This window comes from Jaculus jaculus, chromosome 1 (assembly GCF_020740685.1).
Source record: "Jaculus jaculus isolate mJacJac1 chromosome 1, mJacJac1.mat.Y.cur, whole genome shotgun sequence".
Taxonomy (NCBI): Eukaryota; Metazoa; Chordata; class Mammalia; order Rodentia; family Dipodidae; genus Jaculus; species Jaculus jaculus.
The window spans coordinates 47,139,287-47,206,169 of record NC_059102.1 but is presented as its reverse complement, the minus strand read 5'-3'; the positions used below and the strand labels follow the sequence as shown (position 1 = coordinate 47,206,169).

Below are 66,883 nucleotides of genomic sequence, written 5' to 3'. Positions count from 1 at the left end.
TGTTGTGAGTTCAAGGCCACCCAGAGACTACACAGTGAATTCCAGGTCAGCCTGAGCTAGAGTGAAATCCTATCTCGAAAAAAAAAAAAAATCTGTGCAAGATTACTATGCCTCTGTAACCCCAATCCATGTGGATAAGGTAGAAAAGGCCAGAGAATCAATCACTGGGGCTTGCTGAGAAACAACAGCATTGGGTTGAGGGAGTGATCCCATCTCATGGAAAACACATGGGTGAGCATGAAGAGAAGGTTGCCTGATATCTGCACCTGGTGACCACACCCATGCCTATGGGACACAAACATTTGCACATTAACATGTATACACCATTTACCACATACCGAACACATACACAACAAATTCCTTTGTTAGTTGGAAATTTACTAGGTTACTAAAATTTACTCCATTAATTTCAAAATCAAAAAACTCCACTACACTCATTCACGCCCTCCCTCTTCACTGGTTCTTTCAGGTTTCATTGCCTTCTCTACCAATCCCATGCTGGCCAGCAAAATCAAAACATTTTATGCATTAGCTCCAGTTGCCACTGTGAAGTATGCAAAAAGCCTTTTAAAAAAACTTGCACTTATTCCTCAATTCCTCTTCAAGGTATGTGATACTCTTTAGCTAAATGAATCTTGGGTGCCCAGTTGCCTGTGTTTTTCAAAATGATGGAAATTGAACAAACATATCAGCTGCATAATCATGTTTATATGCCAATATTTTTAAAATTTTTATTTATTTATTTGAGAGCGACAGAGAGAGAGAGAGAGAATGGGTGCGCCAGGGCCTTCAGCCACTGCAAACGAACTCCAGATGCGTGCGCCCCCTTGTGCATCTGGCTAATGTGGGTCCTGGGGAACTGAGCCTTGAACCGGGGTCTGTAGGCTTCACAGGCAAGTGCTTAACCACTAAGCCATCTCTCCAGCCCATATATGCCAATATTAAACTACGCAAGTTTATATATAAGTTTATATTATTTCTCCCACAGTTCTAGCAATATTTAAATGCCCACTAGTATCTGATACCCACATTTGCTTTTTTGTTTTGATGACCTTTGTTGGGTTCCCAGTGGCTACAGATATTTTACTCCTTCAAGGATGTTTCACAGGACAAGCTCTCTTTATGACTTTGTCAATGTGGATATTCCTTATTGGAGCAAGGAATGAGGCATGAAAACAAAGGTAAAAATAGACAAAAGAGAAGCTTAATGAACCCAAGCCATGGAAACTATTAAGAGGAGAAAAAGAAGGAAAAGGGAAGAGAAAAAGAGAAAGAGAGCAAAGAGATCAATGAATGAGCAAAGCAAATACTTGAGACCCCCTAATTAAGTACTCCTAGGTTTCTCAAGAAATGGAAATGGCATAGGGCAATAATGCCGATTCCATTATCTCATAATAATTCATGGTTGATTATCTCATAATAATACATGACTCAGTGAACAGGCCTACATAGAAGTGAACTATTCACATTGCCTTCTCACCATGCTTACTACCCATTCTCCTGCACGGAAGGCAGCACATACACACACAAAATTTTCTGTAAGAGAATGCTTTAACCTTAGGCTATAAGATGTGACAATATCATTTCTTTCTTTGGTGTTTGTGGCCATTTTTTTTTTTTTAGTCTGTACTTCTAATGCCAAAGTGACTGCATGTAGTCAAAGTATATCTATTAGCCTTTTATTCAAAAATCTAAAGCATAGAGGGGGCATTTATTGTTGACTGCTGCATTGATCTAGAATTCACTTCTTTCTAGGTAAGTTCTGATAGCAAAGCAGAGAGTACTTACATTAAAAGCATTTGGGCCTTAAATGTCAGGCTTGGTTCAGAATTCTGTCTGTGATGTGGTCCTAATTAGCCCCAAATGCTATTGCAAACCTCATGTAAAATAGAAAAGACAAGATTATCATCCTCCTCAAATTGAGACAAATGTCCATAGGTTTTTCTAAAAATATGCTTCATAGTCACCATTTACTCCCAGGATCTTCTTACAACTTAATGCCAAAACCATATGCATTGTAAATAGTTATGCCAGTCTATCATGTTGATTCTTGACTGCATCCCAGAATCCTTTATAGCCCAACCAGTCTATAAATCATTGGCTTTTATACTTCTGAGTAGTTCTACACAATCAGTGCAATAATAGATACCAAGTACTATCTTCACTTTCCATCTCACAACTTTTTTGTGGTAAGTAAATGTGGAAAAGAATAGGAAATTTCTTTTATTAAAATATTTAATTTGCGAGCAGAGAGAGAGAGAGAGAGAGAGAGAAAATGGTCATGTCAGGATCTCCAGCCACTATGAATGAATTCTAGATGCATAAGCCACTTTGGGTATTGGGGAGTCAAACATTAGGCTTTGCAGGCAAGTACTTTCACTGCTGAGCCATCTCTCCATCCCAAGAATAAGAAATTTCTAAAATAACAAATAGAAAGATTAAGTCACTGTCAGCTTAACCACACCTGCATAAGCAGATTCAATGATTCCTGAGCCTTTGAGAGGCTGAGTGCTGCCATGCCCTGATTTTTAAGCTTTTATTTTTCAGGTTATATTTGGTGACAAACTCTTCTTCCCACACAACTTCTTTGAGCAATTTCTTGGCACTGAGGTGTGCTCTCGTGAGACACTGGACCTCCTCTGCAGCAATGCCTTATTTATTATGTGTGGGTTTGACATTAAGAACTTGAACATGGTTTGTATGCATTTTGATTTCTACTCTGATTGTTTTCAGAAACATGTTGGATTGTTTTATCATAATCATTTAGAAATTGTTCTTTACAAGAAGTAAAAGTTGCTTCAGAGTTGTCCATGGTATCCTGGTAATCCCAATAGAAATCACAAGTCACTGTCCTATCCCAATTTGTCCTTCCTTATTCCCTTTACAAAACCCTAGTCGTAATAAATAATAAATGAATAGTTGGAGGAAGAGAATGTCAAGAAGAAAGACTTGTGATATGCTTGTGACCACTTAAGTACTTGTGTGGCATTGAAATTCTATGATGGAAGGGAATAGACCTTATATTTGGTCTGCGGGGAACATTGGCATCCAGTAATTGATGTGAATAATACTGTTATTCATATCTGTTAGTGTAAAGCAACTTTCAGAACTACTACTCATGTCATATCTTGTTCATATTCTTGATCTGCATGTTCATTCATTTTGGATTGTTTTGGAGTTTTAAAAAATTGTATGAGAGAGTATAACAAGTACTTAACCAGATGGATTTAGACAAGTCTCAATTCAAATCCCACCTCAGGGACTGATGTAAACTCCTCTCCTTTGGTATTCTCATCCACAAAATGTGTTATTATTGTGATGCACAAATCAATAGCAATAGATAAGACATATAGAACATAGCATAAAATATATGTAACAAAATAATACCACATAAATTTGCTGTTACTATTATATGTAGATGTACCTTGGTTTTATTATTGGTTTGTTTGTGTTGTGGTACTAAGGCTGAAACTTAGGATATCCTGCACTTCAGTAAAGTGCTTGACTGAGAAGCTACAGCCCCACTCATATTTTTCTTTTTTGTTCTAAAACAAGTCTCACTAAGATTCCTAGGATAGCAGGGTGTAGTGGCACATGCCTTTAATCCCAGCACTTGGGGGGCAGAGGTAGGAGGATCACCATGAGTTTGAGACCACCCTGAGACTGCATATTGAATTTCAGGTCAGCCTGAGCTACAGTGAGACCCTACCTGAAAAAACAAAACAAACAAACAAACAAAAGATTCCTGGGATAAGCTTTAACTCTATCTTCAGCAGAGGCATGTTTTGAACTTGCAATCCTTTTCTCGGTCTCTCAAGTAGCTTTGGTTACAGGACTTCACCACCAAGCTTAGCTCTAGTTTGTATATTTGAACTCCAAAGAAAATGAAGTTCATTAATAATAATGTCATAATCCTTCAGATTTCTGTTCTCACTGGGAAATCAGTAGTGAAAAAGGATGCATATGGCTTTGGCTTTCATGGAAATAAGCAGATTCAATTTTATTTCTCAATGCTTGTGACCATGCATGGATAACTAAATATGCACATATCAACACACCTAATACACACACAAACACACTTATAGACACATCACTATGGTGGTATATAAGTCCCACCACCCAAACTTCTTTCAGGAAAGAATCCCTGTCAATAAACTTAGAGTTGGTTGCCATTCTGTATGTGGAATAAAACAGAGCAGATTATCTTTATCTCACAAGGAAATGCAGAATTTATGAGAGAACTTCATCAATAAGAGTCTTATAAGAAAAAAAACACTATAATTGACATCCAGGGAACAAAGACTAGAACTCTTGTCTTCTGCATGCTGTTTACATGCATCAATCTCATGTGGTGATAGGAATTTATCTGATTTATTGATCTGTGAGCTCAGAAGAGAGGACTTTAGTTCATTGACAGGAATTTGAGCAAGGTGAATGAGACCTCCTATACAATAGCATAATTAAATATATATGTAATAACTGCATATGCACATATGTATATGAAGCTATTTCATATATGTTAAAATTATAGAAAGCAAGAGCTCAGTGTATGATATTGAATCTCTTGCACTTAAGTTTGGGTAGAAAAGAATACAAAGCTGAGAATTTAGCTTCAGAGTCCTAGATAAAAGTGCGTGGCACCACATTGTACATATGTAGGTGATACTGATGGTCTTCTGCACTTGAGTCTCAACTTCGATTAACAAAACTGGGGACATAATATGTCACCTTCCTTAATTGCCTGCAAGTTACATGGGTTAAAACCTGCAAAGTACTTTGCAAATTCTAAAGCAATGTATAACTGCATTTTTCATATGCTCCCATTAGACCCTGAAATGCTTGACCTGAATCAGAAAACTTAGATCTTTGCTGTTTTTCAGACACTCTAGTCATACATATGTATGTATTTATGTATGTATGTATGTATGTATGTGTTTGATTTTTAGAGCCGTTTTGATGTGTATTTAGCACACAATCCAGCCGGAACTTCTGTTCAAGATGCCCTTCACTGGGCCCAGGTATGATTATTCAATTCAATGCTGCTAAAATTTATATTAGTACTTGAATCTTTGTACTTTACTTAAAACACTCTGTTAAAATGTTCCTGGCAATGTAATTTTTTACATGTGACTATCATATGAACTTAATATCAATCCAGGTAAATGGAAATATTATGAAATTATATACTTTAGGTAACAAAGAAATGAATGATTTTTTGACTTGACATGTGTGAAAAATTACTTGAAGCAAAGCTTCATTTGAAGTTGTATAAAAGGCCTGTCTTAAATGATTAATATTTTAATTTGGAATGAAAAAGGATTTTAATGATAAATTTAAAAATAAACTACCTGAAAAACTTTCAGTGTTATTTTGCATATACTAAAGAGAACTTTTGTTTATTTGCTTTAATTTTTCTTCGTTAGGCTGCTAAATCTGGGAAATTTCAAGCTTTTAACTGGGGAAGCCCATTTCAGAACATGTTACACTATAATCAGGTAAGCTTTGGAAAGTTGAGTCTATTCACATTTTAAAAGTCATAAGAGAAGGAAAAGATCATGACATTAAAATAAAAGATAGACTGATTGAGATGGGGAGGGGATATGATGGAGAATGGAATTTCAAAGGGGAAAGTGGGGGGGGGGAGGGAGAGTATTACCCTGGGATACTTTTTACAATCATGGAAAATGTTAATAAAAATTGAGAAAAAAATAAAATAATTAAAAAAGTCAAAGACACAAATATGTGAAATATCAACTAGGATATCCATGTACCTATTTCATTTTGTGTTATTTAAAAATATTTTTATTTATTTATTTGAGAAATAGAGAAAGAATGAGCATGGGTGTTTCAAGGCCACCTGCCACTGCAAAAATTTTCCAGATACATGAGCCACTCTGTGCATCTGGCTTTATATTGATACTGGGAAATTAAGCCTGGGCAATCAGAATTTGCAAGCAATTATCTTTAACTGCTGAGCCATCTCTCCAGTGCCTTTTCTTTTTTTTAAATTGTTTGATTGTGAGGAGATAGAGTGAGAAAGGCTGAGTATACTAGAGCTTTTGCTATTGCACATGAATTTCAGATGCATGTACCAATTTGTGTTGACAGCCAGATAAGTTACTTCATGTGAAAGTATTTCCATGTGAAAGAAAAACACTGTGTGCTTTCAGGTCAAAGCTAGAAATATGTCTTCTCAGGTCATTAACTCAAATTGTCACCAGAACTACAGTGGAAAGGACCCAAACTGTGGAATTCATCTAATTGATGGTCAACATGAGCTAGCCCAGTAATTTTTGCATCTTTTTTCACAAATTCAGGAAGATATTGGCAGTATTTATTAGGATAATAAATATTTATTAGGATAATAAATAAATGAGTTTTTATAAAATTCATTCAGAGTGTCCTCTCAGAGTATCATTGACTAATGTAGAACAAGGGAAAAGTCTTCCAGTATTTTGTAATCCATTTTTTTTTCCATTTACTCGCTTCCAATAATGCCTTCCAAATAGTTATGTGAGTGTTAACTTTCATCTCTTTTCATGACTGAAAATTCAGAAGGCTATGTTTCTGTAACAGGATTCTATGCCTAGAGAATAGCCCGCCCACACACATGCTTTGCATTACAACTCTGATGTCTTTTTTTAATTAAAAGACTCTTTTTTAAAGCATTTTATTTTTTATTTATATTTATTCATTTGAGAGTGACAGAGAGAGAAAGAGGGAGAGGGAGAGAGAGGTAGAATGAGTGCACCAGGGCCTCCAGCCACTGCAAATGAACTCCAGATCCAGGGGCCACCTTGTGCATCTGGCTAATGTGGGTCTTGGGGAATTGAGACTTGAACCTGGGTCATTAGGCTTCACAGGCAAGCGCTTAACCACTAAGCCATTTCTGCAGCCCCAACTCTGATGTCTTTGAAGAGGTTTTCAGAACACTATCACATCAAGCTATGTTGAGATGGCTGCAGAGAACAGTTTTTGCCATCATCACCTCTCCAGACCCACGAAGTACAGGACTGCTTTGAATCTGCCCTTCTCCAGAGCTTTCATGCAGCAATCAGATGAATTTACATTAAAAGGCAAATAGGACTTTGAAAATCGAACTTTGAGTCCCTTTCTTCCACCTAATCCAGGAGCCATACAGACTGGTTCTCAGCTGATATCACTAAACTTGAGGGGTACAGAGCTAGCATCTGGGACTGTTGTTTGAATCAAACAGAGGTAAAATGAACCAGATTTAAAAGCGTAGACATGTTTTACACTATTCTCTTTTCTTCAATACATTAGGGGATATAACTGAATGCATGGAAATGCTGGGAGAATAGCATGACAAAATGTTTCATGAAGAACAACTGGGCTATTTCACAAGATGCTGCAAACACAGAAACTGTGTTGTATAGATTGCTCTTCTCAAAATTATGATCAAGGAATTGAGTCTATGATTTGGTGGTAGAAGGCTTAACAAGTCCCAGTGTTTGATAATGCAGACAGGTGATAGATGATGATAGATAACATATCGAAGAACAGGGAGAGGGAGAAAGGAAGGGAAGGAAGAAGTAAGGAATTATGATACCCTTTTTCAGCATTTTAAGAATGTTTAGTAAAATCATATTCAATAAGTCCACATCTTTAACTGACCCACTGTATTGTTCACTGACCACACTGTGAAGTTAATACAAAGCCAAAACAAATAAGTCAGTCGTCTGTTTTGAGGAAATCATGCTTCCTCAGAGTGATGAAATAATCCATGGTGGTCCCAGGGCAGTCAAATTCCCTTCCTTCAGTAGAAGCGAAAATCAAGGCGTTTAATTGACGCAAATTGCACTCTGAAGTTTATAGCTCAGTTCATGGTTTAGAACCATCAGATCACCACAGAATGCAAAATTTCAGGCTTTGGATGTGTTTTCACTTCACCAAGCACCTCAGGGGATTCCCAGGCTATCCCACGCGCAGTTATCTTGGATATGCTAGTCAAGTTGCTCTGTGGTAAAGGTGATGTCCTAAAAATAATCATTGCTAGAATTTACTCATAGAATGAAGTCAGTTATTATTAAAAAATCTATATGAATCACAAGTACAGGTCCTTTTATTTATTTTACTTTTTATGAGAGAGGGAAAGAGAGAGAAATGGCGCACCAGGCCTTTAGCCATTGCAATAGAACTCCAGAGGGTGTGCTACCCTATGATCACGTGTGACTTTGTGAGACTGGCTATAGACTCTGGGAGGGTAAAACCTGGATCCTTAGGCATTGCAGGCAAGCACCTTAATGGCTAAGCCATCTCTCCAGCCCAAGTACTGGATTTTCAAATATAGTTGACAAAACCCTGTTTTTATTTTATTTTATTTATTTATTTTTTAGCGCACTCCTCCTTACTATAATGTGACAGCTATGACTGTGCCGACTGCAGTGTGGAATGGTGGCAATGACTTGTTGGCCGATCCTCAAGATGTTCACATGTTGCTTCCCAAAATCTCCAACCTCATTTACCATAAGGAGATACTGCCTTATAATCACTTGGACTTTATCTGGGCAATGAATGCCCCTCAGGAAGTCTACAATGAAATCGTTTCTATGATGAATGAAGGTGAAAAGCAGTTCTAGGCTTCAAGAAATATGTGTTAGTTTTTTTTTCAAAACACTTTCTTCTCTCAAATATGTAACTTCCTGCAATATTTCAAATGAAATGATCATTTCTTTCTTGGGCCTTAGAAATATATTGGCATCCAAAAACTTCTCATTTGCCATTGTGAACTTATTTCATTTAAAAAAAAAAACGCCGCATTTTAACATGGAAATTTCTCTAGAAACGTTTGAGAAAAAGTGTTCCAGGGGAAGTGAAATGTCTCCTCTGATCATCTCAAAGTTCTGTTGTGAATTCTGTTTAAATTTCATGAAGGATGATGCAGTTATGCATCTCACCACTAGGGGGGAAGGTAGATTTGGAGGCTGAATTTTTTCTGAGGGTGGAGTATTTAATCCACAGATAGGCTTGAGTTGAAGTACCCAGCGTCTGAGCTTGGGCATTGACAAGTATGGAGCCCCACTGTTGCCTACTGCTCTGTGATGGGGCAGGGGTAGGGTGAAGCTGAGTCCAGAAGGCAGAAATTAGTCGCCTCAGTTCTCCATGTCCAGGTCAAAATTCAGTTCTCTCTTTACTTCCCTAACTCTTTGGTGCACTTGGGCACACCTTTCAACGCCCTGGGTACACATCCTGGGAGTTTTCTGGTTTAAGTGAAACCTGACTGGCATCAGAGGTCACTGAAGTTACCAGAGGCTCTCAGTACACAGAGAAGACGGGCTTCTCGAATGCATGCAGGCCTGACCTCACGCTGACAACAGAACTTAACCAACCTGCTCTCGGCCTGCATTCAACGTCAACCTACTCAGTGTGAAGACCTTGAATTTGTGATATTTTCACCTCAATCTTTCTGAAAGCTGGTCTGCACTATGGCTCCATCTCGTTTTAGTTTTAGAAGTTTTACAAGGGCTGGAGAAATGGCTTAGCCATTAAGGCGCTTGCCTGCAGAACCTAGGGACCCAGCCTTGATTACCTAGTACCATGCAAAATAGATGCACAAGGTGGCACATGCCTCTGGAGTTGGTTTGCAGTGGGTGGAGGCCCTGGTGTGCCTCTTTTCATCTGCCTTTTTCTCTCTCTCTCAAATAAATAAATAACTTTTTTAAATTTTACATTATTTTAGTTTGTATTTCTCTTCCTATTTTTATCCAATTTATTGGTTTATCTTTATTTTTAATCAGAATTATTTTTTAAAAATATTTTATTTATTTATTTATTTATTTGACAGAGAAAGAAGGAGAAAGAGTGAAGGAAAGGGAGAGGAAGAGAGAGAATGGGCTCCCCAGGGCCTCCAGCCACTTCAAATGAATTCCAGACACATGCACCCCCTTTGCGCATCTGGCTAACGTGGGTCCTGGGGAATTGAACCTGGGTCCCTTGGCTTTGCAGGCCAACCCCGTAACGGCTAAGCCATCCCTCCAATCCTTTAATCAGAATTCTTTAATACCTTATCTTTCTTACTTTTCTTAACATTCTTTTTATACCTTTTCTTATCTTTTATCTTTTATCTCTTTATCTTCTTTCCTTGTCCCCCTTTTTCTCCCTTCCTCACTATTTCATTTATTATTACTATTATCATTATTATTATTATTATTATTATTATTATTATATTTCAGTCTACATTTTTATCTTCCTAGTTAATTTTACATCATTTTGACCCCTTCTTTTTGGTAGGTGTTGGTGATGTAGGGGTTCCTGTGAATTTGTAGTTATGTGGTTTGTTTTAATGCCATGGCTATTTGATGACCCATCTCTGAGTGGTAATGGGAGCTGAGCACTAGAGAAGGCTGGCCACCGAAAGCATCCTCACGTACAATAAAGAGATATCCATTTTAACAAGTAGGCAGTGGGCATCAGAACACAAGAATGTGAAAAAGTAAGGCCATGTGACCTGAATTGAGTTTCATAACACTTCAGCAACTTAATACAATGATATTAAAATAGTTTAAATGCAAGAATAAAAATTTAGATGTCCATTAAAAAAACATCACCCACCTCAGAGATTTAATGCATAGATGAATGAGGCACAAAGTAAATTGAACATCTGGATAAAAAAATTTTGCAAATTTGGATTAGAAATTGATCAAAGAGGAATTTTTGGAGAGAGGTAGATATAGGAATTAAAATCTCAGCAAATCAAATAAAAACACATTGGGAATACTTACAAATGGATTGGACAGAGTGGAAGAAAAATATATCAGGGGTTGAAGACAAGATTGAGGAATTATATAATTCAAATAATACCAGGAGAAAGAGCATTATCACTGCAATCCTTTAAATTTTTGAAGCCTATTTTGCTTTTCTTTGAATTTTCTTTTCTGCATGGCACATGCATACACATGCAATGTGTTACTCAGTTATTGAAGTTATTATGATGTGCGCATGTAATTAATGCCTAAATAAAATAGATTAATAAGTACTTATTTTTCAATCTGCTTACATCTTCATTGTGAAAGAGTCTCAAAGACAACACACTTAAATAACAAATATAGTTAGAACTGAATTAATGATTACACCATATATTCACAAACTTAACACAAGACTTTCAATGGGTTTGTTTGAATTAATTATCTTAATAGTTATTGGTGTTGTGAGTCCACTATGTAGTTTTTAAACGTTTCAAACTTGGGCTTGAGAGTAGGGTTAGTGGTTAAGAAGCTTACCTGTAAAGCCAAAGGACCCAGGTTTGACTCCTCAGGACCCACATAAGCCAGATGCACAAGGGGCACACATATCTAGAATTCATTTGCAGTGGCTGGAGGCCCTGGCACATCCACTCTCTCTCTTTCTCTTTCCCTGACTATCTCTGTATCTCTCTCTCTCTCTCAAATAAATAAATAAAAATAAAACACTTAAACATTTCAAACTAACAAAAAGGTATGATTCCCCTTAATTATCTACCTTCTATCCTAAATGGCTATTAGTATATAGTAAATTTCACTTTATTGATATACATCCACAACTAGAAATACATTATTTTAAAGAAAATTTCCAGACACAAATCATTTTTCTCATAATTTGTTTAACGGGTAGATTTAAAATAGACTAAGATTTAAAAGCAGTTCCAGTACCAATACAAAAACAAATGCAGAATTCTATAACATCAAATATTTAGACAATCTTATATTTCTCCAGTTATCTCATAACCATATTTTGATATTTGTTTGAATCTGGACATAACACTACCATATATACACTGCACTTGGTTTGGAAACATCTTTTTAAAAATTTTTTTTAAAGTTATTAATTTTTTTAACTCATTAGTTTTGTACTCAGAGAATACAGTCAATTTGGTACCATTATTAGGCTCATCCATGACCTACCCCCTCCTCTTGGCCCCTCCTTGTTGAGGTATATGGGTCATGCATTCTGGAGTTAGCCCTCAGTTATGGGTAAGATAAATGTCTCTGCATAACATGACCCCACATGTGGCTCTGACATTCTTTCTGCCCCCTCTTCCTCAAAATTTCCCTGAGCCATGTTGGGTTCATTTTTGGTCTGCTTCAGTGTTGTGGTGTTGGGGGCCTCTGGGTCTCTGGTTAGCTGATTTGGTAGGAGTTGATTTTCTGTGTGGATCTCCTTCACCCTTGTGCTGGTACCCATTTCACCAAGAGAACAGCACCCTTCCTTGTTTCGCCCATTTTTCTTAGTTTCCACTGGGGCCCTTTTGAGGTATGATGGAGTGGCTCTCTCCTTAGAATCTACTTCAATCTGAAAAAGAGAACCAGATTCTCCAACAGAGAGTAAAATTAGTGCTAGACATATGGGATAATCCTTATTTTTTATAGAGAATTTAATAGGTTTAGCCCTCTTGGAGCCCACTATTGGTGGTAGCTTGATAATGGAGAGCCGGCTCATGTTTGGATATGGTTCTGACTTGTTTCCCAGCTCCAGCTAAGGGTCCCGTACTGTTGTGCCAGGACCCTTGACCAGGAGCCAAGACCCCCAGTCACCAAGGAGTCACCTAGAGAACTGCCACAGAAGCAGAGACACTCGAATGTAAAAGCATCAGGTTTCTTTATTGCAAGCCTAGGCTTGGGCTCCGTCCCCACAGTCCGGCACAGTGGTAGTGAGGGAGAGAGCTCCTTTCTTTTGGGGGAAGGGGTTCATATAGGAATTCAAACAAAGAAGTAGGGAATAGATACATGATTGGTTGATTTAAACAGTTCTGATTGGCTTGGGGTTTCAGCGGGCAAAGCTGGGGGCAGGAGCTAGGGGCACTCCAGGCAGATGAGGTGATCTCCATTGTCCTTGAAGTGGAGATTCCTCAGTTTCTTATCTAAGCAGGTGGTCAGAGGCTGGAGCCCCCCCCCTCCCCAGTGGAGTGTTTCTGCCATGTCCTTGAAGTGGAGATTCCTCAGAAACTTTAGGGGGAAAGGCAGCAATTAAGCAAGCAAAGTTTACAGAAGCAAAAGGTCAGCACATTGGCCAGATAGTTCTCTAAGTCAGGCCTGGGCTTTTTTTTTTGTTTGTTTTGTTTTACTAAAGTGGTTATATTTGGTCTGTCAGTACCACTGAGGATCAGTTAGCTGAATCAAGAGCAGTTGGTTTCCCACCATGGCTGTGCGCCACTATTGCACTTGTGTGAGCATCATGACAGGCGGGAAAATGCAGCCTCAGCTCCAGCTGGTCAGCTGGCGAATCTGCCCAAGGTCACGAGTGGGGTGGGGGGGGGGGGGGGGAGCAGGGCGATCACCACTGTGCAGTGAGACAAGTGGAACTATGCGGGCCTGGGTCCCCTTTCTTACAATAGTGCAGGGATATCCTTAAGCTGGGACTTTGGGTACTGCGGCTGCTTGGAGGACTGGGGGACTCAGGCTACCCGCCAGCGAGGGCATCAGCGATTCCCTGATTTTTTTTCCCCTTTGTGCCCTCCCACTGGCAATCTATTGGAGATTGCTCTTCGCTAAAAGACTCAGTGAACCCTTAATGCTTTGCCTTTCTTTCCCCGGGCTGTGCGGTGCAGTTAGGCGGTCACCATCTTGGCCAGAAACCCCTGTTTGTTTGTCTACCTCTTTCTTTCGATTTCTCTCTCAAATAAATAAATAATTTTTAAATATCTTAAACTGCTTACATGATTCATGTTTTATTTCTGGCTTTTCCTTCTGTCTTAAATTTTTATTGTATTCTTGAATTCTGACAGTCTAATCCATCCTTGAGAGTGCTTCGTGTGGAGTCTGTTTTGCCAAGAACAGTTCTGGAACTCTAAGAATATACAATCTATCACATTTATAACTAACCACACTTTAACTTTCAAAATTGAAAACTTTCCCCCAAGTGACTTTGTATTAGTTACTGTTGCATCCCTCTGATGAAAATATCTGAGACAACAATTTAAAAGAGAAAAGATTCATTGTGTTTAAGATTTCAGAGAGTTTAGTCCATAGCCATTTGCAATTGAGCAAAACATCATGGCACTGGAAGTATGTGTCATGGGACCTTATTTACATCACTGAAAATGGGAGCAGGATATGGCCAGTAACAAAATAGAAAGGATCTGCTCCCAAGGACCTACCTCCTCCACTCAGGTCCCACCTCCTTAAGTTTCTATATCCTTCCAAAAGAACATCAACACCTGGGAACCAAACTGTTGACACACGTGCCTCTGGGGGAAACACTACTGACACCATACCAGCTGCATCCAATTGTTTCTATGCAGGTGTGAAATCACTAAGAGCATGCCTCTCCCATTCCTCCTGCACCATCTCCTCCCCTACAGCATCAATGTCATCAGCCCTCCACTCTCAGCTTCACACTGAAAGCTGGCATGACAAAACAATTGTGTTGTCACTGCATCTTTGCTGATAACATCCAACACAAGGAGGAGGTCATGCTGATGGCTCTGATTTAATAAACACAATGCAGGAGACAGTCACAATAGCTTTGAACACAAGACTTCGCTTCTAAATTAGAAACAACTTCATTTTTGAGTTTCCTTGGAAACTCTTCTTCCATCATGATTTTATATTAATATCTTTGTGAATAAAAGAAGGCATTACTATTGCCTGAATTTCTACCCTTCTACCAAGGTGTGCCTTCCAGAAGAATAAGTGTTCAAGGGGAGGTTTTTCTTCCTAGACTTGTTTGATTATGCTGTGTCAAGATTTCATCTCCTTTATACCACCCCTAGCAATTACAAGGTCTTTCCAGAATCTCTATCATATCCCATGAATAGACAGCATGATGGAGGCAGAGGAGCTATTACCATCAAGAACCCAACCAAGAAGGTTCTAGAGAGCGTAATGCTCACTGCTGGCTGTGTAGGAAAGACCTATGAGAATAACAAAAAGCCAGGATAAAAGAAATGTAACTCTTTGTACAAGGAGAATTTAAAAATAAATCTCAGTTAATATTTTAAAACATTGCGGTAGTATTTTACAAAGGTATAACAGCACAGTAATCCTATAAAAAGATGACCTAAACCAGGGTTTGTTAATTTTTTTCCACTTGCAGTTCCCATGAAATTTTTATTTAATTTCAAGTATATAGGTATATTAAATGAGAACACAAATCAAATACTGATAAATCATAAAGAAATGTATTATAAAACAATTCTTGGGTATACATAAAGATATACCATTTACTAAAGATGAGAGCAAATTTGCATACAAACGAGGTGGATGTGTCCATTTATTTTTACATAAATAATTAGATCTTTTTTTTTTTCAAGGTAGGGTCTCACTCTGGCTCAGGATGACCTGGAATTCACTATGGAGTTTCAGGGTGACCTTGAACTGATGGTGATCCTCCTACCTCTGCCTCCCAAGTGCTGGCTTATAAATAATTTACTCTTGGCTGAGGCCCTGTCATTCCAATTCTCTCCCTCTCCCTATCTCTCTCTCTTTCTCTCTCTTGCTCATTCTCTCAAAAAAAAATTAAAAAATCTTTAAAAAAAACTTAATCTTGACTGAATATCTAATACTTCAGGATAAATATATACTCTTGACTTGATAATAAGTCATACTTGATGTATTTTAAAATATTTCTTAACAGTTTATATCTCTGTAGTACACATTTTTTACTTGGTGATATTTTAAAAATATACTTGAGATATTTCTTAGGAGTGTATTATTTAATTATATATTTAAAAATATGAACATCTTAGAATCAGTAAACATATTATCTTCCTTGATCCTTTCAAATTAACACCTTATTCCTAGGAAAATCCAAATGCCTTGATGAACCGTGGCTTCCATTACCATAAGAAGCTTTAGTTTCCATCTTGCCCGCGAGCATATTTCCTTCTGACACATAATATACAATACACAGTCTTTTAGATACCAGATACATTTATACCCACATATTTATAAGAGATTCTCATACACATTAGCCTTAAATTAGAGATCACAGACTCCAGACACAAAGGTCTCTACCAGTTAGGCCCATATAAATGAAAACCACATAAGCTGATATTCCAAAGCAATTAGCTGAACCAAAAAAAAATCATTAAATGTAAACGTATTTAACTTCCTTGAGAAAACCCAGTTCAGCCCCATAGTAGTTAATGTTTTAATTGTGTCCAATCTGAGGGCCACAATCTACTCCATTATAAATGATGCATACCCTTTAATATTATCCAACACCTAGAAAACAAGCAGCTGAGTAAACACACTGTCACACAGTACAGGGAAGGAATGAGTCGTGGGAAGTTTTCCATTCTTGGCCTTGCTCTATTCAAATAGCTTGGGGATCAAAGAAACCTTGATAAACCACCTACTCCTCTAGCATGCTAAGGGAGAAATAGGAGTAGACCTGTCCCCTCTGATCCAGAGGGAGATTCTCAAGTTGCAATTACTATTGCAAAAAGGAAATACATTAGTGGAGATGGATTTCTGTTCTGTGAACTAAATCCCAATGAAATGATTAGAGAAAGGTCAGTCAGTCAGACTGATAACAGATATTTACAAGGTTATAGCTAGTGACCTGAGTAGATAAGTGGCTTCTCTCAGCACTATTGATTAAACATGAACATCTGAGATTCAATAAAAATAAAATCTTCCTTGGTCCTATCAATTTAATACCCTCTTCCTTGAAAAATCCATATGCCTTGATGAACTGTGGCACACATTAGCACAGTGAGTTTAGTGTTCATCTGAACACTAAATTGATGGGAGCACACAGTACATTCCAGGACAATCCAGAAACACATAACTGAATTGAGTAAACATATGATCTATGATAAAAACTTATATTCTTGCTAGATGTATATTTAAAGGAAATTATCACAAATTCATTAATGTAGAGTGCAAATACAGGTGTTTTTAAAGATGAGGAGTTTATACTTGGTGAGGTAACCTAGGCCCAGGAAGCCAAATGTCATATATTCTGTCTCATATGTGGATCCTAACTACAAATGACTGGACTTCTGTGTGACTAGGAAGAAAACAGTAGCAGAGGCCAGTAAACTAGAAAGGAGATATAAAGGGAATGGAAATAGAGGAAGGGGGGACTTAATAGGATGGTATTGTATATATGTAAGTAGAAGAACAGATTAATGGGGGTGAAAAGGTCTAAGTGAGGTCAGGGGAAGAGACTGAGTAAAAGAAAGGTGCAAGGCTAATCAAAATCTAAGAGGATATAAATAAGTCATATGGAAACCTACTTTTTTGGACAATGGAATACACAGGAGCCATATATTGTTACTAGAAAATTTTCAGTGCCAGGGATGGGATACTTTCCAGTGAGTTGTTGGCCAGGGAGATCCCTGATGCCCCCAAAACATTATCGGCCATTGTCGAGGCCCTTGGTTTCCCACCAGGAATAGATGGTCATACCTAATTGCTAGACTCCACACACTTGGGCTGCAAGGTCACTGAGAAACCCTGTTGGTGCTGAGCTGAAAACCTCCTCCATGTAGACCAGCTGACAGAAAGCTAGAACAATCCATGCTGCTTGCAGATAAATGGGAGAGAGAGAAATCACCAGTGAAGATATCCAACAGTGGACATTTCAAGCCTTATATTTGGCCAGCCAGGCCAAATGAGCCAACAGGTGCAATAGTGACACATCTGTTATGGGGGAAACCAACCACCCTCGAGCTTGACTGGAGGCCCACTCCATGGGAGGGAATACATACCTGATATTGAAAACCTACAATAGGGGTAGTCATAAGCCCTAGGGGTGTAATGTCTGCTGGTGACTAAATGTATGGACTATGCTCAACAAACTGTCCAGTAAGCACTTCTCTTAATGTTCATACCCATATATTAATGCTACTCTCACTTTGGGTTAGAGAATCTTCCCTTTTCAAATGGCAATAACCTTGGGACGACTCAGAAGGCACCATGGTGCTGAGAAGAAGTGACAGAGGAGTGCTCAGCACTGAAATATCTCTATCACACCTTCCATGGCTCAGGGTCCATTGTGAAAGAGGTGGCAGAAAGAATGTAAGAGCCAAAGGAAGGGTGGGACTCCTTATAACATGCTCCTCCAGACACAAAATAGCCTGGATTTCCACAACCTCACAGTGCCTGGCACTACCTACAAGACAATCAAAATAGGAGAAAAAGATCATGACATCAAAATAAAAGAGAGACTGATTGAGAGTGGGAGGGTATATGATGGAGAGTGGAGTTTCCAATGGGAAAGTTGGGGAGGAGGGAGGGAATTACCATGGGATATTGTTTACAATTATGGAAGTTGTCAATAAAAAAAATAAAAATGAAGATAAGGAGTTTGGAAAAGGAAACGACCAAGGGAGAAAATAGTGGAAGGGAAGATACTATGAAATTTTATGTGATGCTGACTCAGATACCACACTAGCCTCAGACAGCATGGGCGAAAGAAATTCGATCTCAGTTCATTGAGGACACATCAGACTGAGAGAAGAAAGGGCCGCTGAGAAGAGGACTTTATCCCAGATTGCCTCTGCCTCTCAGCCTCAGCACGGTGCTTTTATTAAAAGGCATATAAGAAAATGATGAACAAATTTTCATGCGAAAGTACATTAAGATATAATAACTTCTTTGTGTCTTATGTTAGCATACATTGGGTATTTAGTAAGAACTACAAGAAGAACAAACAAACAAAAACCCCAAGAGCATTATGACCTAAAAATAAAATAAAATAAAAAAGAGCATTGTGACTTAAACTTAGAAAGCAGAAGACAGCATGAGAGACAGTGTGACATGTATGGGGAAAATGCAGGGAAACTTTTGGACTTATCCATCACATGGGGTTAGTAGTTCACCTGAGAATACTTGTGTCACTTGTGAAGGCTTACCCCCTTCCTTGTGCAGTGCAGGACAAAAGGGCTCAGTTCAGATGGCTGCTGGACTCCTGCTACAGATACAACCCCCAACATGACACAATTATGTCACAAACCACATGAGCACACTGAAATTTGCTGTGTTTTCACAAATGGGTCTGGTTTTATGGGTGTGTAAGAGATGAAGCTGCTCAGGGCACACTGCGTTTAGAACAACATCACACTTTAGGAAACTTTATTGTCACTTTTTGGAACTTTTTAATAATTCAAGAAGGGCCCCATGCTTTTATTTTGCAGTCCAAGCTTCACAAATGATAAATATAGTGCTATTTAGAAGCATGCTGTGGAGTAAGAAAAGTAGGCCATAGGAATAGAGTTATTGTCAAGTAACAAGAAAAAAAACATTGTATAATTTATGACATGTTCATACTTTATGGTAAAATGGAAGTTGAGGAGAAGCTGAGATCAGATATAAAAGTGAAAATTAAATAAGATTAGAGTAAATTAATCTTTAAGAAGCAATTATGGGGGCTGGAGAGAGCTCAATGGTTAAGTCACCTTCTGTTCAAAGCCTAAGGACCCAGGTTTGATTTCCCAGCACTCATGTAAAGCCAGATGCACAAAGTGGCACATGCATCTGGAGTTTGTTTGCAGTGGCTGGAGACTCTGGAACACCCATATTCTCCCTCTGTCTGTCTGTCTCTCTATATCTCTATCTCTATCTCTTTCTCCTTGCAAATAAATAAATAAAATATTGTAAATTATATTAAAATATCTGTTATGTAATGAATAATTCATTCAGCAGGAAATTGCTGCAAAATTCATGTTTTCTATTTTCAAGGTGTGACCTGCAGACAGGTTCTGGTGAAGTAGTGCAAGATCTAACATGTGATTCTTGATATTACTATTTTTTCATTTCTATTGCTTAAGAATGTCTGTATTTTCTAGCATAAATTAACTGCTATCTATTTACACATATAGTTACATCCTCCCATTGGTGGTGGCTACATCTTAGTACCTCCAATGGATGACTGAATATAAATATATGTTGTTTTTTATCTATATATGTATGGTAAAGTTTAATTTATAAAGTAAGCACATTCAGAGATTAATTATAATTCATGAGATAGAAAAATTATCATAATATACTGCAATCACAGTCATAGAATGTAGTCTCTTAGCCTCTCCTCTTTTTTCCAAATATCTTGGCATACTTTGGCCTTGTCACTTAAGTGAAGTACTTTATAGCTTCTCTTTAGCTGATTAAAATTGTTAACACTACTATTACACATTGGGACCTTTGTGATGATTATAACAACCCACACTGTTAGGCCTGGGTGGTCGGCATGCAAGCTGAGATGGCTGAAGGGAAAGAAGTGGGGCACAAGGAACAGGGGTGCGTAGGACAAAGAGGTGTTCACATTTCAGATGGGTGGAGGTAGGCGACAGGCAGTTTCATTGTGTTATTCAGATTAACAAAGGCCTGAATTGTTTACTTCTGGAACTTTGCAACTGGTATTTTCAGGTTTCTGTTACATGTGAATCACTGAGCATGTAATAGGGACGCTTCTGGTAGGGGAACTACTCCCATGCCAACATAGGAACTGCCTTTTCAAGTCATTGTGTTTTTAGAGATGCAAAATGCCATACTACTGGGACATATTACTGCATAAAGAGAATTGTATGACAAAGATATAGAAACATAAAACTTTTCTGAATAAATCTGACAGATGCCATTATAACAACCAAAGTCAAACCAATTTCAAATACGATTTTCCCCCCCTTAGGGGTTTTGAAAGTTTTTTTTTTATTTTTAAATATATTTGTATTTATTTTCTATTAATTTTTAGGGTAGCATACAAAGTAATAATAGGCTCCATGATAGCGTTTCCATGCACATGTTATTATCATACCTGTTTTCATTGTGTCATTTTTTTTCTTACTGTTGTATAGAATTCCATTGTGTAGATACACCACATCTTAGTTATCCATTCTAGTGATGGACATCTCGGTTGATTCCAGCTCTTAGCTATTATGAATTGAGCTGCTACAAACATGGTTAAGCAAATCTCTCTGGCTGGATCAAAGACCTCAATATAAGACAAGAAACTCGACTACTACTGGAAGAAAATATAGGAAGAACTTTCCATGATATAGGAATGGAAAAAGACTTCCTGAACAAAACCCCAGTAGCTCATGATCTTAAATAGTCACTCAACCAATGGGATCACATGAAGCTGAAGAGTTTCTTTATAGACAAGCATACAATAAGCAAAGCCAATAGATTACCCACAGAATGGGAGAAAATATTTGCTGGTTATCCAACTGACAGAGGCCTAATTCTAAAATCTATAAAGAACTCAAAAACCTAAACAATAAAAAGTCAAACACCCCACTCACAAAATGGGGCAAAGAGCTGAACAGGCAGTTCACAGAGGAAGAAATACAAATTGCAAACACACACTTAAGAAAATGTTCATCATCCCTACTCATCAGGGAAATGCAAATTAAAACAACTATGAGATTCCACCTCACCCCAGTAAGGATAGCAAACATCAAAAAATCAAATGAAAATAAATGCTGGCAAGGATGTGAGGAAGTAGGAGGAACACTCATCCACTGTTGGTGGGAATGTAAGATGGTACAACCACTTTGGAAAGCAATATCAAGTACAATTTTTAATCAAAATGGCTCTCATATAATTACCAAATATTACAAGCTGAAAGAAATCATGGCTATGTGACTGAATTGTAGGTGCGTATTATTTGCAGCCCTCTCATATACTCTTAGTGTATGCAAACATGCCTGAAAAAATTAGGAAAATCCACGAATTTATTCATAATTTGCTTCATCTGCAGACTTTAAAACATGTAAAATATTAGTTTTAAAATAATTATCAGTAATGTTTTAATAATATAAGGTCTCTACTGGAAGTAAAAAAAAAATATCTATGCCATCTTAAAATCCTTACAGAGTCTATAGCAATAACCCTCTACCCAATACAAACACAGGATCTATACACAGACCAGTAAAGAGACTAGTTGAAGAGTAGGTTAAATAAAAAGAACCCTTAATTTTGCCTTAACTACCTGAAAACACTTAACCATACTCTTTCTCTCTAAGGGGAAAAAAATGATTTTTATATCTTCTGCCTTTCCTGCCAGTTCTAATATCCAAAGTAGGAAAGCCAAAGTAGTTTGGGAATGTGGTGGCCTTAGAGGTGTTGCAATTGGATAATAGAGCAATTAGTCATTTTTAGAGATGCTTGTATGGTTAGATGCATTTCAGCCACTTTTGTGTGAAAACTATTTCCCAAGTTGAATTTATGTTCTGCAGAGAAGCATGCCATCCATCTCTTCCTTGAGGCAAAGAACTTGAGGACTGGCTTAGCAGGAGCAGGCATTTCAATTCCATTATCGCTCTCTTTTGCATCATTGGCTAAGAACTCACCTAGCAAGATTGTCCCTGCAGCATCCATCATATTTACTACCATGATTAATCTGTCTGAACTTGAGAAATTCCAGATTGCAACACCTTCTGAGTTGTTTAGAACAGGACACATTTCCCTGATAGCCAAATCTGGAAGGAGCTCAGCTCAGCCCGAAGTGTTCCAGGACTTGAAGACTGACCTCCAGAGGACTTGTGGTCTGGTAACAACTATTGACCTATTTGCAGGGCCTGGGTCAGACATGGGAAGTCTTTGTAGGCACATAGATTTATTGTTAGTAAGTAATGTGTTTTCCGTACATCGAGTTTCACAAGAGATAAAGAGACTAGCATGAAAATGCCCTAATGAAAACTATTACTCTGTTTGCAAACCCAAAAATTAATTTGAAGGGGAAAAAAGCTAGATGAACTTACTTACAGAGAGAGAGAGAGAGAAAGTGAGCTAGAGAAACCACGTGAAAGGGTAAATTATGTGGCATAGATTTTTTTGTCAGGCAATTTTGAATAAGTATTTCCTTTCAGAAATCTGAACACATCAATTTTATAATCAGAATTAGAGAAGACATTACAAATCTATACTTGGAAAAAGCTGCCAATGGGTATTCAGATGGGTCTTTCTTTTAGGTTGTGCCTATAGTCATTTGTGAAAATAACATTTGAGTAATATTTTTAAAACTGTTAACCTTTTTCTTTTTTAAAAAAAATCTCTTTATTGTGTTATTCCAATGAATAGCCTTGGGCAGGGATCTTATTTCTTATGACCAAAATCATATGCTGGAGAATGTGAGGCCCAGTGATTGGTGAAAGCCCTCTCTCTTGATGCTTGTGAAATTGTGAATATCTTCCTTGTCAGTTAATGACTCACCATACTTCGTTTCTATTTCTTAGTAGTGATCATACTGTATGAGGACTTGTACTAATGAGAATGTAGACAATATTTCAGAGTAACATGCACCTCTGACTCTCATAATTGCCATTTTCATTCGAAACTATGGAGGTAAGGATGAGTACATCTGAAAGACCAATATCCCACAGAAATGAAAGAAATCTTAGGTGTTCAGTTTTAAATGTTAGAACAAGTGGTTGTTTTGTTTGAGCTTAACAAAATATTTCATTTTTGTTTATAAAAGAATGAAATCAGACTTCCTGTGTCTGTTTATAGTGCTTTAAACACACTGAGTACTTCAGAATGGAAATTTAACAGTGCACTGACAAGTATGGGGATAGAAATGTGACATCAAAAAGTTGTCATACTCACCAAATATAATTCATTTAATACCCCTCCACAATACTCTCTTTATTTTGCAAAGAAATCAAGGAAAATTTATGTCCTTCACAGCTGCTTTGTAACATTTTATTATCTAGTTACCTGAAATTTTGGACCAACTATCTTTTGGAATCTATTTCCCCAGGCAGAACAAGTGCTTTGGCTTTTATATTATGGAAGAGATGTGAATAACTTTTCTCTCCTGTCACCTGCTATTCATAGTTAGTGTTTTCTTCATAAAATATGTTGCTTATTGAAAGCATATAGTTGAGCTCTTATAAAGTTTTAAACTTTTCTGCCTTTTAATCTTTGACTACTATTGTTATCTCTCCAGTCTAGTATCTCAGCCTGAATTCCTGTTTCATGACCTGGGCTTTTGGCTAGTCTTTGATTCTCCTATCTATTCACACTTGGGGAAACAATGTTGTGATCTCATCTACAGAATGATAACAAGCTGAAAACATTTCAGCTATATGTTTCTGTTAATATTTCACTGAGAAATATATAGCACTACGTAGTTCAAGTACCTTTTAGGTCTACAGGGAACATTACTTAACCACTAAACTTACTAAACTTACTAAACTTAGCACAAACATGTGTAATAAAAGAAAGAAGAAAAAAATACAGCACCTAACTGTCTAGACTTATGTCATTTAGTTTACATATGAATCTTCCTCCTCTTTTTCCTTCCTTCCCTTCAATCTTTTCTTCTTTCCTCCCTTCCTCTCTCTTTTCCTTCCCCTCATTCTTCTTTTCTTTCTCTAAATTACTCTCCTTTGGGATAGGGAGATGGCTCTTCCAGTTTGTTGCATAGCCTGGTAGTAAGCATATAGGTGCCATCAATTCCTTATAAGTTTGGATAATTTGTCATTGTGTCAAAATAATTATATGATTATTTTCTACTTTCACATACACTTTCTTCCTAATGATAAAGTTTTCTTACATTTATCCTTCTGAGCTTTCTGAACAAGGCATGGTGGTGTCTCCCAGCATTCATGAAACAGAGGAAAGAGAATGACCAAAAGCTTGACATAAGGCTGGGATGCACGAGTTCCAGGCCCTGTTATCTCAAAGACAAAAAAGAAAAGGAAAGTAAAGGAAAGAAGGAAGAAAGAGGGGTAGAAAAAGAAGGAAGGAAGAAGGAAAAGAAGGGAAGTGTGGTGGTTTGATTCAGGTGTCCCCCATAAACTTAGGTGTTTTGAATACTAGGTTTCCAGCTGATAGAGATTTGGAAGTTAATGCCTCCTGGAGGGAGTGTATTGATGGGGGTGGGCTTATGGGTGTTATAGCCAGAGTTGCCTTGCCAGTGTTTGACACACTCCCCTGTTGCTATTGTCCACCTTATGTTGGCCAGGGTGTGATGTCCACTCTCTGCTCATGCCATCATTTTCCCCTACCATCATAGAGCTTCCTCTTTAAGCCTGTAAGTCAAAATAACCCATTTTTCCCACATGCTGCTCTTGGTCGGGTGATTTCTACCAGCAATGGGAACCTGACTGCAACAGAAAGGAAGTATCACTCATGGTGGGAAAAATATAATTATTCTTAGTTTCCATTAATGTGAATATAATTTTAATAGCAATTTTATCAACTTCCTTGGACTGTAAAAATGCCTTACATGCATCTTATTTAAATGTCCTTGTGCATGTTCACATTGTCATACTGTTTTTGTCTTAATGCCCTGCATTAGCATGTTAAATAACCTGTATACAAAGGATGTTTTAAAATTTCTGAGCCTCACTTTCAGTTTTGTAACTAATAATTTTATGTTAAAATATGTTAAGACAAAAATGCTCCTTTTCTCTAATATTCTAATGAGAGACACTGTTCTTAAACTTTATAATATCTGTTGATATCTTGAAGATAATATCAGATAATACCTTGAGGGTAATTGTACAAAAATAATTACATAAAACTAAAACTCAGAAATCAGCCAAATAGATCCTGCTCAAACTCTTAAAACATATTTGCTGTGGGAAAATAATTTTCTAATTAAGCTAAATCTATGGCATAAAATTAGGAATTAAATTAGCAGGATACATTATATAGTCAAAGATGAAAATTATTGGTAGATGCACTAGGGAGACAGACATCCTTCATGCTTTTGCTTGATCCTCTTTGAGAAGTAGTGCTGGCATAATTCAACAAAAAGTACTGTGTCGTGCCTCACACAAGGAAGGCTAGACAAGTATATAAATACAGGCAAATATAAATGGTGGTTTTGGCCTTGAGGAAATCTATGGAGCAGTTGGAAAGCCAAAACATGAACATCTCCAAGAATCATTGACTAATACAAGCAGCTGTGATGTAACAATAACTACCATTTATTGAAAGCCAAGCATTGTTAGAGGTATTAGATATGATTTGTCTTCTTGTTACATCAGCATTTACCATCACATACTCAACCTGAGACAGGTGATGTAATTCCAATGACAAAGACAAGTAAAATAAGCTTCATGGAAGTTAAATTGACTAGCCAGTCACACAACTGATAATAGCAGGAATGACTGACATTTATTGTATACCACATGTGTCTTCAGTAAACTCAAGGATGGATTGAGGGCACAAGGATTATGGCTGGTGGCCATTTCTGCTCCCTGAAGTGGAGTGTCTGTGATCTACATTCCCAGCTTGCCCTAACCTCTGCAGACATGGGGCCATAACTTTAATTCACAGAGCATTTATCAGAAAACCATGGAACATACTTATATATGTGTTTTCTACAGTGTTAGAATTTCCTGGTGTGTCTTTTTACCTGTGTCCATTCTTGCTCCATTTCTGAAAACATCCCCCTACCAGGAAGTAGGTGCAGACTAGTCGAGAGTGCTGGGCATGCTTCCACATAAGCTCGGGTTAAGTATCTGATTATGTACAATGATTGTGATGGGGAGGTAATATGATGGAGAATGGAATTTCAAAGGGGAAAGTGTGGGGGGGGGTGGGGAGGGAGGGAATTACCATGGGATTTTTTATAATCATGGAAAATGCAAATTAAAAAAAAGTAAAAAAAAAAGTATCTGATTATGAACCAGTCAGTTCCTATAATGGGGAATAGATGCAAGGGAACAAAGTCTCTAGCATTTCTAACCATCTGTTTCAGAAAAATGAATATCTTGATTTCATTCTCAAGGCAGAAGTGCATTACTTATGAGAGTTCCTACATACAATACACAGCATTTGATGTAGAATAGTTCAACAGCATTAATCCAAATATTCAGTAAGGCCCTTTTCTTTTCAGAGCTCCTCCATGACTCTGGCTGCAATACTTAGAGGGGAAAGCAAATCACCATTCTTAGAGAAGGGTGGTGTTTGGGCAGTAGGAGTGTTTTACAAGAAATCATATTCCTGGTATCTTTTTCCAACAAAATTCTGGTAAGACTGTAGCAACTACTTCAACAGTGATGAAACTGCCTGTCTGAAGAGACCTTTGAAAGATAAAGCTTTGATTTGGGATTATTTGCATCTTTTTATCCTTCCTTGTACTACACAGATTTTTCTTAAGATAGTGAATTGAGAAAGAAATAACGAAACAACATTTCTCCCTCTGTGTTCTTTATAAAGTTTGACATAGTATTTTTAATTGATATTCAAACAATTAAATTTTAAGACAAATAAAGCTTTAGAAAAATAGACTAAACAAAGCTAGATATCATCTAAATTATGGGACTTTGTCAAGCCTTAACTGGGACATTATAAGACTCTCAAGTAAATCATATTTATGGCAAGTCAAATATGTGATATACATGAGCACCTATATTTGTCTATATATCTCTATCTATCACTATATCTATACAATTTGTGGACTTAAAACACTGTCATACAATAATCCAGCCATGGCAAGATCATTACTGTCATGGCATCAGAGCAGCTGTGACTGCCCACAGGAGACCCTCACAAGATTGGGCCAACCGGCACTTGCTCATGGAGGGAAGCGATGGCTCACAAGGCAGCACGTGAATGGTTCAGGAGCAGTCCAACAGGCAGCACATGAGAGATGTATAAAGCTTATAAGGGTCACAAAGAGGTCAGGAGTCAGAGCACGAGGGTCTCGCCTGCCTGCATATGAGATTCTTGAGGTCCCATCTCTACACAGATATGTAAATAGTTGCTGGTTCCTGAAGACTTTTCTTGGTGTTGTAGCTGCCTGTACATTGTCCATGCTCCTGTAGGTACCCCTTACTCATGCTCCTGTGAGTAACCCCAACTAATCTTGTTGGTACACCAAGCTAGACTTAAGTAGAATCATTTCTTTAGTCTATCATTGTAGCCCTATCTGGGGTTCATAGAAATTGTTCATATTTCCCTAAGAAAAGTTAACACAATGTTATGTCATATAGCTGGTGCTAAAAAAACCAACAGGGAAAATAATTGATTAACATCTCATATCAACATTGGAAAAAATATTCCTTGTGAATCAACTGCAATTAATTTTTAAACAGATACAAAAGAGCATAAATAAATTCATCTAAGAAGAAATGAATGGATAAAGAAAATATGGCCTATATCAAGGGAGGGTCATTTATCTTTAAAGGATAATGAAATAATACCTTTTGCAGGAAAATGATTGAAACTTGAGATCATCATATTAGGTAATAATCCAAACTCAGAAAGATAAGCATTACATTTTTTTCCATTAGATAAAATTTAGAGTTTTAGTTAAAGATATGAAAGAGGAAAAGAGAGTATAAGGTACTTGAAAGAGGTCTAGTAAGAGGGAGGAAGGAAAATAAAATACGTGTGGTAAACGGGGGGGCTTAAATATGATCAAATTACCTTACGTGTATATGTGTACTAACTTCAGAACTAAATGATCTAGTACTGAAAAAGTTAAATTAAAAAATATCCATTAGCTAAAAGGAAAGATACCTAAATCAGGTAGATTTATCAGACAATTATACAAGACAGTGTGAGATTCATATAGGGCAAGGCAATCAGGGCACTGCTGGTGAGAAGTGCTTGAAAAGAACCTGCCACTCCTTCCAAAATAAAACACAGAGACTCCCATTGCTTGGGTGTGTCACCTTTCTATATCCACATCCATTACAGAGGACTGAAACAAAAGTACCTGATGGGACTTATGCCATGATCATGGCTACAAAAGGACAGCCTTTTGTGACTAGTATATTCTTGGCCACTCCCAGGGTTAGATTCTAGCTCTTCCTAAAAGCAGACTATTATGCTAGCCACACAACCCTTCTCCCACACCTTGACAAGCCACTATAGTGTCTCCAGCTCTTACCTGTAAAGAAGGGTTATATCTATTCTAAGGCCCAAGGTTCACGTTCTAGTGACTGTCTCAGATTCCTCAAAATGTCACATAATCAAGCATCAATGTCTTGAGAGACACCAACTTTTAAAAATTTCATTGCCACTTCATCCATGTTATTTTTCCCCCTGAGACAAAGTACAAAACAAAAAGGAGCTTAAAGCTAAAGAGGTTTATTTTGGCTCACAGTTTGAGTTACAGGGCATCATGCAAGAAGTCATAGTAGCAGGATGATGAGTCAGCTGATCACATAGAGTCTGTAGTCCGGAAGTGCCAGGAGAGACACAGAGAAATGCTGATGCTCACTGTGTTTTCTCTGCACTAAGTCTGAGATCCCAGTTAATGGAACAGTGCTGCTCACATAGTATTTCTATTTTTATATTTTTCTGCAATAATAATAACTTCTTTGTTATCATAAAGTGATATTGGATGCAAGAAAAGATAATATATTAAATGATATGTTAAAATTAGCCAAAGAGTCACCATAACTAAAACTGATACTTTATCTGTTTATAATTTTTACAGTATTAAGTATAACATAAATGCACAATTTGATTTCACTTTTCCTCTAATATTACAAAGCAGGTTTTGACTCAGTTCTCAGTATCAGATGTAAATTTCCTCCTGTTGAGCAGAGCCTTTTATCCAACCATAGAGCAATTGACTACCCCGTAGCATAAGTGCCACATAGGTGCTGCATAGGTGGGCACATCTTGCATGGCTGGTTGATTTTTTTGGCTGGCAGGAACGACTGCTTTTTTTAAACTATAGGTGCCTTTTCACCTCCAGTAATTTGCATAAAGCACCACAATGGCAGCTATCTGGCAGAAAAAGTGAGTTTCCATCTCACTTCCATCCAGAATTCTCTGTGTTCTGAGGCGGCAGTTTCTGGTATGTTCAGCAATAGTGTCTTATGCTCTCCTTCTGGTGAGTAAGCAAGTGCTTTGGCAATGGTTAAGAGGCTCATGGGCCTGCTTGTCCTCACTAAGGAAGTTTACCAATCTCTAGCCTTGGGATAAGCCTGTAACAACCACCCATAGCTTCAGAAAAAAACTTTCTCTACTCCAGGTATAAACTTTTCCTTAAGATATCTCTCTCTCTCTCTTTATCTTTCCTCTCTCTCTCTCTCTCTCTCTCTCTCTCTCTCTCTCTCTCTCTCTCTCTCTCTCACACACACACACACACACACACACATACATGCACACACACATGCACCCACCCACATGTGCTTAAAAACACTTTCAAACTGAGATTTAAACATACCATTTTATGCCTGAAAATTTTCAATATTCCTCATACATGATTTACTTCAACAAATAGTTTATTTCATTTGTTTATTAGAGAGAGAAAGAGAAAGACAAGGAGAGAACTGGCACACCAGGGTCTCTAGCCACTGCAAACGAACTCCATATGCACATGCCACCTTGTGCCACCTGGTTTACGTGGGTCCTGGGAAATTGAACCTGGTTCCTTAGGCTTTGTAGGCAAGTGCCTTATCTGCTAAATCATCTCTCCAGCCCACAAGCAATATTTTAAAGAGATGTGTGTGTGTGTGTGTGTGTGTGTTCATATGCAAGCATGATACAATAGGGTCTTTTGCTGTAAATGACTGTCCATCCAGTTTTATGCAAGTGGTTAGGAAATAAACTAAGGCCAGCAGGTGTTACCAGCAAGAACCTTTAGCTGCTGAGCCACCTCCCCAGCCCCTCACTAATCTTTTATTTTGGAAATTTTTACCATATTAAAATGATTTTCCATGTGAAATGTATATTCATGGATGCATACATATCAGATGAAATATATATATATATATATATATATATATATATATATATATATATATATATATATATATAGAGAGAGAGAGAGAGAGAGAGAGAGAGAGAGAGAGAGAGATGCAAATGCTTTTACATTTGTAAGACAAGTTAACAAAGATATGCACTAAAAGACTGTCATTGCTCACACATAACTTCAGGTAAAGAGGGGAAAGAACAATTCATCAGATGGGGCTGAACACAGTTCAGTGGAGAAGTGCATGGACTAGACACCAAAAAGACAAAACAAAAAGTAATTTATCTGATACATACAAATATTAAATGTGCTTTGATAAGTACATTTGTCATCATAGTTTTCTTTTCTGCAAGTTACCTATGCCTTTTTTTTTGTCTGACTGAGGACTTTAATAGTTTTCCATAAATCCTCCTTCTTTCCTTTCCTTTGCTCTTTTTTCCTTCTTTTTTAAACTAAAACATCACTATTTAAGGATTTTCATGGTATGAGTCCTGAGTAATGAATAATTCAATATATTACTTGCTAAAATGCAACTTATACATAGATGTTTCTGTTCTTTTTCACAGTCATGATGCTGTGTAAAAATCAAATCAAAGCACATCTTGCAGCATTTCTCTCTGACAACAAATGTATTAAAATCCCCCCCCCCAGGCAGTCTCCAAATGTGGCAGCTTTTAGCAGCAGCATGTTTCTCACTTCTTCCTGGACCTATACATGGATATAAGAAAGGAATCACCACAAATCCTGAAGCTCATATGAATATTGTAAGTTTTCCACTGAGAAAAAAGATTAAGATCATTATCAATCTGTCATTGTTTTAGATATAATTTGTGTGTCAACAGTATCTCTCGTGGCTGAATGTGTGTTTCCTCTCCTGTTCATCGGCGTGGTTAACTAACTAATCTTATACTTGTCACTGCTGCGGCAGCAACATGCCATCTCCAGGTGGCTTCACCTGTCATCTCTTGGGTGACTTCCTAAAGAGAAGGTTTAGGAGTTATGTTAGTGACACCCTAGGGTGCTATTTCTGGGAATTTGTGTAAAGCAGCCTCTTTGATTTCGTCAGCTATACCAGGGAGCTTTTCTTCTGGCTTAGTAAACTGAGTTGGAGTTGTTTTTTTTTCTTATAACCCAAAGAAATTTATACCAGAAGTGGGATGGAGTGGTCTTGGGATGGGAAGCAAAGAAGACAAGTGGCCAGTGTGTACTCTACGTTTCATTCCAATGATGAAGAAAATCCATTGAATACCTTACAGTCCACCTCCAGAATGTTGGCAGTTAAACTACATCTCCATGCTGTGTCATAGCTCAAGCATGTATCTGTATGTTGCACGTGGGCAACTGAGATAAATGCACAGAGTTTTAGAATTGCACTGACTTTCTCACTAATCTTATACTTATCTCTTCCCGATGTAGAATCTTTGATGAACCATTAGTTTCCCCAAACTTCAGTTTTCTCAACTCTAGCCTGTTTGCAGTGATCTCAAAGTCTTCTGACAAGGCTTAATCAAGTGGCGCATGTGTATTAAACATGTACACTTGGCTTCCATGCATGTCTGTGTATGCAGTAGTTTCCACTGAGCCTTCTAATTCATTCTGTTCCTTTATGCTTTTATTTCTGATTAAGGGCATGACCTATAAAGACCTGGACAAAATCTCTCTCCCTCATCCATTGTTTTTGTTTTTGTTTTTGTTTTTGTTTTTGTTTTTGTTTTTCAAGGTAGGGTCTCACTCTGGCTCAGGCTGACCTGGAATTCACTATGTAGCCTCAGGGTGGCCTCGAACTCATGGTGATCCTTCTACCTCTGCCTCCTAAAAGCTGGGATTAAAGGCGTGCACCACCATGCCTGGCCCATTGGTTTTTAATATATATATCCAATGTAAATCTTAAACAGGAGATGGAAAGAAAGAGGAAGTGTGAAATCAAGTTTTTATTGTCCTTGCTGTGTACCTGTGAGGTCGGCTAAGTCAAGTTCCTGCCCTCGATGTGAATGTCTCCTTCTGGATCTAATAACCACTTCTTTCTGGGTTCATTAAAGTCAAAGTTCGAAGCAGATTACTTATTTATTAGCTCACTATATACATTTGTGCCAAACTTTTTTGAGAATCAATTACTGTGTGTTGCAAATACTAAATCAATAGACATAACCAAACACTATTTTGAACACATTGGGATACAAGGTCACCTGATACTTGTTTTGCCTGTCACCTTTTTTGAAATCTTTTTCAAATTTCTGCATTTTCCCCAGTATATACATCCTAATACATAGATTGGTGAACAATTGATTTTTTATTTATTGTACTATGTATTTGTTATTTACAGTATTACAGTACTATGTTGCAATGTATGTATAAAAAGCAAATTGCATCATGAAGGAATATGTTCTTTTTTCTTCTTTATAGAGTCAAATTATTACTTACTGGGGCTATCCTTATGAAAAGTATGATGTTGTGACAAAGGATGGATATATCCTTGGTATTTATAGGATTCCTCATGGAAGAGGATGCCCAGGGCCAACTGGTATGGTTTATTTTTTTTTTTAATTCAAAATACCTAAAGCAGAAGTGCACAGATGTCCTGATGGCAATAGAAAAATTTTATTCTTAAATAGCTCATCATGTTTTCCATCAGAGAAAGAAAACCATCTCCACCTCTCTATTAAATTTATACAAAACTTTGAAATTTTAAATCCTTGCAATTCACAGTTTGTTTTGTCTCTCTGCCTCCATCTTTGTCTTTCCCCTAAACACTCATTCTTTAAATAATGCATCTAAATGCATTACAGTGATACCACTGTAGTTTTGAACATAAGAAATCTAAGTCATTTTTATTACTATTTTTTCCCTAATCTCCTAAATGAGGTAAATCACTAAGATTGTAAGTTTTGCCTTGTGCATTTTTCTGTCATCAGCAATTTTTCTCAGTATTATTCAGGTTCAGGTTTTGACACAATCACTTCAATTACTAAAATGCCTTATAACTGATTTACAATCACATTTATAATCCTCCTTCTGCCCAGCTCAGTAGGACATTGTTTTGTACGTGAATATGATCCTATTTTGGCTCATAAACTTCATGGACGAGTTCTTCCTAGTTGCTTATTATCTGTAGGAAACAAGTGTGATCCACTTGGCAAAAACAATTTACTTTTCTCTCTCATTTCTAAGGTTATTTTGCCATTTTGAAGATGCGAAAGAACTATAAAAGTGTCAAGTTTTGTTGTTGTTTGTTTTTTAAGAGACAGAAATGGAGTGGAGTTGTTGGCCTAACAGAGCCACTCATCTCCTATAGTAACTTTATTTCCTTGGCAAATACTCATGGGCATATTTTAAGTCATTAAATGTTTTCAGTCTCCCTGAACTGTACATTATCATATCTAAGTAGCTGCAAAAAGGTGTCAGGTAGACATCAGCACAACGAGAAACTGCCTGAGGTCTCAAGACCAAGGGAGGCACTAGCCTGAGAGGGAAAAAGTCCATCTTGGCAGGGCAAGCCTAGGAACATATGTTCTTCCCTCTTTGTCCAGACGCTGAGTGTTCGAAAGTTCAGTGAGTCTACTCACTCTCACAATGGAGTCTAACCCTCAAAGGGGTCTGAAACAGGGCCTTGAGGTACCAACACAGTATCATCAACTGCTTAAAAGGAAAGACTACTCACTTATCTCTCTCTTCCTTCTTTTCCAATGTCTCTTTCTTCAGGTTATAGTATTCCAATTCTCCATTTTTTTGAGGTAGGGTCTCACTTTAGGCCAGACTGACCTGGGATTCACTATGCAGTCTCAGGGTAGTCTCAAACTCACAGCAAACCTCCTACTTTGGCCTCCCAAGTTCTGGAATTAAAGGCGTGTGCCACCACACCTGGCTGGTTCTCCACTTTTGGTCATATATGCATACATACATATATATATATATATATACATCTCCTGGAATTTAATGATAATTAAACCAAAAAAAGTTTATTGTCCATTTTTGTTATTTGGGGTAAACCTTAAAGTTTTTTAATAAGATGCTTCTTATGAGATAAAATGCTATGAGTGAATATAGTAGAGCTAATATCTATTTTGCTAGAAAGTCTTTTAGCATATTTATCCTTGAATTCTTATAATCACCTTATAGACAGTACTTGCTTTTACTCTGTAACATGTAAGCAACTTAACCTAAATAAACACATGCACACACAATATATTTTTATCATAATAAATATAACACTAATATCTATGCAGTATAATGCATTATATATACTCTCCATCTAATAAATGAGAAAAATAGGACATAAAGAAGATATGATACTTTTCCAAGAAAATTGTTCCTAAAAGACTACATCCAAGGTTTGCCTGATACAAAATTACAACTTTTAACCTCTTCTATGCCACAAGAAATCAGAAAAGAAAATTTTCATTTTGACATTGAATAAATTCAGACCTGAAGTCCTTATTGTATGCATTTTTTCAGCTCCAAAGCCTGTTGTGTATCTGCAACATGGCTTAATTGCATCTGCCGGTAACTGGATTTGCAACCTGCCAAACAATAGCCTGGCCTTCCTTCTGGCTGATAATGGTTATGATGTGTGGTTAGGAAATAGCCGAGGAAATACCTGGTCCAGAAAGCACCTTATATTGTCACCCACATCTGCTGAATACTGGGCCTTCAGGTAAGGAGAACCTTCCTAATAAATAAAGCACTTTTCTCATTTACAAGCATAAACACTTGTTGATTTTCTCCTTTCTGTCTAACTGCACATAATAAATTCCACAAAGAGGAAAAAGCTTCCTTTATCCAGGCTTTCTTTTCAATGTCTGAAGAAATGTCCTCTTTATTACTGCTTGTCTCTTTTAGTGTTTTTTTTTTTAATTACTGAGAATTTTAATACATGGACATACAATAACTTTATTGTGTTCCCATCTCTTAATCTTACTTTTTGTTCCCTTCCCTCACTACCTTCCTTGAGGAATGTAATGGTCTGATTAAGGTGTCCCCACAAACTAATATGTATTGAATGCTTGATCTCCAGCTAATGGCAATTTGGGAATTGGACCCTCCTGAAGGAGGTATGTTGTTGGAGGCAGACTTATGAGTGTTACGTGCCTGCTTCCCCTTGCTAGTATTTGACACACTCTCCTGCTGCTGTTGTCTACCAGATGTTGGCCAGGAGGTGATGTTCAGCCTTTTCTCATGCCACAGTTTCCCCTGCCATCATGGAGCTTCCCCTCAAGTCTATAAGCCAAACTAAACACTTTCCTCCTGTAAACTACTTTTGGTCAGGTTCTTTGTGCCAGTAACATGAAGGTGACCGCAACAAGGACTCTTCTACTTCAAGGTATTCACTACTGTATCCTGTTTCCTCATTCTTTTTATCATTCTTTTTATCTTCCATGCCACAGTGTTTATGGGCTCAGCATGGTGCCAGGTTTGTGAGGGTATTGGCAACCATCAGTGTCACGAATGGATGAGATGATTCATGTTGGCAAGAGAGTGTCGCACAATTCTCCTACATGCCCTGTGGCCCTTCTTTCCAGTCCTGAACCTTGAAGGGCACAGTTGAATTATCCTTGGGTGTTGAGCTCTATACAGCCTCTTACTTTCTATTTCAATGAGTTTTGAGTCTCCTCAAGGTCTACCATCATTTCCCCATTCCGCCCTCTTTATGTAAATCTTGTGTATTTTGCTTTTCCCCTAATTCCTCCCAAATTATCCTCTCCATGTGCCACTTAATCTTCTGGACCACTAGTACTGACGTTTACTATAACATACAAAAATATCTAACTATTTCTCACTATCAGGGAAATATGAAAGAGAACATAGAACATGTTTCTTTCTGGACCTGAGTTACCTCACTTAGCATAATTTTTTCCAGATCCATCTATTTTCCTGAAAATTTCATCTTAATTTTAAAGTTTAATTTTCATTAACACTAAATAGAACTCCACTGTATATATGTATTACATTTTCATGATCCATTCATCAATCAATGAGCATCTGGACTGATTCCTTTTCCTAGCTATTGGGAATACAGCCACAACAGACTCTATAGTACAGGGTAGTCTTCAGGGTCTATGTTTGGGAGTGCAATAGCTGGATCAAATGGTAGAATTATTTTTAGGATTTCGAGAAACCTCCATACTGATTTCTACTGGCTGTATTGGTTTACACTCCCACGAACTGTGAAGAAGGATTCTTTCTTTCCCACACCTCATAGCATTTGTTGTCATTTGAGTTTTTGATAAGTCATTCTGATACAGGGAGATGATATCTCAAATAGTTTTGATTTGCATTTCCCTAGTGACTAAAGATGTCGAATACTTTTTGGATATCTGTTGGCTGCTTGTATTTTTCCTTTTATAATTCTCTGTTTAGTTCCTTGAGAACTTTTGTTTTTGTTTGTTTGTTTTTGAGGTAGTGTCTCACCCTAGCTCAGGCTGACCTGGAATTAACTATGTGGTCTCAGCTTGGCCTCAAACTCACAGTGATCCTCCTACGTTTGCCTCCTGAGTGCTAGGATTAAAGATGTGCACCACCACACCATGCCCTTGCTAACTTTCTTGAGTTATTTGTATATTCTAGATATTAAACCTATGTGAGATGCATAGCTAGAAAAGTTTTACCCCATTTTTAACTGGGCTTATTGATTGATTTTATTACATAAATTTTTGAGTTTTTTATATATTCTAGATATTAATTCTTTGTCAAAGGTTTCCTCCCATTATGTATGCTCAAGGTCAAAGTGATAAAAAGAGCATATTGCTGGCACAAAACAGACATATAGATCAGACACATAGAACAGAAGATCTAGGTATGAGTTGACATTATTTCAGCCACCTGAGTTTTGACAAAGAGTTCAAATAACACACAATGGAGAAAAGGCAACACCTTCAACAAATGGTCCTGGAAAAACTGGAAAAACACTATGTGTGGAAGAAGAAATCTAAACCCTTCCATTTTACCTTGCATAAGTCAACCCAAAATATATCAAAGACCTTAGTGTAAGTCCTAAAACTCTGAAACAACAAAAGAAAAAAGTGAGAAGACAGAGGAATAGGACAGACTTCCCCCATTAGATCAACGAATCAGACACTGAGGAGTAAGGTGAACGAGGCAACAGGATCTCCTGAAACTGAAAAGCTATTGCACACTGAGCAAACCCTCAGCCAAGTCAACCCATAGATGCTTGTTCTTTACATCATTTCCTCACTGATATGGTAGAGTGGGATTGGGTGAAGGGTGGATTTATCTGCGGGGATCACAGAATGGCTGAATAGCACCTCCTTGTCAGAAATAGTGCCTGGGGTTGCTTTTAGAATGCTAACCTGTTTTGTTGTAGAGACAAGCCTGTGCAGAGGGGGGAAGAGCCCCACAGAGAGGCGGCTGGAGTCATTTGTCCCAGGGCCCTCCTGCCTTCCTTTCTGGAAGTCACCTGTGATTTCCTAATTGCACACCCCAGTTCAGTTGTGTCATTGAGCTTTTGCAGATGATTCCCAGAGTGTGCACAGCATCCACAACACCCTAGGCTATTCATAATGTACACATTGCCAAGGCTCTGCCCTGCGAATTCTGATTCAGTACAGTCTGGGTTGGCATCTGAAAGTCTGTTTGCTGCGTTATTCCATCTTATTTTTATTTTTTAAGGTGAACATGTTAAATAAATGTTTATTCTTTTTTTTGTTTTCTTTCCAGAGGACTTTGGTATATCTGCTATGGAATTAAAGAAATATGACCAGGCTTACAAGGAAATCATTAGTAGACCTTTGCAAGTCACACTATTTTTGATTCCAGTTTTCTAAGTGTTATATCTTGTAATGAGAGTGACATCTGAAAAGCTTACCAGATACATAGTATATTAATTCTATTGTTATATATATATCAAAGCAGAGTTATTGCTGTCTGATGCAAGGAATGGTTTTAAGCATTGTAAGTCTAACAGTGACATGTTTTGTTTTTTCCCAATTTTTTTTCTTTTGCTTTGGCAGTTTGGATGAGATGGCTAAATATGATCTTCCAGCAACAATCAACTTAATCATAGAGAAAACTGGACAGGAGCAACTCTACTATGTAGGGCACTCACAAGGCACCACCATAGGTGTGTTTGGGACAGATGTAAGCCTACAATGTCGGGGGAGTTTCTCCCATATTTATGGGAGGGGTCACTTCATATTTTGTCCATGGTCTCTAGTTTGGGGCTTTGAGAAACCATTGTCTCTTGCTAGTTTCTGAAGAGTAGTTAGAGATTACAATAAAAAATTCCACTTCAACACTTAAGTTGTAGAATGATAGACCCTTAAAGAGAATGAATGCCCATTTTATTCATTTGTGTGCTCAGTGAGCATTGTGAGACACCATGTTATTTTCTGAAGCAAAGGTAAATGTATCTATTTTTGTCTCGAAGGGAAATTAAAAACAAAGTGGACACTTATGAAATAGTGATTGTATACGATATGACTTTTGGCTGTGGGGAGGCATTGCGATAGGCTCCATGTGTGTGGGACCATGGAGGCAGAGCTAGGAGTAACCCCAGGTCTCTCACCATTGTTTCTCTTATAAAAACCGAACACACCTGAGACCATTATGTTTTTATCTCACAGATTATGAATTAGAATCATTTTTTAAATGGTAACGCCAAGTAACAGACATGTAATATATATATCATGCTTTAAGGATCCAATTGTCCTCATTTACAGATTGAAGGGACTGCCTTTCCTATAGGGGAGAAAATTTTTACACAGCGGTTTCAAAGCTAAGACTATAGGCCAATTTCTTATGACAGCAAGATTAAGCTGGAGTGGTCTTCGGCTTTAATTAGACATGGTCCACAGAAGATGTCTGCACTCCCTCCAACACTCTGCACAAGCAGATTGACACTCCTCAGAGATGCTACACCTTAGTTTAAAAATTACTCAATTTCATCTTTAAGAAATTTTAAAATTCCTTCCCATAACTGGTACATACATTTTTGGTTTGTTTTTTTTTTAACATAGTAAGGATCTTTACAGTCATTTGCAGTGAGGAAATACTTGCTGTAAGTCTGTGACCAATGTCTTCTTCTCTTTCAGCTTTCATAGCGTTCTCTACAAATCCAGAACTAGCTAAAAGGATCAAGATATTTTTTGCCCTAGCTCCAGTTGTCACAGTAAAATACACCCGAAGTCCTATGAAAAAGTTAACCACTCTCTCCAGAAAAGCTGTCAAGGTTTGTATCCTCCCTGAGTTTAAATGTGAAATAACACAAAGTGTCTTTATTTCCATAGATTTCAAGAGAAAATAAACAGCATTCTATAAACATCTGAGATGATAGAAGGTGTTCGAAGGAGCCATACAATGACAATCCTATCAGAAATTCATCAGGGAATTCATCCTGATGCCATTCTAGCTAATGTTTTCATTGATATCTAGAAACTTCTCTCTTGTATCACCTAATTACAGATAAATCAAGACTTGATTTAATATTTTTGAGGAAACTCTGTTTTCCACCAATATGGGCTATCTTTTGGCCTTTTAATAACACTATTTGGGACTGGATAGGTGGTTCCATGGTTAAAGGTGCTTGTTTGAGCTCACTGGCACAAGTTCAATTTCCCAGCTGCACACATAAAGCCAGACGTAAAAAGGGGTGCAAGCATCTGGCAAATGTTTGCAGTGGCGTGAGACCCTGGTATGCCCAAACACTCACACGCATGTGCGCACACACACACACACACACACACTACATGCATGCATACATACATACATAAATGAATAAATGGACCAACAAAACTAGCAATTACTTTAGAGTTAAATGTAAGGTGTTTTGATTTTAAGCTGAAATGGCTGACCCAGGGATTCAACTGTCTTCATCTTCCTGAGGAAGAAATAGAAGCAGGTAGTTCATTTTTTAATAGGTCGTCAGAGACAAGGGCCCCACCAGCTTTGACAAGACTGGAATTCAGCCTGATCCAGTATCACCCTTTACCAGCAGCACCCTCTTACTTCAGTATAACATGCTTAGGTATGCTAGCTCTTCTTGGACTAGGCTTACCTGAGCCTGGCAATAAACACCCGGGCCAATAAGCTATACAAAGACATACCAAGTGGGCAAGTGGTCTTGCCTAATTGTTCTTTTATCCTTGCCTGAATCTTCAGGTCCCTGTCCTAGTAAGGCTTTCCCCAGTCCTAGCAGCCAAGCTGGTATGGACTTTTCTTCCTTCTCCTTTTGTTACTCTTTAAAGCTATGGGACCTTTGCTGATTGATCTTTTGGTTCTCTTCTTCCCTAATGAGAAAGAAGAAGCCTTTACATTCTTTTGCTCTACTACTCACGTGAGTATGTGTGTTGCTTTAAGCTCTGTCCCTTCTCTGATTTTTATGGAAACCCTCTTCACCATCCTAGCCTTTCCACGGATCTCAATTTTCTCCAAATAAACCTTATAATTTAACCTTTTCAGAATCCAGAATCTGTTTCCTCAATTCTATTTTGGAATGGGCAAGGATCTAAAAATTGGGATTTACAGGCCAGGAGAAAGATCCTCCCCGCCCCCTGGACTCCTAAAACATTCCCTGCACTGGGATTGCAAACAATTGCCACCACACCCAGCTTTTCTCACTTGTGCACTGGGGATCAAACTCCTGCTTGCAATGAAGCACGTTCAATACTAAGCTCTCTTCTAAGCCTCAGGTTTTTATTTATTATTCAGTATTGCTAATGTATATGTATCCATGGATTGTCTATTTCTTCTGGTTTATCAATTTTCGGCATATAGTTGTTTATGATAATCTATAATTGAACTTTGTATTTCTTTGGTATATACTGTAATGTCTCATTATTATTATTGTTGTTGTCTCTGGCATTGAGGCTTCTATTTTTCCTAGTCTAGCTAAGAGTTTGTCAATTTTGTATGTTTGTTTGAACAAAAGAGAACTTTTTCATTTATCAATTTTTTTATAAACTTCTCTTTTGTGGTTTTGCTCTGCTGTGACTTTGCTGTTGTTGCTGTTTCCAAGGTACAGTCTCACTGTAGCCCAGGCTGGCCTGGCCCTCCATGTCCCCAGGCTGGTCGTGATCTCACAGATACTTCTGTCTCTGCCTCCCATGTGCTAGGATTGAAGGTGTCACCACCACACCCAGCTTTGCTGTGACTTTTCTATCACGTCTCCTCTTCTAAGCTTGAGTTTGGGTTCTTATTTGTCTGTTTCCTTCCGGTCCAACAGCACTGTTTATTTGAGCACTTTATCCTTTTGATTTGCTTTTGGTAAATGCCCTATTTATGTTACTTATTCTATAGCCTATAGACTTTGACTTGCTGTGCTTCTATTATTTTTTCAAGAAAGTTTTTTTTTTTTAAATTTGAAACTGAGAAAGAGGGAAAGAGAGAGAGAGAAAAAAAAGAGTGAGAGGATGTGTGCACCAGGGCCTCTAGCCACTGCAAACAAACTCCAGATGCTTGCATCACCTTGTGCGTATGGTTTATGTGGGGCCTGGAGAATTAAACTTGGGTCCTTGGGCTTCACAGCAAGTGCCTTAATCACTAAGTCATCTCTTCAGCCCCCCACCCCATTTTTAATTTATTTTTTTATTTGAGAAAGTTTTAAATTTTATTCTTACTTTCTCTATTGATCCATTGATTGTTGAGGAGTATGTCATTTAATATCCAGGTATTTTCTTAGTTTCCAAAGATTTTTTTTGTTATTGTTTTCTGGTTTTATCTGATTGAAGTCAGAAAATATATTCAAAATTTAAAAATATACTTAGATTTTATTATAGCCAACTTATATTCTGGACAATGTTTCATATACTACAATGATACTACCAATTGTTTGGCCTGCAACATCAGTTACTTTCTCATTGCTGGGGCAAAATACCCAACTAGAAGCAGCTTATGGAAGAAAAGAGATTATTTCCACTTACAGTTCTAGAAAGTAGCATCCATTATGTTGGGGAAATCATGACAGGAACAAGAATCTGATGTCCACCATATCAGTAAAGCAGAAGTAGCACAAAAATAATCAGAATGAGACCTCAAGGGCCACCCCCAGTAACAAACTTTTTCCAGCAAAACTCCACCTCCTAAAAGTTCCCCAATCAAGCAGTGTCTACTACTGAGGATTAAGTGTTTAAACACATGAATATGTGGGGTACATTGTACATGGAAAGTTCTTCATTCTCCCTTTGGAACCCATAAACTCATGGTCATCTCAGGATGCCTAATTCATTCATTTCAACTTTAAAAGTTCCCATCTGTTTGCTGGCTCAAATGTTTCAGTTTATGATTCAAAAGTCCAAAGTCTCAAAGCAGTTTCTTAACAGTGATCCCTGTAATATCAACATACAAGCTACATACTTCCAACATACCATGGCACAAAATGAGTGTTATCATTACAAACAGGAAATAGAGGCATGGCAAGGGAAAATTGGAGCAAAGCAAGATCAAAACCCAACTGGACTGACATCAAATCCTTTCCTTCCATGCCCAGTTTCTGGAACTCATGATGAAATCATCTGGGCTCCAAAAGGCTTTAGGGCTTTGTCATCTCCAACATTTTTGGTTCTTCACTGCAAGTTAGAGGTCACTTTTATAGCTTCATGCTGTTGCCCGACTGAGTTTCCTTGCAGGGACTTTGGCCCTGCCTCACATACTTTATCTTGCCTCCATCATACCTTTCATGTATCTAAAACCAGAACCACATGGACAACACTTCTAAGCTCTGCTGTGAGGTTGGAATGAAGCCTGGTCTTGGACCAAGGCTGTACCAGGCAGGCCTTGGGAAGCTGAGATCCCCTCCAACATTCTGCCCTCAGGCCTTTGCTTTTCAAAAGAACCTGCCCTTTTCCCATCTTGAGCCTCCAGTCAGTTGTGGCTGGGCAGCCTTCCTATTATCCCAGTGCAGAGAAGTTGGCTTATCATTAATGATGGGAACCTCTTTAACAATTATAGACAGGAAGGCTGCAATTTCTGTGCTAGGGATTTATATTTGCTAACATTCTTTTGGAACATTTTTTTTTAATTTTTCATATCATTCATCTCTGTTTTGTTCTCTTGTAACATAGATCTGAATCGAAGTACCAAATAAAACCCTTGTCACAAATTAAAAAAAAAAAAAACTGGCTGGAGAGATGGCTTAGTGGTTAAGCACTTGCCTGTGAAACCTAAGGACCCCCATTCGAGGCTCAATTCCCCAGGACCCACATTAGCCAGATGCACGAGGAGCCACACTCGTCTGGAGTTCATTTGCAGTGGCTGGAAGCCCTGGCATGCCCATTCTCTCTCTCTCTCTCTATCTGCCTCATTCTCTCTCTGTCACTCTCAAATAAATAATAAAAAATGAACAAAAAAAATTTTTTAATGGCTGGAGAGGTATGCTTAGTGGTTAAAGCATTTACCTACAAAGCCAAAGGACCCAGGTTCAATTCCCCAGGACTCACATAACCCAGATGCACAATGAGCACAAGCATTTGGAGTTCGTTTGCAGTGGCTAGAGGCCCTGGTGGGCCCATTCTCTCTCTCTCTCTGTCTCTGTCTCTCTCTTTCTCTTCTCTCTCCTTGTAAATAAATTAATTAATTTAAAAATCCTTGTCACAGAATCAATGTTTTTTTCTGCCTTAAAATTAAAATTTCCTTGGTCAAATACATTAGTTCCTTATATTTAAAGACAACTTTAAGTTCTCAGGATATGAGCCTGATGCAGCCAGTTTCTTTGTCAGACAATCATACAGAATGCCTCTAGTCCAGTTTCCCATAGATTCCTTGCTCCCCCTTGGAGCCTTGTGATCTGAACTTCCTTCCACAGTCCACATTTCTCTGGCCTTCTGTTGTTCCAAACTCCTACTATGATGGCCCATTGAGCTCTGCTTACAATATTGTAAGGATTCTCTAGCACAAAGTTCCAAATCCTCCCACAAACCAGGTTCCAGTTACTTTCTCGTTGTTAGGATAAAATACCCAACTAAGAAGCAGCATATGACATGAAAAGATTTATTTCAGCTTACAGTTCCAGAGGGTATAGTCCATTATGCCGAGCCAAGAACAGCCGGAAACCAAAGTCACGCCATCACATAAGCTGGAGAACAGCATGTACAGCTAGCTAGGCTATGGCATACCAAAGTCCAACCCTAGTGATGCACACCTTCCAGTAAGGTTCTACCTCCTAAATACTCCATAACCTTTCTGAAAATGCCACCAACTAAGGAATGAGTATTCAAACACATGAGACTATGGGAGACATTTTACACATATACACGTACACATACTACACAAGGATGCCTGCCGAGTAGCCTGCTGTAAATGAATCCAGCCCATGCTCTGTTTCATCAGCCATGGGCTCTGGTACGTGACCATGCACCTTTTCTAATTCTCGCAAAAATGGTAAGTTCTATAGAGATCCATCTCTATACTACTTTGATACACATGCCCCCTCCCGGGTGAATCTGGAATTACATCTGCAAGGTAACTTGGTAACTCTGAAAGCAGTGTGCTTTCTTTTAGGTTAAAATGCAGGAACAATTATTTGTCCTTAGCAAATATATAATACTGAATAGTGAGGTAAGTTAACAAAATATATTATTGTGCTACTTGCCCCTGTATTTGGGAAAGCTGAAAATCACTAAATCAGAGAACATAACCTCTTCCTTCACATATTTTTGTGGTTAATTTACTTGTATGAAGTACTTTTTACAGGTGTATTTTTCCAAAGCATACCTCTTTTTGATATTGAAGGAAGATTCATGAGGTCTTGGAGTCACATACTACATTAAAGTTACATAGAACATTAAATGTTATTAAAGAAACTTTTACTTCAATCCTACACTATAGTCATTTTCAAACTCAGTATTCAAAAAGTTATACCTTGTAGGAATTTACTGGACCTAGATTACCAAAAAAAAGTGTAAGATTGTGCAGTATGTCAGTGCAATAAAAACAAATGCTAATTGTTTTTGTTTGTACTTCTCAGCTAATAAAGGATTCTAGGAGACATGTGTGCAGCTTGTACTGTAAATGGTTGTTCTAATTATTTTAAGAACTAAAAATGATCTTTTTACTTTTATGTAGTTCATTATTCTACAATTTTAAAACTATGAAATAAAAGCTAGATTGGATGAACATGTACAGTGGTTCAATGCTGCTTTGTGTTAGAATAAGTAATTTCTAGGGTTTGAGAGGTTTGTTTAAAACACTTGCAACTTTGTCTGAAATTTGTACAGATTCAGTTCTTAAGAATGACCTCTTGCTTATAGAAGGAATAAATTCAAATATTGTAAAAAAAATGGCTCATTGCCTCTGTATCATCCACTAGTTTGCTAATAGTTACTGTTCTGGGAATGTTTACTACATTCTAACGACTTTATTAGAAGGCTTTTGAACATGATCTATAGTTGTCACAGCAACACTACTTAGTAGATACAAATTGTCCAACTTTCTAGCTAAGAAAATTTAGATAACAGAAACATAGTTCTTCCTAAGTTGTATTAGACAAAATCAAGCACAAAACTGTGGAATACTTGACTTCTATTCAAAGCCTTACCAGTTTTCTATGTCGACTAGTCTCTCAGGGAGTGTGTCAAAATATCACAATTAAGTGATCTTGGTGAAAAAAAAAATGTTGGTAGGTAAGTTGGATGGAATACAAAGAAAACAGTTAACCTCAAGGTTTCTCTGAAGACCATACTGAATAAATGTCACTTCCTGCCTGGTTCTTGTTTGATCCCTCATCTTCCACTGTTGACATTCCCATCCACAAACTTTAATGCTGCTTTAACTTGATCTTGCAGGCACTGTTTGGTGACAAAATGTTCTCTGTTCATACATTGTTTGACCAATTCATTGCCACCAAAGTGTGCAACCGGAAGATATTCCATTCTGCATGCAGCAACTTCCTATTTTCCCTAGCTGGATTTGATCCTAAAAACTTAAACATGGTAAGTATACATAGTCATGCCTGGCAAAGCAATAGTTATGTTGCACAGAGGTGGTGATGACTCACTATGAGTTTTATAGAAACTCCATTAGAAGGGGTCCTTTTTCTTGCTCAGAATATAATTTTTATTTTTGTAGCTTCCATCCAAGATTACCAGTCAATATTTTATTATTTTTTTTTATTAATTTGAAAAAGAGAGAGAGAGAGAATGGGAATGCCAGGGCCTGAAGCCACTGAAAATGAACTCCACATGCATGTATCACTTTGTGCATCTGGCTTACATGGGCTCTGGGGAATCACACATGGGTCCTTTGGCTTTGCAGACAAGTGCCTTAACCACTAAGCAATCTCTCCAGCTTGTCAACCATTTTGATAGGAGTATTTGAGAAAGAGTTTTCTGCCAAAACTTCTAAACCTAGTCATAGCTAAAGGGCCAGATTTAAAATGTGTATTACTTACGTTAAAGCTTAAGGGAAAAGGGCTGATTCTGGCTTACAGTTTCAGGGCAATCAGTGCATCATGGTGGGAAGTGCATGGCAGTGGGAGTGGGAGGCCAGCTGACCCCGCTGCATTTGCAGTCATGAGGAAGTGCAAGAAATAGCAATAGTGGGACTGGACTATAAACCCAGAAGGCCCTCACATAGTAAGGTCCTACAACTTTTCTGAACAGCACCATCAGCCGAGGACCAAATGTTCAAACACATGAGCTAGTGGGAGATATCTTCTGATTCTTTTCACTTTTGCAAAGATTTATTCCTAAGAGTAAAAGAAAAGCTAAATGGTCAATAAAACATAATCAATGAATGGGGAAGATAATCTTTGATCATCCAGAAATGCCTCAATTGGACAATGATTCCGCTTGAAGAACCTGTTCATTTAAAAGAACAACAACAAAAGAAAACCTCCCAACCCATGACAAAACTTTTTTTTTTGAGACATCATGCCCAGAGGCCCTCTCCCCAAAATAAATAACTGACTGCTGCTCCCACAATGCATAAACCACAGCCCCATGAGGAATATCTGCAACCCCACTGAGGAGCATCCCCAACAGAATGGGGATGAGGGAAAAGAGGGTACCAACACATGATGCAGCCATATGAAATATGTTGTCAATGATATTAATAATAAACATTAAAAAATAAATTCAAAAAAACTTTTTCTGAATGTCCTTTCATGCACACAACTGGAGGGAGAAGCTTTTTGAAATTTTTAACTCTTTGACCTCCTGTTCTTGGACCTGTGTGAGGAAAGTATGGAAAGAAAAGATGAATTCCTTTCTGCCTTTGGCTGTCGAGGTGCCCTCTGAGGGCTGTATGATGTCATTAGTAGGATTTTAATAAAACCTACAAAATAAATTCTAAAAAAAAATCAAACACAAAGGCATTAAAAATTATTAAAGATGGCTACTTTAGTTACTATGTCTTCAGAGGATATGGTATATGTCTTCAAAAGACTAATATCAACAATAAAAATAAAATTTGAAATTTTTCTTAAGTTTCACATGTGATATGCTTATATGAATAGTGTCTAGATGGGAAATAATCTCCTTGCAGAGTCGCCTGGATGTGTACTTTTCACAGGCCCCTGCGGGAACATCTGTTCAGAATATGCTACACTGGGCCCAGGTACGTCTTTTCTATCCCTGATTGAGACCCCCAAACTTCTGCAAAATCCTTGGGACATGCTTCCAGAGGGCTTACTGCAGGGTTCTTTTGATTTCCATCTTTTGATTTCCATTTATTAAAATATATTTTATTTACTTGCTTGATAGAGAGAGGGAGGGTTGTATGGTCACACCAGGGTCTCTTGCTACTGCAAACAAACTTCAGACATATTCTCCACTTTGAGAATCTGACTTTACGTGGGTACCAGCAGGTGAGACATTTTCCCAGTCCCTCTTTTGGTTTACTTTGCTCCCCACTACTGTACTTGTCTTCAATGCCTGGGTTGTGAGCCTAGTTCCCACATATTTTGAATGAGTTCTGACTCTGATTCCTCCTCTTTGCCTGTTCAGGGGAGGCTGGCATTTGTTTCCTCTTTGGGGAATTCTTCAGAGCTGATAGAACTTTATGTAAAATTATACAGCCTGTACTATACAGAAAGACCTGTTCGTTTTCCAAGTAGCACATGGGGAAGTTCAGAGTATAAAAAGAATGCTTTAAACTGGGTGTGGTAGCGTATACATACCTTTAATCCTAGCACTTGCAGCACAGGCAGGGGTAGGAGGATCGCCATGAGTTCAACGCCACACTGAGACTACATAGTGAATTCCAGGTCAGCCTGGGCTAGAGTGAAGCCCTATCTCAAAAAAAAAAAAAGAATGATTGAATCCGAGCAAAGTAAATAATAGACAGGAATTAAAATAGATTAATAGCTTATGCTTTTACTCTCAGTTAAATTGTGTGTGATGATATTTTCTACTTGGTAAACTCTCGTTAGTCAAGTTCCATCGGTATGGCTTCCATACAAGATTAGGCATCTTCAGGGAGGTATGACTGTAGATACAATGGTATGGTTTTCTGAGCCAAGAAGCAGTGTGTGTGAGAGAGAGACAGAGAGAGAGAGACCTAGGAATTTACATGATGACATATACCCTAATATTTTTTCCCAAATGTTACAGACAGTACAGTTAAGATAGTACAAACACAGTAATTCAGCATTTCTGAAGTAATCTGAATAGTATGAACACCCAGTAAGTGACCACCATATTCTGGTAGGAGAAGGCTGTTCTAGGCATAGGTCGCCCCACTGGAGAGGAGAGAGATAGCCCCTCCAAAGGTCCTGGCTCCCAGGAAAGGCAAATTCAGTTTCACAATTATTGATTATTTATTATGTGTTCTGATATATATTTGGTTTCTTTCAATCTCACTGAATTTTCATAACTATCTTGCAATAAAGCCATTCATATCCCCAGCCTAAGAATGTCACAATCCATAAGTTACACAGCTTACAGTTAGAACATATTTTAGATAGTCTTTTGTTCAAAAAATAAAGAATTATGGGGTAAATATTTGGTTAAAATTATGTAGGCATCTAAGGAGAGAATAATGATGGTGGTGGTGGTACAAATTGAATATTCTTAATTGAGTAGTTGCATCCAAAGTTTTACATTCTAGAGCAATATGGATTCAAGACTTTCAAATTAGATATGTTCCATTAGTAAAGCCCATAAAATATTACAAAATAAATAGAAACCTCTGTAATATGAACTACTTCTGGTCCTCAGTATTTTGAAGTAAAGAAATGTAATCTGTAGTCATACCTGGTACCCACTTGCCAGGCACTACATGCTGTCTATGGATCCTCCTGCTTCAGCCCTAGAAAATACCATTGAAATTGTCTTCATCTGCAAACACTTTGTCCTGGATAACAGATTTGGTCATCCCTCAAGCCTGGGCACAAAATGTGTTTCATTGTAAACTAGAACCTGAGTATCGTGCCTCTCATTGCTTAAAACTGCAAATCTTCAATGACAACAGTTTGCTTTCTCTCTCTCTCTCATCATACATTATCTATGTATATAGATGGGAATAATTTCAAGATGAAATTCAGGAATAAATCAGAAAAATATGCTTAAGCTAATGAAAAATTCTTACTATAGTCTGAAGATGATTAAATTAAATGCTTGATGCAAATCTGCAAATCAGGTGATTTCTTAACCCAACATGGGTAGCAAACAATAGAAAAAGAGAAACTGAGTCTACATTTTTATTCAAGGGCTGGAGATGGCAAGATGGTTTATTAGTTAAAGATGCTAGCTTGCAAGGCCTGACGCCTCAGGTTTCATTCCCCAATATCCATTTAAATCCAGATGCATGAAGTGGCACACATATCTAGAATTCATCTACAGCAACAGGAGGCCTTAGCACACCCATTCTTTCTCTCTCCCCCTCTCTCTGTCTCAAATAAATTAATATTCAAATTACCTTTGTTCAAATATTTGAAATCTGAAGATCAGACTGTAAAAATATCATCCCACTGATTCCTCCGCTGAGCCCATGGCTACATGATAACACAACTCATGGTGTGGTTTTGCAGAGGGGCAGCAGATAGTGGAAGACAGCCTATCCCTCAAACCAAGAAAGGCAGAGCTCAGTGGATGAATATTCTGCCAACAGTGACTAAAATGTTTACAAATCGGAAACTGAGTTATAAAAGCTGAAGGCCACTTAGTGAGGATAAAATAAGGTATAACATTGTTTAATTATAGTAGTAGCAATTTTTAGTGTTTGAAAGGCTTACCAAAGTATTTATACATATAAAATTTCTGAAGCCAAGATATTCAGCATTTTTTTTAAAATTTCAATGTGTAGTATGTAGCATGGTATTTAAAGTCACTGTTGCCTAAAGATTTTCATTCAAAAGGTATGGAGGTAGTAAAAAGTCATGTCCATTTAATGAATTGGTATCCATATTCTTATGTTTTTCTTTTTTGAACTTTATTTTTATTTATTTATTTGAGAGAGAGAGAGAGGTAGAGAGAGGGAGAGAATGGGTGTGCTAGGTCTTCCCACCACTGCAAAGGAACTCTACACTCATGCCCCCCCTTGTGCATCTGGCTTACGTATGTCCTGGGGAATCAAACCGAGGTCCTTTGGCTTTACAGGCAAATGCCTTAACTACTAAGCCATTTCTCCAGCCCCACCTTTATCATTTTTATTATTTGGCTGCTTAATATTTATTTAATATAATCTTATGTTCCTTAAGAGTGGGACATAATATCAAACTCCTTTGCATATTTCTTGCTTATTAACTTTGGGCACTATTTTCTTGTATCATTTTAATGTGTTTATTACTTTTGTTTGCTCATAGGCTGTTAACTCTGGTCAGCTCCAAGCTTTTGACTGGGGAAATCCTGACCAGAACATGATGCACTTCCATCAGGTACAATATTAATAATCACAGTCAATTGTATGCTGCAAATGAGCTAATGAAAGTAGTATCTAGTCTTTGAAGTGTCTCCCACTCCCCTCTCATGATAATGGGCATTGCATATTGCTACGATATCGTGTGGCTTATTGGGATTTAACATGTGTATATTACTATTTTTATTCCCTGATGAATATGAAAGGCAAATATTATTACCATCATTTTTCCAGATGCTCAAAGCAATTAGGGAAATTGTCAAATAACTATAATATGACTCCAGGATTCCTGGATCTAAAATATATTTCCCCTTCACTATTCATTCTATTTCTAAAACAACAACAGCAAAAACCAAACAATTAAAAAGTCATGGGAGGGCTGGAGAGATGGCTTAGAGGTTAAGCGCTTGCCTGTGAAGCCTAAGGACCCCGGTTCGAGGCTCGGTTCCCCAGGTCCCACGTTAGCCAGATGCACAAGGGGGCGCACGCTTCTGGAGTTCATTTACAGAGGCTGGAAGCCCTGGCGCACCCATTCTCTCTCTCTCCCTCTATCTGTCTTTCTCTCTGTGTCTGTCACTCTCAAATAAATAAATTTAAAAAAAAATTTAAAAAAAAGTCATGGGAGTTGGAGAGATAGCTAAGCAATTAAGCCACTAGCCTACAACATCAAAGGACCCAGGTTCGATTCCCCAGGACCCACGTCAAGACAGATGTACAAAGTGGCCCATTTATTTGGAGTTCATATGCAGTGGCTAGAGGGTCTGGTATACCCATTCTCTTTCTCTCTCCCCCTATTTCTATCTCAAATAATAAATAAAATAAAATATTTAAAAATTTTAAAAAATTCAGCATTTAATAAATACTATAGTTGGAGAGAGAATTAGAAAACACATGATTTTCACTTGTAGCATAGACCCTCTTATGTCTTATCCATCTCTAATCAAATTAATATCATTCTAAGAGTTATTATGCATGTTCAATACTACTTTTTAAAAATCTAGTATATGGACCCTAAAAGATGTATTAGTCAGAAATATTCTTAGGATTAACTAATATTATTTGACAGGTATGGATATATCAAGGTGATTTTTGAAATTATAAACATTTTTGAAGCTAATGTCCAGTATTTGAAAAGTACATATTGTTAGTTACCGATTTTTTCCCTAGCAAGTGAAGAAATCCAATAATTATTTTGTCAGCCTTTTAACAGTATGAGCTCAAACTGAACAACTTATTATCAATGATATTTGAGTTTCTTAAATTTATAATATTTTTACATGATAGTTTTCAGTACATCCATATTTTAGTTATGCAATAGTAAAAATTCATAAATCCAAAACTGTCTGTGAAGAATCTGATTATCTTCCCAAACTGCATAGCTTTATTTTCATAATATACAGGGAGTAGTGCAAAACATAATGTTATTTCAGCATCCTATTTTCTCTCCTACAATTAATAAATTCTTTCTCTTAACGAGAGTATATACTTTCTTTAGAGCCAAGTGTGGTGGCACACACCTTTAATCCCAGCACTGGGGATTAAAGAGTTAGGGGAATTGCTGTGAGTTCGAGGCCACCCTGAGACTTACATAGTGAATTTCAGGTCAGTCTGGACTAGAGCAAAACTGTACCTCAAATAAACAAACAAACCAAAAGGATGAACTTTCTTTAGAGAAAAGCTTTTTTCAGATGACCTCACCACATATGACTTGGAGACAAGCTTAGATGAAAGTGAGGTGACAGGTACCTGCTTTATTCTTGTGCTTATAATATAGAATTAAAATCATAACTATGTGATCAAGATTCACATGTGGGTATGTGGGTCCTTTGCCTGGAATTTTGATAGTAAGATACTGAAAACAGAAGATGAATTACAGATGTGTAACACACAATAATCTTAGTTACCACTATAATTAGTGACACCATAAGTTATATGGATGTAATTACCAATATAATACCAGTAATCCTTTTAAACTAAGACAGTAAAACCTTTTGGGGGATAATTATATTTAAGTTCTTATATTTATTTTTAATGTGTTTTTAAATGCTTGACAAAACGTTATATGATATCATTTAAGCCAAATTTTGATGTTCATTTGTGCTTTGCCATTTCCTAAACCCCATCCTTCATCTTCATAGAGTAATGCTTTCACTGGAGCAAAGGAATTCTGATGTGAGGGCTACTCCTCAAGGCTTCTGGACATTGGTGGCTGCCTTTCATGGTGCACTGCTTTTCTATTCGTCACTGCTCTCTGTCTCTGCATAGAAATATTTGTGCTTTCAATCCTGCTGTTGAGAAAGTTCCAGTCAAGAAAAGCACACTTCTTCTTTTGTAGTCGTTTGCCAGGCTTCTTGAGCTCATCTTCCTCTTGCCCACACCACTGGCCAGTGCCAATCTGGGTTCACTTCCTTCACACCCCTGCATGTCACTTTCTCAAAGCTTCACATTCTTGCTTACCATGTGCCGTGACCTCTCCCTATTATACGGAAGGGGTGATATACTTTGAATATTAAATAGTGCAAATACAGGCACCAATCTATCACCTGACAACACCTGACGTGAGTATACCAGTGAGCTCTTCCTGCATAGCACTCTTAAGGGAAAGTGGGTGAATAAGTCACTTCAGCGTGGTCTCCTCCAAGCAGATTTCCATTGATCAAAGAAACCTTCCCAAGGCCAAGGCCACGTTTCCTTAGCATCTTCATCTCTGATCATGTTATCTCGGTTCTGGAAGTGTATGCCTATGATCAGCAAGCCATCAGGGTTGGTTGGTAGTGAGAGAGTGAGCACTCTTTCTAGCTGGAAGATGGCTGCCTTCCTAATGTGTGTTCACATGGCCTATACCTAGCATATTCAAAAGGAGAGAGAGATTAAGAGAAGGATATCATCTTATAAGTAAGTGATCACCAATCCTACAGAGTTTGGACCACGTACTTAAGACCTCAAAGTTCATTACCTCATGAGAGTTCCACCTCCAAATATGTTCACATTTGAGGTCAAGGATCCAAAACACAAGTTTCTGATGAACACAAATGCAGTCCATAACACAAGATAGCCAGAAACTATTTGATATTGATAACTATTCAGCTTTAAGTAGCAGAAACCGAATTGATTTTTGTTTGTTTGTTTTATTGCTTGTTGTTGTTTTTTTTTTTTTCTTTGCTTGTTCCCCCCCACACACCCAGTTAAGGTCTCACTCTAGCCCAGGCTGACCTAGAATTCACTATATAGTCTCAGGGTGGCCTCGAACTCACAGCGATCCTCCTACCACTGCCTTCCAAGTGTTGGGATTAAAGGCGTACGCCACCACACCCAGCTTGTCTGTGTTTTAAAAGTATTGTCTTCTTGAAAGCAACCAGGAACTTTTAAAGGCTATCGTCAGGCCTTCTCTTGCTGTCCCTCTCAGTTTCACTCAGAGTTGCTCACTTTCACTCTAAAGGTCTATCCTACATAGTGCTTAAACGGTAATTGGAAGTACTTAGATTACACAGCCCTTACAATTTTAAAACCAAAGACAGCCAATAGTTTCTCAAGAGCAGAATGTGCCAGAAAGGCCTCTGTCCTAATTTTAGTGATATGCCCAAATTTTCTATAATCACCCTGGCCATCCTCGCAGACACAGAAGGGCAAACTGGTCATACCTGGTTATTTTCATTACAGTTTGCATCAGATCATCAAGAGAAAGAGAATGAAAGGAAAAATTGCTGGGTGTTCATCACTCCTTCTCTCCACAACAGCTGACTCCTTTTGCACATCCCATTTCAAGTGTAGTCCTGTGGGCTATTATGAACACTCTCCAAGTGACTGCTGATGTCCAAGTGCCAAGCCACTAACCACAGACTTTGGCATATAAGCAGAGGATCTATCATTCTCAACAGTTATTATTGAAAAGATGCTCTGTAAGGTCAAGTGCAACCAGAAAGAACATTCCTTAAATTTCAAAAGGAACACTTTTAAAATCTCTAGGATCCTTTCTTATTTGCCAAAAAGCACATGTCATGAATATAGTGGTTATCTTTTATTCTTTTTAAAAATTTTTTGTTTATTTGTATTTATTTATTTGAGAGCGACAGACAGAGAGAGAAAGAGGCAGCGAGAGAGAGAGAGAACGGGTGTGCCAGGGCCTCCAGTCACTGCAAATGAACTCCAGACGTGTGTGCCCCCTTGTGCATCTGGCTAACATGGGTGCTGGGGAATCAAGCCTCGAACTGGGGTCTTTAGGCTTCACAGGCAAGAGCTTAACTGCTAAGCCATCTCTCCAGCTCTATCTTTTATTTTTATAATGTGTATTATTACACAAGAGTTTTTTAGTGTTTGGGGTATTGGTTATGGTTTGGAAATTAAATGATCACAAAAAGTTCATATGTTGGGCTGAAGAGATGGCTTAGCGGTTAAATGCTTGCCTGTGAAGCCTAAGGACCCTGGTTTGAGGCTTGGCTCCCCAGGACCTACATTAGCCAGATGCACAAGGGGGTGCATGCGTCTGGAGTTTGCAGTGGCTGGAGTCCCTGGCACTCCCTCTCTCTCTCTCTCTCTCTCCCTCCCTCCCTCTTTCTCTGTCTGTTGCTCTCAAATAAATAAATAAAAATAGATTTTTTTTTTTTAAGTTCATATGTTAAGGCTTGGTTCTCAAAACCTTAGTTCATTGGTCCAGCCCATAAAAGTGATTAGATCATGAGTGCTCTGACATGAGAATACTAATCCATTTATGAATTCATGACTTCATGGGAAACTAGGAGTTGTGGGAAAATTCAGAGTTGAGCCTAATTGGAGAAGTAAGTTGGTGGTGGTATGTGCTTGAATTGTTATATTTTGTCTCCATCTTCTTTCTTTCTCTATTTTTTTTTTCCTGGCTATTGCAAGCTCTGTCTTTGCTTCCTAGCTACCATGATGTGGGCAGTTTTCCTCTGTCACATGCTTCTTCCATGACATACTGTCTCATATCAGGCTTAAAAGGAAGTGGGCCATAGGCCCAGCACTCGGTAGGCAGAGGTAGGAGGATCACCATGAGTTCAAGGCCACCCTGAGAATACACAGTGAATTCCAGGTCAGCCTGGGCTAGAGTGAGACCCTAACTCAAAAAAAAAAAAGAAAAAAAGGCAGTGGGCCAAACATGACACAAAATTTTTTTTTTTAATTTTTAAGTTGTTATTATTAGTATTTTGTTCAGAAAATAAAATCTAATACAATATTTTTATGTTTATAAATTATTAAGTGACTCCCAGTAATATTCCTTAAGACATGAAAAAGTAGCTTCATAGCTGATCATTTTCTTCCATAATGTATTTTCACTTCTGTCTTGCATTTCATTTAGCTTACACCTCCTTTGTATAACATTACTAAGATGGAAGTTCCAACAGCAATGTGGAGTGGTGGACAGGATGTTGTGGCAGACGCTAAGGATACTGAAAATTTACTCCCAAAAGTTTCCAACCTTATTTATTACAAGGTTATTCCACACTACAATCACATGGATTTTTACCTTGGACAGGATGCACCCCAGGAAATTTACCAAGACCTGATTCAGTTGATGAAGGGATGTTTGTGAAATTAAACACACTCCCTTTCTGCAAGAAAATGGAATTTTGCAATAATGATCAGACAAGCAGACCCTAAGGTGACTCCCTATAATTTTCATGTTCCACTGTTCCCTCCCCTAGGCCAAAGTGGCAGATGTCTTACACTTGATTAAATTACTTCTATCTGGTAAAGGTGATGTAATGCCATTATCAAATTACATAAAAGATGTGGAGATCTACCTAACAAATGAAAGCAAGAGCTACTACACCTTGTTGACTTGATAATATAAACAAGTGAGTTGAGGATACCCATACTGCAAGAATACTGTATGGCTTCTAGGATCTATAGGAAGTCTCCAGTGATGTGCAGTAAAAACAGGACCTTCAGCCAATACCATTCTTTCATAGTAAAGCCTCCCATTATGAAAGCAACCCTTATTGCAGCAAACATCAACTATACCATATATGTTCTCCTAAACCACAGAAACACTGAGATAATAAATGTTTGTGACTTTAAAAAGTTCAGTTTGTACTAATCTGTTAGAAACAATAAACTACTAATTCTATTCATAATTATAAAGTTATAATAGTTTTATAATAAATGTAATATTTGATTGCTTCTGTTACTTCTATATTTAACTTTATTAATTTTATATAATTGTATATGGTGCTATCATCTTATAATTAAATAACACTATGTCATGTATAAAATTATATTTATTATAGTATAGTATATAATACATATTATCATGATGTCTCTGCTTGAAAGCTTGACACCTCTATTCTTTAGCCCATTTATTTCTCTTTGCCCTAATAAGATGATTTGATCATTTGTTTTATGGATCATTAGTGGTCGAGTCACTCATTATTTGTTTGTGTGTATTTGTATGTATTAAAAAAAAAAACCTTTAGAGATATAAAGGGAAGAGAAAGGAAGGGAGAAGAGTACTTAATAGGTTGGTATTGTATATATGTAAGTAGAATGATTGAGACCGGGAGGGGATATGATGGAGAATGGAATTTCAAAGGGGAAAGTGGGGGGGAGGGAGGGTATTACCATGGGATATTTTTTATAATCATGGAAAATGTTAATAAAAATTGATTAAAAAACCCTTTATTATAAAATATTTTTTCTGAGAATAGAATTTAAATCTCCTTTTTTTTGTATTTTGCTGTTATATTTCAGTGTTTTAAAATGCTACCTTCTGACCTAGTGTCTAATAATCCTGTTGCTTTTCATCTTTGTACTTCATGGACATCTTTGGCCTCTGAGAGCTTTTGCTGACCAGTGATTGTCAGCAATTTGATCCTGGTGAGCCGTGGTGTGGCCTGGAACTATACCCGACTTGTAGTCTCATGGGCTTAGGCTTATCATTTTTATTTTGCTTTGTCTATCAAAATAGGAGGGTTGAGGCCTGATGTGTTCAATGAGCTCCGAAGCCTCCACCTTTCTAGATCTGTGATTGCACTAGAATACTTACCTCCAGCCCTCTGTTCACACTGACCCTGTGTGTCCCGGTGGCTTCCTCTGAAGGCTTTGTGGCCAATAACTTCTGTCCCCATCCTTGCTGTCACAGGTGGTCTTCCTTTGGCCATAGCTAACATGCTGTAATCAGAGATGGTGCATTTTTATCTAACAGCTTGAGATTTCATCTCCAGAAATCCTACTTCAGTTTTTTTTTATATCTTCTGTTTCCATTGTCCATGATTTCATATTTTTCTTAATCGCCATTGGCTTCCTTATAAGAAATAGAGATTATACCATCTTGTGTCTTGCTTATTTTAATATGATTTCCTCCAGTGCCATTCATTTTTGTACAAAACATAGTATTTCATTCATATTTATGGATAAATAATGCTCCATTGTGTAATATGTATCCTGCATTTTCTTTGGTTGATTCATAACATAGAAATCATGAAGAATGAACACTGAGGAATTTCTTTCATATGCGGACATCATTTCCTTTGCATATGGTACCCTAGAGTCTTAGAGCTGGATCACATGGAGTTCTGTTTTCAGCTTTGAGAAGTGCTGTAACATTTCCCACAGTAGCTTTGTGCACTTACTTTCCCACAAACAGTCTATAGTACTCCTTGGCCTCCTACCCTGGCTAAAACTTCTAGTTTGTATTTTCATGACAGATATTATAGTTCAGGAGACAGTACCTCATTGTAGTTTAGATTTGCACTTCCCTGAGAGCTATTGGTAATGAATGTTTACTCTTATATTTATTGAACATTTGCATTTTAAGTAGTGTGTATTCAAGTCATTTACCCATGTTTTAATTGGATTTACAGAGTTTTGCTTCTTTTTGACTTCTCTGTATGCTCTTGATATTAACCATTTTCCAGATGACAAATATTTTCTCCCATTCTGCACTCTTTAGTCTATTGCTTCCTTTGCTTTGCAAAAGCTTTCTGTTCAATATACTCCTGTTATTATTTCATGTCTTCAGTGCTTTTAGAATCCTCTCTGCAAATTTTTTGGTTGTACCAATATCCAGTACTATTTCCCCTTAAGTTTTCTACTAGTAGTTTCAGAATCTCAAAATTCACAATAAGGTGTTTGATCCATTTTTATGTAGCATGAGTTGTAGAGGTTATGTTTACATCATTGGCATGTGAATATCCAGTTTTCCCAGAACAAATTGTTAAAAAGGCTCTTCTTCTGTAGTAAGCATCAAGAATATGGGCATAAAGCTAGAATGAGCCCAGGAGATAGAAGAAATAGAAATAGAGGAGAGGAAGAGTTACTTGACAGGCAGGGCAGGGATAGAACATATATGGTGGGAGGGGCTAAGAGGGGCCAGGGGTAGGGAGGGCAAGAGGAGAATTACACCAAAGACAACATGAACCAGTTCCATAGAAATCCTCCTGGTTAGCAATCTACAAGATATAATCACCAATAAAGGGTAATAGGCACAGTCTGGACAGAAGCACCTTGCAGAAGGTCAAAAAGACTTAACCTTAAAACTATGGACTGTGGCCAGTAAATCCCAGGCCTAGAATTTGGTTACCCTTGACAGTGAGCTATTGGCCAGGGAAACCCATGAGGTCCCCAAAGCAATGCAGGCCATTCTCAAAACACTTGTTTACATGTAAGAGCTAAAAGCTATTGTTGAAAATACCACAGGCTGTGGTCACAGAATCTCTGAATATCATGCTACAACCAAAATGGAAACTAGCTCCCTCCTGGCTAGTTCTCATAATGCTGGAAATCCCCAAGGGAGAAGCTAGAGGACAATGGTCATCAGCAGCATGAACAAGCCAAGACCCCACAGACTCCAAAATCAACCAACCACACAAGAAGTATACACTTGTGCAATAGTGGCACACCCTCTGTGGGTAAACAACTGCTATCTGGACACAAAGCTCATTTAGTGGCAGAGAACTCATATCTGATACTGGAAACCAAGTTAGAAGCCCATGTGGTCAAGAAACTCCTAACTCCAGAGAGAAACCCACACTGTTATTTGGAGAAAAAAAGAGTGAGCTTACATACCTAAAAATATCTCAAATAACTTGGAATAACCCCTTTAACCCAAGAAGCTCTCACTCGTGATTGGAGAATCTGCTTTATTTTACAGAAGACATAGAAATGGTGACAGACAAAACCTATCAAAGCATCAGTCCAGATGCTACAGAGATCTCAAGCACTAAATCAGACTGCCAACAGGCCTGCCATGACTCAGGGAATGTGGTTGAAGAGGAGATGGGAAGTTTGTAAGAGCCACAGAGTGGGTAGGAATACCCTGAGATATGGTGCCCCCACTGTCTCACAGGGACTGGTTGAAGCCTTCATGACTCCACAGTGAATACTATAACTGCACTGAGGAGGACCTCCAGGCAAACAGGAGCAGGGACAAGAGGATAAACGAGCATTCCAGGGCTTCCTGCCACTACAAATGAGCTCCAACACATGTGCCACTTTGCTCTGGCACAGATCCTGAAGAATTGAACTTGGGCCTGCATTCTTTGCGACCAAGTGCCTTTAGCCATTCTTTTTATCACTGTTTCTCAATTTCATTAATCTCTGTCTTAACTGATAGTCATTCACCTCAATGTGAGACTGCACACCTGTGGCTATAGTGTTGTTCCATGGAGGATCTAGAGAAAGCTAGATTCCTCTATTCTGCCATCTTTCCCTCTCCATCAAGCAGGTTTATATCTTCAAAAGTTCACAAACCTGTTTTGTATCATCAGCACCAGGATTAATAAAGTCTAATAAAAATTAATCCACAATACATTTACTAATCAATGAGGGTTCTTTGTTTCAATTAGTAAGGTACCTCTGGAAAATTCATGTTTGTTCAATAATTTATTTTCAAGTTGATTATAGTAACACATACTCACAATCCTTACATTTGTATGGTTGAGACAGGAGGATTATGACAAGTTCAAGAAGCCAGGCATGGTGGTGTATGCCTTTAATTCCAGCACTCAGGAGGCAGAGATAAGAGGATTGCCATAAGTTCAAGGCCAGCCTGAGACTACATAGTGAATTCCAGGTCAGCTTTGCCTAGAGCAAAACCCTACCTTGAAAAAAAATAAAAGTTCAAGGCTACCATTGGGCTACAATAATGAGTTCCAAGCTAGCCTGAATTACATAAGAAGACCCAATATTGGGAAAAATTAAAAATAAAAAATAATTTATTTAAAAGAAGAGTTCCAAGATACACTGTCAGCAGTCATAATGATGAAATATCTTAAATTTGAATTTTCATACTTATTTGGATATCTGTACACTGTAACCCTCTAGAATAGAGAAAACTTCAAATCGGGTCTGCTTTTAGTTCTACAACCATCCTCCCTCTTACAAGGTTTGGGAAGTCAGATGTCTCCTTAGTGATTCCTTAGTGATGGTATGTCTTTAAAATCCAAGGCAAGGTAATTTCTTAACCACTTATGAAAGTTATGATATTAAGTTTTAAACTTTGACCTCTGAGCTGGAGAGACTGCTCAGTGGTTAAGGTGCTTGCCTGCAAAGCCTAGGAACCAGAGTTCAGTTTTCCAGTATCCACATGCACAAGGTGGCGCATGAATCTGGAATTCGTTTGCAATGGCTAGAGGCCACAGCATGCCCATTCCATCTTTATCCCTCTTTCTCACTTTCAAGTAAATAAATAAATAAATAATTTAAAAAATTTGACCACCATGTGTCATTGGCAGGAGATAGAAGATGAAATGAGGAAATTATGGTCCTTAGCTTCATCACTTACATCAACTTTAAAAACAAAAACAAAACCAAAAAACAATCCACGAACACAATAATAAAAGAAACATTATTTAGTAATTATAATGTGCCAAATCCATGGTTAAGTCATTTAGATTAAATATTTGAGAATTAGCATCAAAACTATGAACGGAGTCCTGGCATATCTAAATCCCAAGCCAGCATCTTAAAACTTGTATTATCTCTCATCATATAGATCAGGAAGCCCAGAAGAGATTGCTGCAATTAAGTAACACAGAGCACCTAATTATACAGACATTCCAGGGATCTGCACAGTGAGCAATAACAGAAATGAGAATAGATTTAAAGTGATTATAGACATCATGACAAGATGTCCCAAGCCCAGAGAGAAAGGGAGTGGCTAGACCACACAGAGGCTGGGAATGAAATGGGACAGAATAGGAATATACATACCCATGTAAAATAAAGTAGGATACCCAAGTTTTGAGTCAAATCAGAAGGGCAGAAAGCAGGGCTGCGTGTGCCTAGCCTGGTTGTTATTTATCTGACAAATCTGTCAACAGGTGAGCAGTGATAGGTTGTCCAAGGTCACAACCACTGCACTTTCTTATTTAAACCTGCCTATGGTTAATCCCCTCAGTGGAGCTTTGCCCTGCATCACTGGAGAACTACCCCCACCCTTCTTCTGTGAAGAACAGAATCAAATTTTGACAAGTCATTATAAGCTATATGATTTTGCCATAACTTCATACGTTAGGATTCTTTCTTACTAACTGAACATTTTCATATTTGACAGGGGGCCTTCTTCCAGCCCAGACCTTTTAATAATGGTTTCCACTACTATATCCACCTCTAACGTGGCATTAGGTAGAACACTTACGTTAGTGAGGTGAACCAGTTCTCTTCATCTCCAAGACAGTGCAGGCACCACCACTAATGGTAAGGATGGTAGTGATCAAAATGCCTCTTGCCCGTGTGATGCCTCAAGTACTTTTCAAAGTGTTTTCACAGACATGTTTTATTGGTAATGAAGTAATATGGAGTCATTATGGAAGTATGTTCATGTTTGTATTCAAACAATGGGAGTCCTAGAGTCAGATCCACTCTTCATTACTGTGTGACTCGAGACAAGTCATTTGTTTTTATTCATAACAATGATCTTTTCTACAAAACGGAAACACCCACTTCTAAGTATTGCATATTCTGTGATGAAAATCAAATATGTCTGTGAAGCATATATATATACCATGGCACAGGACCCCTAAAGTTAAACTATGTTTAATTTCTGTCTCTATCTTTATATCCATTGACAAATTATTTAATCACTCTAATCCAAAATTGCCCATCTGTACAATGAAGATGTTAGCCACACTATTATTGAATTGCTGTAAGATAATGCATTGAAACAATTTACTTCAGGGCCAGTTATATGGAAAGAAAGTAATAAATATTATTACTTAAAAATTCCATGTAAAAATAATAACAGTATACTTTCATGTCCATGATTCTATATTAAATAGAGTTCTTAATACACAGGAATAAAATATTCCAAAATATTAAGTGATTATATGTGTATGTGCGTGTGTGTGTATAGTTATTATTACAAAATTTATTTCTTTGTTTCCTGGAAGTTGGATATATTTTATCTTAATAATGTTTTTCAGGAAACAACTCTAATATTTTAAGCACTTAAAAAATACCAGGGGGCCTGGAGATGTAGCTTGTTTAGAATTTGACTAGAACATATGAATATGAGGCCCTAAATTTGACTTCTGGCACATCAAAGCAAAACAAATGTAATAAAATATTTGACATATACTAAATGCATTCTATGTGGTATGTATTTGATTCTCACTTTGCATATGAAGACCATGGATGTCTACAGAGTTATGAACCTGGATGCTGCTTTACTGCAAGAACCAGCACTCATGATTAACTCTGATATCAACCTGCTTATTACAAGAGAAATTTGCCAGTATATATTTCTCCATCTACTCAGCTAATAGTTGCTAATATTTTTATCCAGTGCTGTGCTATCTATTGTACAGAGAGGAAGGGAAGATATACAGAGTGTATGAGTCGAAATAGGACAATACTATGTCGCAACATCTGTACAAGACACACACATTATCTCATTTAGTCTTCACAATAGTTTGCCAGTAAGATAGTGGTATTCTCCCTTTTTGTATAGAATGAACTAACTACCAGAAATAATTAAGGAACTCAAAGTAAAGGACAAATAGCAAGCTGATTGTTCTTGTTGCCAAGAGATTTTCTATATGCTTGAGGGGTTGAGAGCAAGGTATGGGTGTAATCATAAGCATGTAGAGGTAACAGGATATTATCATAGATGCTATGTGAATGTTCACACACAGTGCTGTGGGTTCCAGGAGCACTCTAGGCATGAAATAATCATGGAAGGATCAGGGCAGAAATCCCAAAGGAGGCAATGGATGACCTGGGTTGTGAAAGCAATACTAGGGCGTCAACCAACAGGAGAACAAAGCAAACAGGGTGAACTTGTGTGGGAATCCTGCTTCTTGATGTTAGTGGCTACGTCTATTTCATCAACCACTTCCAGTCCCATCACCCAGGTACAGAGTCAGTGATCAATAAGCCATTGTGGAAAAGAGCATCATCCCTGTTCAAAGAACTTTTTGTGTCCTATAGAAATGGGGTAATTTTATGGTACATGATTAATAAAACTTTGGCAAATGCTCATTTCTCAAGACGATCTTGCCATAAATAAGAGAACTGTAGATGTTACCTTACAAACAAGATCTAATCTTCACAGAGGAAGGCTGACTGGTGAGGCACCAAAAGGTGTCCTGACACATCTTGTCACTGTCCCAGAAATGGTAATGCTTACACATGCTGAGTCACCTGCTGAAATTAAGCTGCAGAAAATATGTGTTTATAACTCTAAAAGAATCATATCAATTTTGCCCCATATTAGTGTATTCTTTCCCTATAATAAAAGAAATGGGAGTTCCTAGTATGAAAACTTTGACTGATACACATGGGGGAAAGGCATACACAGAGAGGGAGTATGAAGTGTTTGGAAGGTATGATATTGTGGTTTGATGAAAGGAATAAGCCAGGTGTGGTAGTGCACACCTTTAATCCTTGCACTTGGGAGGCTACAGAAGGAGGATCACTGTGAGTTCAAGGCCAGCCTGAGATGACATAGTGAGTTCTAGGTCATCCTGGGCTAGAGGGCGACCCAACTTCAAACAACCACACTGAACAAAAAAGAGAGAGAGAGAATTAAAAAATCTCCTCTATAAAAATTCAAGTTCACTGCTCTTTTCCATAAAGATTCATAGGCTAAGTACTTTACATTAGCTTTGTGTTAGTCTTATAAAGTTCTATAATTCTGAATTGGTTAGGAGGATGAATTTTAGAGATCCTGGGCATGATGCTTTAAAATATTCTCTGAACTCTGGGATCTTGACATTTTTATACAAATGATCTCTCAGCCTTTGTTCTACAATATTGTGAATTTCTGTTATGAACGAGCTACACGTGCAGAACAAGAGGGAGCAATACACTATTCCTGCCCAGACAAAAGAGAGTAATGAAAATGGCAGATCAACTCCATTATTTACTCCCCTACCTAAAGACTTAATTATAATTGTGATTCATCACCAAAAAGCACTGCACTGCCATGGGTGTGGACAGGGAAAGCTATTAGGACATGAAATTCTGACTGAGAACTGTCACAACTGCCAGGGGTAGGAGATGACTTCAGATGTGAGCAGCTAGACTTCCTGGAGAAAAGTCAAGCAGCACAGTGAGTCAGAAAAGATAGCAGGAGATTTGCTTAACAAGGCAGTCAGAGCTTGGCTTTGAGCCCCTTCTAGTCACTTACAGGATTCTGAGTGCAAAGCCACGGAAGGACTTTAATTTCAGGAGTGCTTAAGTCATATTGTGGTTTAAAATGACAACAGCTGGAAGATAGAAAAGGAATTAGATGGATGCAAGTCTGAGTTTGTCTGTTCACACAAGCGTGCATTTTATTTTATGACATGGCTAGTTAAATCACAAAACTAGGTAAGGATAAACATTCTTAGTTCTACAGGAAGAACCCAATTCTCATTTAGGGATAAGCAATGATTTTGTGCTATTATCCATGGTCTCAAAACAAAAGCTCTCAAGAAAGCTGATCTATATGGCCATTATTATCTCAATCAGCACTCTCAGAAGAATTAGATGCAGAGAAAAATCAAACATGCAGGTGATGGCACAATAATTTTAGTCATATTTTATCAGTTTAAAAAGTTGTCAAACTCTAATTAAGCACTTGCTTTGGACCAGAAAATAAAAAGCTATCTTCCTAAATGTTTTAGCCTCACACATAGTAGTGAACGTTATGCTTTTGTCACAGGATTATGACTGAATGTTACTGCAAATATTTGTTCTGAGGAATTGAACCAAGGTCCTTTGGCTTTGCAGGCAAATGCCTTAAACACTGAGCCATTTCTCCAGCCCTCTTCATATAGTTTGTATGCTGTACATTAAGATCAAATCTCCATTGGAGAGCAGAAGTTCAACACTGGAGTAAACAGTTTTGTAATTAAGTTGAGAAGTTGGGTAGATTTTCAAACCATGGTAAAGTGTGATACAAAGCTATATGTGTGCAGTGACTACTATCTAAAAAAAAGTCTTCTTGAAGAAAAATATGAGAAGTAAAGAAAACTGGCAAGTACAAGTCTAGTACTTATAAAACTGGACAGTAATATACAGTCCCCACTTAGTGTGGCCATCAAGTCCTTATAATATGACTATAGAGTACAGGGGCTCATTCCTGTAATCCTTGCTTTGAGGCAGCTGATGCAGAAGGTTTACAGCTAGGCTAGAGTGTGATTTCCAGGTC

At 37.8% G+C, this 66,883-nt stretch overlaps 2 protein-coding genes across 3 annotated transcripts in view; both read left to right on the top strand.

Annotated features, from left to right (window-relative positions):
• Positions 1-8,600, top strand: part of LOC101600795 (gastric triacylglycerol lipase-like) — a 14,411-nt gene extending 5,811 nt beyond the window's left edge. The window contains exons 5-9 of the mRNA XM_045151387.1: positions 470-606; positions 2,548-2,694; positions 4,947-5,018; positions 5,424-5,495; positions 8,358-8,600. Of these exons, the coding sequence (XP_045007322.1) occupies positions 470-606; positions 2,548-2,694; positions 4,947-5,018; positions 5,424-5,495; positions 8,358-8,600 (671 nt within the window). The remainder of the gene's footprint in view (positions 1-469; positions 607-2,547; positions 2,695-4,946; positions 5,019-5,423; positions 5,496-8,357) is intronic.
• Positions 8,601-31,217: 22,617 nt separating this feature from the next.
• LOC101601094 (lipase member K) lies at positions 31,218-56,842 on the top strand. Of its 2 annotated transcripts, XM_004653006.2 has the most exons (9): positions 31,218-31,319; positions 32,959-33,076; positions 35,008-35,206; positions 38,520-38,629; positions 39,600-39,736; positions 46,284-46,430; positions 47,983-48,054; positions 51,242-51,313; positions 56,609-56,842. In XM_004653006.2, the coding sequence occupies exons 1-9, from the start codon at positions 31,218-31,220 to the stop codon at positions 56,840-56,842; spliced, it is 1,191 nt and encodes a 396-aa protein (XP_004653063.2). The 2 variants fall into 2 exon arrangements, with proteins under 2 accessions (XP_004653063.2, XP_044992290.1); XM_045136355.1 differs by lacking the exon at positions 46,284-46,430.
• The last annotated feature ends 10,041 nt before the right edge of the window (positions 56,843-66,883 follow it).

Coding starts and splice junctions, on each gene's coding strand:
- LOC101601094 (XM_004653006.2), top strand. CDS start 31,218: ATGTGGCAGCTTTTAGCAGCAGCATGTTTCTCACTTCTTCCTGGACCT. Junction 35,207..38,519: donor GCTGAATACTGGGCCTTCAG/GTAAGGAGAACC, acceptor TTGCTTTGGCAG/TTTGGATGAGATGGCTAAAT. Junction 46,431..47,982: donor ATCCTAAAAACTTAAACATG/GTAAGTATACAT, acceptor ATCTCCTTGCAG/AGTCGCCTGGATGTGTACTT.